At 34.0% G+C, this 72,089-nt stretch overlaps 2 long non-coding RNA genes across 3 annotated transcripts in view; both read left to right on the top strand.

The window, feature by feature from the left end:
- Window positions 1-19,777: 19,777 nt before the first annotated feature.
- Window positions 19,778-42,167, top strand: LOC128549469 (uncharacterized). 2 transcript variants are annotated; one of them, XR_008367715.1, is made up of 6 exons: window positions 19,778-20,263; window positions 33,463-33,659; window positions 34,112-34,228; window positions 34,667-34,835; window positions 36,789-36,926; window positions 42,072-42,167. It is a non-coding gene; the product is annotated as an uncharacterized LOC128549469 (long non-coding RNA). The 2 variants fall into 2 exon arrangements; XR_008367714.1 differs by lacking the exon at window positions 19,778-20,263 and having other exon boundaries at window positions 32,886-33,659.
- Window positions 42,168-68,370: 26,203 nt separating this feature from the next.
- LOC123541398 (uncharacterized) overlaps window positions 68,371-72,089 on the top strand; it is a 6,485-nt gene continuing 2,766 nt past the window's right edge. The window contains exon 1 of the long non-coding RNA XR_008367716.1: window positions 68,371-68,824. This is a non-coding gene — a long non-coding RNA (uncharacterized LOC123541398). The remainder of the gene's footprint in view (window positions 68,825-72,089) is intronic.

Here is a 72,089-nt window from a genome sequence, read left to right as displayed (position 1 = left end):
GCCAAATTTCATGTAATTTTGGTTCCCCGTTTTTTTTTTAAAAAAACAAAAAAAGAAACAGGGAAACACCCTTTTTAAACAATAGAATTTTTTCATTTAAAAAAGAAAAATTTTTTATCTGAAAATTTTTTCCCCCAAAAAACAATAAATTTTTTTTAGGGATGCTTTTTTTGTTTTTTTTTCCGGTTTTTTTTTTTTAACAGGTTTAAAATGACACATAAAAAAAACATTTTTTTAAAAGGGAAAAATTCCCCCCGACCCCCTTAAAAGGAAAATTCCCCCAAACTTTTTTTTCCAAATTTTTAAAACTATCCCCCAACCTTTTCCCCTTTCCCCGGGAAGGGGGGGGGGTTTTTTTCCTAAAACCCCGGAAAACCCCCCCTTTGTGGGGAAAAAAAATACACGGAGGGGGGAACCGGGGTTTTTTCCTTCCCCCCCAAATTTAAAACTGGAAAGTCCCCCCAAAAAGACCCCAATTTGTTTCAGTTTCCGGGCGTTTTTTAAACCCCCCAAATCCAAAATTTTCCCAAAATTAAAAAGCTTTTTTCACCCCCCCTTTAAAAAATTTTTAAACCAAATTTTAAATTTCTAAAAATGCTTTTTAAAAAAAAAATTTTTTTTTGAAAAACTAAACAAAATTTTATTTTTAAAAATTTTTTTCGAAAAAGGGTTTTTAAATTTTCCCCCTTTTTTTCAGGTTTTTTTTTTCTAAAATCTTTTTGCTTTAAAACCAAAAAACAAATTTTAAAAAAAATTTTTATGCCAAACCTTTTTTTTTTAGAAAAAAAACCAAGGCTGAAAATTATATTATACGGTAGTTTTTTTAAAAAGGGCCTTTTTTTTCAATTTTTAAAATTTCCCTTTTTTTTTCAGTTTTTTTAAAAGGTTTTTTTCCCCCCGAACCAATTTTTTTTTTTTACAGGGAAACCCTTTTAAAGAAAACCCTTTTTCCTTTTTCTTTCAACACCTCCCCCAAAATTTTGAATTTCCCCCAACGATTTTGAAAACCCCTTTGTTTTTTTTTTTTTTTTTTTTAAAAAATTTTCTTTTTTTAAAAAACCCCCACAAATTCCCCCATATTTTTTCAAAAAATTTTTTTTAAAAAAAATCCCCCACGGTAACCCCCAAAAAGGGGAAAACAAAAGTCAAATAAAATTAATTTTCCCCCCCACCCAACCAACCCCTTAGATTTCCCCCAAAACCCGGCCGCACAAGGTAATACATTCCCTTAAAATTTTTTTTTGAAAATAAAAATTTTGGTAAAAAATTTTTAAAATGCAAAAAATTTGGAAAAAAAAAGTTTAACAAAGAATGCCCTATCCAAAAAAAATTAACCCCTCCCCAAATTTTGAAAAACTAGTGAAATTTTGGGAAAAAGGGTTTGGGAAAAACTTGGGAATTTAAATTTTTGTAATTTTTTTTTTATTTTGGTTTTTTTTATTCAGCCCATTTTTTCAAAAAAGACTCCCATGGGCAACAAGAAAAAAATTTTTTTTTAAAATTTTTTTTTTCACGGTTCCCCCCTTTAAAGGGGTTAAAACACAAATTTTTTTTTTAATTTAAATCTTTGAATTTTTGAAATTTTTGGGGTAAAATTTTTTTTTCCCCCGGGGGAAAAATTTTTTTTTTTTCCCCTTTTTCCCAAAAAACTTTTCAAAGAAAAATTTTAAAATTTTCTTCCCAAACCCCAAAGGGGAATTTTCAGTCCTTTGAAGAAAAGCCCTAATTTTTTTCTCCCCGGTTTAAAAAGCGTTCCCAAATTTATTTTTTCCCAAAAATTTTTTTTTTTTTTTTTATTTTTTTTTTAATTTTTTTTAAAATTTGATCTTTTTAGATTTAAATTTTTTAACCGTGGGGTTTTGGCCGACAAAAAAATAGTTTTTTTTTTTTGTTTTGGTTTTTTTTTTTTATATCTGTTTTTGGGAAAAGGGAAAGGGAAAATTTTTAAATAAAACCCTGGGCCCCAAACCCTTTTTTCCCCCTTTCAAGTCCCCCCAAACCCCAAATCAAGGTTTTTAAAAAAAACGAAAAAAATTTTTTTTTTGAGAAAAAATTTTTTTTTTTCCAAAAATTTTTTTTTTGTTTTTTTGGAGAAAAATTCGCCCCGAAAAATTGGGGTCGAGCTTTCCCAACCCCCATTCCCCAAAACCAACGCTTTTCCCCCCCTAAAATGAGCCCCCCGGCGGGGCGTACCAAAACTTTTTCCCCCATTTTTTCCCTTAACCCTTTTTAAATATTCCCCAACTGCCTAAGAAAATTGGCCAAACAAAAAAAGGCAAATTTTTTTTTTCCTGATAGAACCCGGAAAAGGGGGTTTTAGGGGCTTTGGGGGTCGGTTCCCCCCCCCCCCCCCCTTTTTTTAACTAAAAAAATAGATAAAATAGATAAAATTAAAAGGGGGGGACAATTTTTTGTGGGGAAATTTTTTTGAAAGGAAAATTTTTTTTTTCAACTGGCCCCCAGAAGGGAACCCGGCCCCGAATCTAAAAAGGAATTTTCCCCCCCTTCAAAAGATAAAAAATACCCCATGAAACCGGGCCCCCCCAATTTTTTTAGTAAAAATTTGGGTTTTTTTTTTTTTGAAAAAAAACATTTTCCCATTTTTAAAAAACAGGAAAATTTTTTTTTCCCCGTTCCCCGGCATATAATTTTCTATCCAGGAAATTTGAAAAACCCCCCGGGCTTACTTTTTAAAAAAATTTTGCCCCTTTCCTCAAAAATTTTTTCAAATTTTAAATTTTTAAAAATTTAAAAATTTTCTAAAAAAAATTTTAAATTTTTTTAAATTTTGTTTAAAATTTAAAAAAATTATAATACAAGTTGGAAAAAATCGTTACCTCGATATGGGTTAGCTCGATACTCCGGTTAGCACGATGTGTTTGAGTCGGTCCCGATTTTTCCCTATTTATCTTAATGTAATTATTTATCATTACCTCGATATGATTAGCTCGATATTTCGTTTAGCTCGATGAGAATTTTCAGTCCCGTCAACTTACCTGTACTGTTTTTACACCTGGTTTCGTCGATATCACAGCTTGTCAAAAAATATCCATGCTATTTGTAAGGTGTGAAAATCAGCCTATTGTTGTCTGGCGATGTATTAATTATATTCAAGTTAGTTTGTGTGTTTGTTTTGTTTGTTATTTAATCTTTAATTTAAATGTCAGGAGTTTTGCATTTAATTCCCAATAATTAGTCTCAATAATATATATTTATAAAACAACGTGCAAGCAGGAAAGCTGTTTTCCAATATAACATCTAATTTGGATGAAATATTTTCTGTTTGACGGAGTAAAAATCTACCATTTAGGATTGAGTAACAATATGCGTATTTAACTGGCAAATTTTCGTTATCGAAGCACAGTCAAAATGACTACTCAACTAGGAACTTTACCGCTGCATTCAGACTTGTTTAGGGAAGGAATAAAAATGTTAATGTTTAAATGTATATTTTCAAAAAATTAAAAACTTGTATGTATGTATTTGATTAACATTTTTATTTGTCAATTAAATAAAATCATATTTACGTTTTATATTTCTTTCCCCTTTCAAGCATTAGATATAATGACAATATATACGTCCGACACAAGTACAAAGTAGTCCCTGATAGTCGATATCGTTACGTCGAACTTCGGATACGTCGATGCAATTTTTACAGTCCCTTATATATCGAGGTAACGGTATTCGACTGTATATTACTACTTATTGTCGCGTTGACAAAGAAATATATAACGTTTATACAAATACAGCTATAGCGTTAGAAGGTCATTATGTTTGTTGGTATATCGCATTTCAACACGGTTTTTCATTACATTATAATAAAGATTTCAAAAAAAAAACATTTACGAAAAAGCCTCAAGACGCAAATAAAACGATTTCTATAATATCGCTATTCAGATCAGAAAACTGACGACATATAAGGAGCGTATTGGTTATTACTGACATTGATATTTTTCCTTTACGCTTTAATCTTCATGATATAGATATTTTGAAGGTATTGACATTTTATTTATGATGGCTGATATAAGACATCAAGCCAAGTCGAAACAACGAACGAAATGAATTTGTCTTGGACACCAAGGCCAACTTTGCGCATACTCAAGGCCATTTTCATGTCAGATATAAGTTTTATTGATGCTTCATTGTCTACGAATGATTTTAAGCTAAAAGTTGAAACGAAGCTGTCTTGTTAAATGAAAGTGAAAGTAGCTATTTCCTGATGTCTTACCTACGCAATATTAGCCTTTTCATCACGTGTCTCAGTCACGTGACCATGGTTTCACTGCATTATGGTCAACCCAATATTTTTGGTATCTTTTGATTGCCTAAATACAGACCTCCAAGACTAGAGTAGTCTCGCAGGTGGGAAAGGCTAGAAATATTGATAAAGATATGTTATAAATTTTTATTTCTACATAGGAAATAGCAGCCGAGGCATTAAATACCTTTTTCTTTCCGATAACATGCTCAAAAAATTTAGGGTAGGTAAATCGGATTTTTTATAATTATTATTTATTTATTTATATTTACTTTTTTATTCAAATAAGACTTTTCGGAAATTATTTTTGTGTCAAAAAATGAATACAAATAAGGGGGTTATGCCTTTAATGCATTAGTAAGTTGATTTCTAACATCACTGCCAGGTTTAAGGCATAAAAAAGCAGTCTTGCAACTTTTTGTTAAAATGCTGAAGAAAAGAATTTCTCCAAGGCAATAAAAACATTTAAGGTTGGGCCAAAACACAACTTAGGGTAGGTCGAAATACCGGAAACAAACATTATTTTTACACCTTTTTGAAACCATTCTTCCTACGTAAGGGCGTAGCAGAAAATAAAGAGGATAGAATTTTATCATGAAAAATCCCATGTGCCTGAGGAGGGAATTCACACCCCGGCCGCTCGGGTGGAAGATCAATGCTCTAATCACTAAGCGAAAGAGTCGACCCCCTGACGCAGTTGACAGAGGCTGGTTTTAATCTTCAAAAAAGTCAACATATATGACGACGTGAATGCCATATTGGCAAAGAAAGTGCCATTTTAGGCACAAGATAAAGTTCGTACGAGTAACGAATTAACTACTTGACAAAAAAAAAATGAAAAGTATAGACTTTTACTATGAAAACGTCCCAAGTGCCTGAGGCGGGATTTGAACTCAGCTCGCACGGGAGGAAGTCTAATCCTCTAACCACTGAGCCAATGAGTCGACACTCTGACGTAGTTGCCAGACTACTGGCTAGGCGTAAGCGACGGTAAGACTGCCCCTCTTCAAAGGATATGTGATGTGAATGCCATATTGGCACACACAGTGCCATTTTAGGCACTAGATAAAGTCTGTTTCCCAGACGAACCTTATCTTAACAGAAATCGAATAAGATAGACTTATGTTATATAAAATTCCATGTGCCAGAGGTGGGATTTGAACCCGGATCGCACGGGTGAAAATTCAATACCCTAACCACTCAGCCAAAGAGTCCACTGAGTCAAATCCCAGAGACATTTGGAAACCTGATTTCCGTGATCTTGCATGTAGAACCAGTGACCAATATTCGAAATATTGCAATATAAACTTTTGACAATAAGATTGAATAAGAAATGAGCAAACTAAATATGAATGTGGTATTTTAAAATACAATGTATTTCAAATTCTATGTGAACTAGACATTTAATGTAAGTAGGTGAATATAAGGAACCTTCTCTACAAAACTAGTTTAGCATTTTTAATAATTTTGAATTATCCTCTGTATTGGATAGTACAGATAAAACTAACACCTTCGCATCATGACTTTAAAAGGCAACACACTGTTCATATTGTTCAAGCCATCATTTTACGTAGAAATAGAGACTATCATGTTAATGCAATTGCAAAGAAAAATGTACTCTCCAGTGATTTGATGAATATTCAGTTTCAATTTTCGTGTATTTTGTAACTTTCTCAGATATCCAGTGTACTTCAAACAATTCTTATGTCCTTCTTGTTTAATCTGACGAATTCAGTGTATAATGTCATCTTGATATTCATTATATTGTTCTATTTGATAGATTCAATGTTTGAGAAAATGACAAAATATCTCACTGTTACTGACATAAATGACGATAACACCCACAATAATAATGGGGTCTTATATCCATTCTTTCAACTTAAATATTTTTAGATGGATGTCTATAAGTACTATTTTAACTGCAGAATTTCAAGTAATTAGCTTCAAGGCACCATTGATCATGCTCACCTTTTAGAACCGATAATACCTTTTACATATAAATAAATATCTGCCATATGTAAAATTAACAAACTATTTGTAAGCTCTGGCCTTAACCAGCTACTAAAGAACAATTATTGAAGACAATATTCAAAGCTGTTTTTTTTTTCTTTTCTTATCTTCTTTTTAAAATTATTATTGCACTTGACAACTACGTCGATTGTAAAAAAATGAATACCTTCCCAGGAGACAAATCAGGTGTAATTACGCTAGGGTCACTTATTTCTTACAAGTTTTATTTGGAGGTTATCCATTTCTGATATAATGATCAAAATCAACGACATTTGAGACCACGCGGCGCAACGTGTGTGGAATTCTATTGTTTAACTATAATAAACAGTTTTGATAACTTGTGAGGAACGAACTTCTGTAGTAATTAAATATTTGTTGTATTGTTCAATGCTTTTGTTCACTATTACTAAAATGTCTACATTTCAACAAATAATGAATTATCGGTTTTAACGGTACAAAGAAAAATAATATACTAATATAATGTTTGCAATGATCAAAACATGAATCGATATTGACAGATTTAGTACATAAAAACAGACGTTTTGCTGTTTTGCCAATATCTTTAATCTTGCGGAAACTATGTCTTTATTTGAATGCATTTTTAAAGACTACATTTTATATCATATTGTTAACCTTTTTTCTATGAATGGAGACTAAAGTACTGATATTATCTTATGAATATGAAATTACAAAAATAGCATACAACAACTGTTATCTGTGCCATGGAACGATTTTAAAAATTGTTTAGAGTGTCAATAATTTTTCACTAAAACTGAGGGGTTTTTTTTCATATAGAAAATACCGGTGTTGTACGTAATCAAACTGGTATTAAATCTTGTATCACTGCGTAATTTCACTAACTGTATAAGTTTGGTCAGTACATGTATGACAAAAAAAAATCATCAACGCACATTTTAATAATAACACTACCCTTTTACACACTTGAGTTTTAATCGCGTTTCAGACAGGAAATCAGGTAAAAATATTATAATAATGTTTCACCTTTACGGGTATAAAAAATTTTGTCGCTGACATAAGGAAAGGAAATTTATTTTAATATACTTGACATAACTGAGAATGTTATTTCAAATATTTTTTTCTTCAAAATCTGGCTAATGTGTTACCTAAGTATTTATCAAAGCTTTAGAACTCGAACATGAAATGATCGCCTGTGACAAAAATAGTTTTGTATTGTAATAAATTTCGTTAAAAAAGCCATGATTCATTACGCAGATAAAACAATATTCCTGTCAGGCACTTATAGCATTTCTATAACATCAACTAAGCAGCCCCATTGATTAAAAATCAAACACATGAATTCCAATGCAATTAAAATATTTTAATTTCGTATCTGAAGGAAAAATATTTCAATAAATCATTTAGGTACGTGTATGATGGTCAGTTGATGACATGATCAGAAAAAGTGGCTTTTTGTAATAATGGAAGTTTCATTTATTATATTAACATGGAAAATACCAAGTTTCAGCTTGATGAAATAATTGTTCGATGTTTCATGGCATTTTAAGACAGGCATGCTACTGCGCCAATTTTCCTCAAAAAAAAACTTGTCGCGAAATAACTTTTAACCATCTTATGTTTACCTTATTCTTTCTGCAAACATATGACATATAAACACAGTTACATTTGCATACCGTCTACTTTGATAGCTATAAATGGGTAATATTAAGCTCTGAATATGCATTTATACGATTAGATACATCAAATAAACGAGACATATTTATTCGTACAGTAAATTTAGTTGTTTATTCAAGCCTGTTGCTACAGGATACGTCTATAGAAATTATATATTGCGCAATTCATTTTACATAGTTTAATACTAGCATTCAATTTACAATAATTGTGTAAATAAGGCGAACCTATTTACAGTTAAAATGATCTTTAATCAACAAAAAGGAAATAGACAGTACATTCACTTTTTGGGGTTTAATGCCGTTTTCCAACTATATTTCAGTTATGTAACTGTGGGCAGTTAACTTAATCAGTGTTACTAGATTCTGCACCACAAACCTGTTCTCCGCAAGTAACTGCCAACTTCCCCACATGAATTATCGCAGGTGGAGGACGAATATTTTGACAATTTGAGACACAATGTCTTTTATCAAATCGTCACGGAGAACATACGTCCTGCCCGGGGATCAAACTCGCGACCCTGCGATCCGTAGACCAACGCTCTCCCTACTGAGCTGAGCGGGCAAGCACATAGTACAGTCACACAATCACACTGAAACCTAATTAATGAGGTAAGTCAAAGTATACACTCGAAATGAAACACTAACCTAATTAAGTTCAACAATAATTACCTAGTAAGCTATATTTGTCTATTCCTTTGAATTTGCCTCCAAATGTCCAAATCCATTGTCGATTTGTTCAGTTACTGCTTTCAAATTTTCACGTATTCACAACAAAATTGTCCTCGTTTTAACGCACATTGTAGAAGTTCATTTACTTTAAACACCAGAATTTAAATCATATGAGAAAAATAATGACAATTACAAACACAATTTTAGTGTTCATAATTTTAATTTATAAATTTTATATCTGTATATATTTATTTCTAGCGTCGAAAAGAACGCTTTTTGGCTCTCGATTTAAGCACGCCAATGTTTAAAAACACGGTAAATCATTCTATTTATATATACTTAAGGCGTATTGATTTTATAAAAAAGTTCAGTGGCTTGAGCAAATTTTCTCAATCTTAGTTTAAAAAAAAAAAAAAAAGAAAAGAAAATAGTGCCACGGAAATGTTAAAAATGACAAAATTTCAAGTGTCAAACTTGGTCAGGATGTTTGTCTTAATGATCTCTAAGTCCAGCTTTAATCTGGATCATTTGGGGTCAAAAACTAGGTCACATGGTCAAATCAAATGAAAAGTTTGTGAACACTCTTAAGGCAACAGTTGTGACTCAATCTAGATGAAACTTTGTTAGAATGTTTGCTAGATTGACTGTTGTTATTTCTGACGAAGAGATAAAAATCGAAACTAGTAAGAATGTGTTGTCTTGGTACTTGTAAATCATTTTGCGTTCATTATTAACACAGCTACAAGTATAAAACTACAAATGTTTTAACGCTTTTAATACTTTCGCTGCCAACGGAAAATTCAAAAGATGCCAAAAATGACTTCAAAGACGTCGAAAGTAATAATGACGTCAGCGGACATTACGCTCATGTAAATTTCTTAATTGAATTGTTTTTCAAATAATGTTGGTTTTTTTTTCAATATTGAGACTTCCGATCTTATTTGTTAATATTGAAATATCTTTCACGAGTAAACACCATGTGCAATGATTTCACGAGTACCATACTGACGAGTGAAAATGTAAGATACTGTCTTTAAGAGTGAAAGATATTTTAATCTTACATGTACATAATAAACGAAATATATTATTTCGGTGTTCATGTGAAATGAACGACAAGATGGGATCGGCAAATCCATCAATCGAGCAATTCATGTTTAAATTGCCGATCCTATTCGGTCGTTCATTTCTCATAACATCAAAACAAAATACATTTCATTTCATGTACATGTATATATTTGTGTTAGATATCTATATCCAAAACTACAAAACAGGATGGGACGTAATATTTAAGAACGCACTATTTCCTTGATATTTCTTTATAAATTAAAAAATAAGGCATACTTTTTTGTAAATAGACCGCTCAAAGCTAAATTTGGGGTTCTAGTGCCAGTGATTTAAAGCAGGTTTCTAGTTTCAGGTTTCAAGGTTTATTTCTACATCAGCATGCGATGAAAACATTGATACACATATTGAACCAGTAATTACAAAGACAATGCTAAGCGTATAAAACAACAAAGCAGCATATTGTATTATCTAAAAAAATAAAAGCTATAAATCATTTTACTGTTTCTAAGAGTTTCTAAGATGCTCCAGCCGAGTTACCGCCTAAACAGTTACCGGAGAGCCGGATATTCCCATCTGCACCTATAACCAGTGACAGAATCTTTCTCTTGCATGCCGATATCAAGAATTTATACTTGAGATAAAATCAATCGAACGGCTTTTTTCCAGAACTATTCTTATAGCAGCGTATTTAAACAAAGCGCGGGAAAGCAACGTCCGTAAACAGGAAAGACGTCATGTCGTTTCAAAAATAAATAACAATGTTTAGTTCTGGCTTTGTTTAATCAGTTCAGTGTTACATTATATATTATTGACAAATAACGTGTTTTGAATCGAGAAATGCACTATCAGAAACAAAGAGGAACTGTCTAGGTATTGCATTTTTATTCCGTTCTTTAAATAAAATATAAATATACTACATAAACCTTCTTCATATATGTAGTTCGTAATACGTTATATAAAGCACGAGAGTCATCTTACACCCCGGGGTGTAAAATGGATTTTTCCCTTTTCCAGCACCGGTAAAAATACCGGAAATCCCCGTCTGGTATGCAAGAACCATTAATCTATCTCCCCAATAACATTGTCTTTTAGGTGCTGTGTATCACAGATAGAAATAGTAAACAGCAATTTTATCATATCTAAACTCTGTTAAAATGACCTTTATGGTGCTCGGAAAAACTCCATCTCTATTACCATGAACAGCATCCATCTGAAATTTATTTTTGCTATATTTTGCTTGGTTTCATTTTATGTTTCCAAGGAACTCCGTTACAGGGATGATGAGTTTAAAATTTTAAGCTGAAACAATATAACAGGATCTGAGCTCAGCTACCATAATGATTGAGGTATCTTGCAAGAAAGCAAATGCTATTATTTTATTTCAGGCATATTTTTGTTTTATGTTATATTATAAAAAACAATGCATATTTATATTAAAGTGTACATTTAAATGTAATAAAAACATTTGAAATTGTCTAGCTCATAATTAGAATTATTTAAGAATCATTGGTATATTTAATAATTTAGCCAACTTGAAGGTAGCCAGAGGAAAAGACGAAATAAAAAACGGTTATTTCTTTAAAAAAAAAATTTATATACATATAAGTACTTTACAAAGATAAAAACAAAATTACTAAAATTAATGAATAAATACTAGTAATTTAACACATTAAGCACATATTTCTGTTGTTTTACATAACATATTTTGCAAGAGTGAATTAAAAAAATAAATATTTTTGTCAATAAAACACTATTTTGTTCGTAGTTTTATATAAACAATCTTGTAAAAACATGTATTTAAACATTACGTTGAACGTTTCTCAAGCACAAAGAAAGTATGGTTACACCAAAAGAAATCTATAAAATGTCTCAAACCCAGCTGAACTTTGTAGAAATAATTTTCAACAATCTGTTGTATTTCGGCCTGTTTAATGCTGAACCGTTTGTATCTTATTGCTTTTAGAGTTACGTAGACACAAGTTGGTTTCTATAACGACTTTTTCCCGCTATTAATCCAGATGCTCCTCATGATAGTTTTTCATGAGTGCGTCTGATACAGATACCAGACCAGAAAGAAAATGCCTCCGTACATGTATAATAAATAAAACCCAATGTAGATAGCATAGTCACGTGTCAGCGGTACGAGTGTATCAGAGAACAGATGAGTACCACGAGAGTATTAAATAAACCAAAACATACATCATATATTGCAAACGGCTTGCCATAATCCTTCCAACACACTTGACGTACAGTAACGGAATTAGAATGAACACGGGGCAGTATATACAAACTTTCAATGAATCAAGTGAAATCAGTCCCAATTTTAACTGAAGGTAGTAACCAGTAATAATAATCTGCAATTTCCGTATAAATACGTCATTCTCCGTGTGTTTACGTCATTCTCATTTTTTACGTCCTTCTCCGTGTGTTTACGTAATTCTCTGTGTGTGATTTCGGAATTCTTCTGTTATGATAGGACATTCTTTTTCATAAGAACCGGAGGACGCTGCAAAGGATCCTTATTATTAATATTATTTACCAGATTTGTAAAGCGCTCTTTTCATCCACAAAATAAACGTTCAAAAGAACTAAGGTTCGGAAAGTATTTAAATATGTTTTTGTCAATGCTCTAAACGTTTATTTCATTCTCTTGCAGAAGTTCAACATATTTTCTTAGGACAGTAAAAGTTGCATTTAATGCCCAAATCTTTTACTTCATAAGTTGACTTTTACTATATCAACGAGTTTTTATCAGGAAAGTGACAAATGTGGGTATGTGCCTTTGTACGGAAAATTACTCTATAATGAGAGAGGGTGGTATTATGGATTTCATACAAATACTTCCCTTGTCTCCTAAGTCATTATGTTTGTACAGATAAGAATGGCTGCAGAAACGAATGGATACTGCTTGAAACATTATAACGTTGCCAACCTTTTGCGGCGTATATATTGCAATTTACACAAAGATATTGAATGAATGTTTAATATAAGTTAATGACTAATGTTTTCTGTTGTTTTATTTAAAAATAATTAATTGTCTCTGTGTTGTAGACTTTGTGTTATTAAAAGATGTTTATTCTGAGAACATATGAATCGTCTCATAAAACTACTTTTCTAGGTACCTTAATAGGATTTGTTCGTCTGGTCTAGCATAAGTATGTCTGGCTGTTTTTTTAGGTTGGCAGGCATTTACTTTATTCTGTTTGATATTGTAATATTGTAGGTTGTTGGTAGTCTACTGAACGTTGATTATGTATTCTGAATTATGTATTCATTATTCTCGTATATAAAATGCGAAAATACGTTTAATAATACCTTAATATCATGTCAAGAAATTGCGCACCTCTTATTTTTCATTTTGGTCTGTCAGAGTTGTGGCCCCTGAAATAATCAAAACTGCACGTTTTTACCTTGTGACGCGCCTAGCTAAAAAAAGTATTTCATATAAATTGATCAAACTTTGTATGAGTCTTTATCATGATATAAATATGCACCTCCTATTTTTCTAAAAAGTATTTCTTATAAATTGATTAATAAAATCTGAAAAGTAGATCCCTCGGAAGCATCGAGAACAAGGCGAACAGTGAAAATTGCAGACTCAGTTTGATTGAGTCTGTTCATGAGCAGTAATGGAAAATGCAACACTGACCACGCCCCCTAGCACCGGCTTAAGCAGTATTCAATCTTCAAATCTAAATGAGTTGAAATCAATGATCCCGAAGGACCAGAAAATATAACAACACTGATATGAAGTCATATAAACCATATATGAGTCTTTACCATGATATGAACTTGGGGCTCTCCTATTGTTTTTTTTTGTCTGGCTCCCCTCATACTATTTTTGGAGTTATGGCCCCTGAAATAGTCAAAAGTGCACATTTTCACCTTGTGACGCACCTAGCTAAAAAGTATTTAAAACTTGCAAAAGTCTTCATCATGATATTAACTGGCGCACCTATTATCGTCTGACTCCGTCCCCTATTTTTAGCGTTATGGCCCCTGAAATAGTTAATATGCACATTTTCACCTAATAATGTGCCTAGCTCAAAAAATATTTACTGTAAATTCATGAAACCTTGCTTGAGTCTTTATCATAATGTGACTTTGAACCATTGGCATTCTTCTTGAGAATCTTTGCAATCTTTTGTTTGTGATATTAATAGCTCAAAATTATATGGCCCGGAATAATGAATCCTTTTCATAAAATGTTAGTTTAGGCTAAACACCATTAAATTAAATATTTGAATTAGTGGACTATTGATCACACAATCCCTACATATAACCATAGATCGTCATTACTATGACCAAGATTTACGCTCCGTGAAACTTCACGCTAGCTTTAGTCGATATATTAGTAGTATTTTTGTTCTGTGCCTTCTCAAATGTGGTGACATACAGTCAAACCCTGGACCTGCAGTGGTAAACGTTACTTTTTATAGACAATGGCAAGCAAAGTATCCATGCACTGTCTAAAAAAGAGGACTCACAGCTACCAGCAAAGTGGTGTCTTGTAGTTCATGCCAGTCGAAGACCCATATGAAGTGCACTGGATACATCACATTAAGAGACTTTGACAGACTACCGAGGAAAAATACCGATTTATGTTATTACTGCGACATGCGTTTATTTAAGTTCCTTCCAGAGAATATATATTAAATGACATAAATTCAGAAGATCAGAACTTCACTACTTTACCTTCAAATACTAGTAATGACAATTTTCAGTATTTTGGTAGGAAAGACTTGCATTTTATCCACTTAAACGTTAGATCGTTGCTACCAAAATATCCGAAATTAAACTTATTGCACAAAGAAACAAAGCTGCAATTATTTCACTTACAGAGACGTGGTAAGATAATTTGATTTCTGCATCGACGGTTACTGCATTGTTCGGAATGACAGGAACTGCAGCGGAGGCGGGGTATGCATGTATATCCGAAATGATTATGCATTTAATGTTCGAAACGATGTAGGCCTATGTGAACAACAAAACCAACTGTTGTTGGAACATGTCATAGGTGTCCTAAGCAAAGTAATTCGAAATTTTTTAGATCATTTTATGGAAATACAGATGAACCTACTTGTTTTAGAATAAACCATGTCTCAGAAAAATTTGTCCATAAAAGGTCAACTAAGCTTAATGCCTTGAAGAGCACGGGTTAAAATGGTATTCCGTCTATAAATTTATTGAAAATGTGGCAGATGTCCTTAAGATTCCTATTAATTTCATTGTAAATATGTCTATTGATCCCGGAATTGTTCCTGACGGCATGAAAACAGCTAGGGTTTTATAAAAAGTCTTCCCCCCTTGAAGTAGGTAATTATTGACCTGTGTTTCTAAAATTCTGGAGCATTCTGTATATAATCAGTTTTCAGAATATTTACATAAGAATTCCCTTTTATACCAGTTTCAGTCAGGTTTCAGATCTAAATACTATACCGATACCTGCCTTATACATCTGTTAGACTATATTAAACAGACTAATTCTAAAGGTTTATATACTAGCATGATTTTATTTGATATTCAAAAGCCGTTTGATACTGTCGATCATACTATCCTTTGTAAAAAGCTTACAGCTATGGGTGTTCAGTCAATATATTGGTTTAAAGCTTATCTTACTGAACGAACTCAGATAGTTAATATTAACAAAGTTTCATCTGAATCTGCCGATGTCACATGTGGAGTCCCCCAAGGAAGTATCCTTGGTCCTTTACTCTTTCTTGTTACCTAAATGACATGCCAATGTGTATAGATTCAGAGTGCAATCTTATATACCGATGAAAGTGCGATATTGTTTGCCCATAAAGACCCCCACATTATTTCAGAAAAATTAAGCAGTGTTATGGAAAATTGACGGTAAACAGATCTAGCGGGTAGATCTACCAGATTTGGTAGTGTACCAGATTTGGCAAAATCTTTGGTTATAACAAAGTTAACAATCAACTGATCTGCACTGGAATGAGAGAACAGGCAAATGTAACAAGTATTATTACGATCCATATTCTATTATCGGATAAGAGAGATTTAGCTTTTCTGTTTTCAACACAACTTTGTTGATGCTTATCGGTTGTGTGTGACTGTGTGACTACAGCGATACGGAACGCCCACTATTTATACTAACCCAAATATGACGTCATAATTTCAAAATGTCTGACATTCGCTGGCTGCTGCTCTAAGTCAAATTTTAAGCACATTAACATGTAAATAAGGGCATGACAGCAACTAATAATGAATTGTAAAACTATTTACGGATAAGTGCTATCGATTTAACGTAATGATAGAACTTTAATGAAGTTATTTATGAAGCAATCAGCCTTCGATGTTCGTACATGGAACTTTCGTACCCAGTGTCAGGCAAGATAAAAAATTGGCAGTGGCTACGATTACGGTACCGTAATCCTAGCCTCCGGTTCTAGGATTACGGAAGTTCCGTATTCCTAGACAACCCTATGAGGATAGGCTAGGATTACGGAAGCATTTTAAGAGGCATAAAGTTTATGTTAGCACACGCATAAATGATGTTGTAAACTTACTTATTTCACTTAGTTTTTCATGCCTGCCTTATTATTTCGTGTTTTTATCCGCCGTTTTGGGTAGTATAATCTAATGGCGGCAGCGCGGAATATATTATTGAAATATGAGTGTCAAAGTTATAGGTTAAAAAAAAATTCTATACTTTGAATTTTATGATTTATAACCATATTGTATGTTATTAAAGACCATTTGTGTTGACTTGATGAAAAAAATGCAGGTATATACGAAACATAGATAATTCTATATTTCCGCGCACCGCCATTAAGATTATACTAACCCAAAACGGCCGATCGATAGCACGAAATATAAGAGAAATTAAGTGAAATGAGTAAGTTTACAATGTCATTTATGCTATCCTAACATAAACTTGATGCCTCTTAACCTAAATACTTCCGTAATCCTAGCCTATTCTCATAGGGTTGTCTAGGAATACGGAACTTCCGTAATCCTAGAACCGGAGGCTAGGATTACGGTACCGTAATCGTAGCCACTGCCTAAAAAATTACTACAAGGAACAATTTCAACAAATGTCTGGATACCACAATATGATTGTAACACGTGAATTGAAGTCAGACACCTTACCACCATGCAACAGTATCATCTTTCTTCCGTAACCGCCGAACCCCTTTCGGTGATGTAGACATATATATCCCTGTTTCTCATATTCTCAGGGTTTCTCATATTCTCGTTTTTTGCCTTCAAGTTGTCAAATAATTTAATGTTTGTTATTTTCTAGACAGGAATGGTACAAAACTGACACACTGAAAATTTCAAGTGATTTGAATGAATATTGACGAAACTATCAGCATTTTACTCAATTTTCAAAAAGGCTGTGGCTAGGTAGCCGGTTCCGGCTACTTAGACCTTTTGTCTAGGTAGCCGGCTCTATATATACATATCGTATAATATGAAATTAGGCGCTGCCTATCTGACGGGAAAACCTAGTGATAGTGATACGGATTCTTTCTTTTTTTTTCTGCATTAAATTGTTCTTTCTGATATTTTTTGTTTGGCTTTCAGTTTTGACAGTAAGCCTGATGGTTTTGCTATTGTTATAAAAATAAGAAGGGGAAATGTTTTAAAAAGTTTTGTTTAAATGAACATGGATCTAATCATTTCTTCAAATGTATCAAGACTAGACAGACAATGGAAAATAGTGTTCATGAGTTAAAGATAATAGTGATATTTGGGTGCACAGAATCTACTCCCAAAAACGCACCATTAGTTGTACTGATGATAAAATAGAGAAAAGTGGAAACTTCACATGTCGCTCAACACGACAAAAACGAAACTGTTGCATAAACCCGGACAGATAACGGGGGGTTTTTGACCTGTCACTTTTTTATTTCTGCAAATTGTTATCATTTATTGGTATCAAAATAATGCTTTTGCTGAAAACTTTACATAATTCAAATTTATATCTAGTAAGCAAATTTTAACTCACACGAAGTGAGCCACGGAAAGGGGTATGTAAAATGGGGGCTGTACTAACATTATAACAGATAAATGCAAGTCATTTATTTATACATAATATTACCAATTTTGTTTCTGTTTACAACGAACATTCCTTTGCTATCAATTTGTTTCTCTAATACAAATTTCTGAATCCGGAAATGCACATATTCTTTTCACTTTCAGTTCATTTGTTACAAACAAATAGTTTCTAAAAACGACAAAACAATCCAAAAAATAAAACAAAACAATTTACACATTATGCCTGCGTAACATCACATTCAATATCATCTTGTTCTGATATTCTTTTGTAGTATAGATACCGGAACTTACATAATCCTGCTATCCTAAACACGGACTATTTTAATTCTTTTAAATGTCATTATTGTCAAATGACACTCTTTTAGGACAAATTGTGTTCCACTAATACAGCTATGGTAAAACTCGTGTATGTGAGAATGACAAACAACCATTTTACTTGTGAAATTTTTATTTCAAATTCATTGTAAAAAGTTCTTGACTAGAATTTTATATTAACACAAACACTCTTGTCTAAATTCAATTTAATTTACCTAACTGCTAACAGTCTGGGACCTTTTTTTGAATATGATTAGGTAATTTTTTTAGCTTGATAGTGATCGTAGTGAGCCTCTCAAGTTTATAGCCAACATTTTTTTCCAAGTGTAATTTTACTAAAACTCTAGTCAATGAATGACTTTTAGAAAGTAGCTGCAATGTATGTGAAAGATTGTGGAAGGGAGGGGAGATAAGCAATATCGATATATGCTTTTCCATGCCTTCGAATATTTTGTTCAAAATACAGACAGAACATTGGTTAACTATACTTATTATTGATTTGTGTTCCAGTAATTGAAAAAGTGTGATAAATATAAAGAAAAAAAATTAAATTGGGCCTAAGCTAAAAAAAAAAATTCAAGCAGCTTACAAGATTCTGAACTCGGACCTCGCGCATGGAAAATATGTGCGCTAACCACTGGACCACAGTGACTTGTGACATAAATATGTGATAAAATTATGTATATAAATAAATTTTGTTAGGACAGCGTGTCTATATTCGTTTTACATTGACATTTTTGAAATTATTGCTTTTTCTACATTATAGAATTAAATAACAATGGTTTTGTTATTCAAACAGTGCAGTAATGTAGCTTACATCATAATTCATTATTGGAAACAAAAAGCGGGCCGCTTGAATCATCCAGAAGAAACCCGAATAACACCGATTTGTATTGATACCGCGAATTTTCAACTGGATAGAATAATTTGTTTAAATAATGCGGCGCCCGATCGTTCATAAGAAATTTTATTTTATCAAATGTCGTCCTGAAAATTATTTACTGCGCAAGCACGGCAGCAGGTCCGGTAGAATTATGGGAGAACAACAACAACAAAACCGGTGAAGGTATAGAACATATTCCCAAGTTGAACGGTATATAGGTTTACTTTGACATATATACACGTACACATTATCTATAGACGGAAAAACCTTCGGTTTTCCCGTATGAAACATGTAAGTAAAGGTAGCCGGCTTTAATAAACTACATATCTTTAAAGGATTATAAGGATCATTATATTAGTTAAATAAAACATATTTCTTGTGATTTATTATTTATTATTTGTGTTAAATACCTGTTTATTTTGCCGTATTTACGCACTCATATCATATCGGCAGACATTTTATGTTAGAATGTACTCGATAAATATTCGAGATACAGTGATTCAGTCTTAAAAGAAAACAAAACAAACAGTTGAGAAAAGATAAAACAAGGAGTATCATCGTACATAAAATGACGTGGCTCTACTGAACATAACGGTGTTTGATCATTTCTTATGCCTTTTTAAGTGAAAATTTTAAGTAATCATCTCTTTCGCACTTCTATATGCGTCTTTGATTAATTAACTAATTAGTTACTAAATACGGCGAAATAAACAGGTAAATCACAATTTTTTAGTAAAAAATAAGTCACAAAAATGTAATTTATTTAACTTATATTATAATCCTTTATAACAAAGTTTATTAAAACCGGCTACCTTGACTTCCGTGTTCATATATGATATGTATATATATAGAACCGGCTACCTAGACTAAAGGTCTTTGGTCTAGGTAGCCGGAACCGGCTACCTAGCCACTGCCTTTCAAAAAAATCCTTATTTTTTTCTAGTGGTGTTAGCAAATTTGCCATAAATTATTGATTATGCAATTAATTGTATTATTTCTTGATGTATTTACTACAGAATATATCTTTTTATAACACAATGGTAATTTTAATGTTTTAAATTCTACAACTTATTTGTGATGAAAAGTCAAATCTAAATCCACGGGAATACGAGAAACTCTTGATCCATTTCTGTGGGTGAGGGTGGTATCAAATACAGTAACAAAATAATTAAATGGGATAATTTCAGTAACATTTTATTACTCCATCTGAAAGACAAGTGAATTTTCTACATAATAACACCCAAATGCTGTTTATGAAATGGTTAATCTGTTACTGGGAATAAAAACAACCCCTTAGGCCCCCGAGAATATGAGAAAACAGGATAGATAATTTTAGTGATCGAGCAGCCCTTTTTTTATGGTTTGGCAGATTCCCTAGAGAGCGTACGTATTCGTCCGGAACCGCTTCTATAACCAAAATAAACAGAATTTTATTTCTATGCATAGCTGCCAAAATCCACTTTTTTTTTTTTTGGTAAATGTCATGCATATTGTTCTCTTAATTAATTTTACCGTGCCCTTGCATTTATCTGCGTTTACTGTCCGCCATATTGTTGTTGTTATAATCTTGACTGCCAGAAATGTCGAAACCCAACTGGTTCAGCAGTAGTATGTTCAGGTATAATCCACAACCTGGCACCACAGAATTGGAATGATAAAAACTAGTATACGAATAAACTAGGGCTGTGGATCGTCAGACAAGTGGCGATCCAATCCGATCCGCGAGTCGGGGCTGACGATTCACAGATCGAACCACGGATTACCAGCAGCAATGAACATAATGATACAAAAATGCAAGCCTGTTATTTTTGTACTTCTTTCTTTATGGAATCTAAACTTTGCAGTTCTCATAGTGCTCAGTTAAATAGTTTTGACCTATGTTTAATGTTTTGCTCATTAATTAATGTCAGGTTTCGCAGGTGGACTTGTTGGGCCATTCTTGCAGATGAAGGATATGACGTCGGTCATTAATATCACAATATTTAGTAACAGTTCCGCACTTTTTGATAAGAAAATTTTATTTGTTGGACAGAAATTTCGTATCTAACTTTTTATTGAATTTAATTACTTAAATGATAAATGTGACAGATTTCATATTAATTTTAATTCGAATATAAGACCAATGCTAACTCTACCTTAGACATCTGTTTACATCCGGTTTAGAATCTGACAACGCATAATCGTCGTAAATGTGCAAGAAAATTCATTGAAGACGTTTAATGTGGCTTTAATTTAGTTTTATTGATAGAATTTTACATATTGCATGTATTAATGAAAAAGATCGCGATCCAACGATCTTGACAATGACGAATATCCGTACTCAAACTTTTGGTCAAACTCGTGGATATCCGAGTACTCGGATACCCGTTACAGCCCTAGAAAAAACACGTGAAAACTCACTTTCCCGTTTTTAGCTCACCTGTCACATAGTGACAAGGTGAGCTTTTGTGATCACCCGTCGTCAGTCCGTCCATCCGTCAACAATTTCTTGTCTGCACGATAGTGGTTTCATTTATGATTTTATTTTAACCAAACTTGCACACAACTTGTATCACCATAAGATCATGGTTCCTTTCTTGAACTGGCCAGATCCCATTATGGGTTCCAGAGTTATGGCCCCTGAAAGGGCCAAAATTAGTTATTAGCTCACCTGTCACTTAGTGACAAGGTGAGGTTTTGTGATCACCCTTCGTCCGTGCGTCTCGTGCGTCCGTGCGTCAACAATTTCGTGTCTGCACGATAGTGGTTTCGTTTATGATTTTATTTTAACCAAACTTGCATATAACTTGTATCACCATAAGATCACGGTTCCTGACTTGAACCGGCCAGATCCCATTATGGGTTACAGAGTTATGGTCCCTGAAAGGGCCAAAATTAGCTATTTTGACCTTGCCTGCACAAAAGCAGCTTTATTTATGATTTGATTTTTACCAAACTGGCACACAACTTGTATCACCATAAGATCTTGGTTCCTTTCTTGAACTGGCCAGATTCCTTTATGGGTTCCAGAGTTATGGCCCCTGAAAGGGCCAAAATTAGCTATTTTGACCTTGTCTGCACAATAGCAGCTTCATTTATGATTTTATTTTAACCAAACTTGCACACAACTTGTATCACCATAAGATCTTGGTTCCTTTCTTAAACTGGCCAAATCCCATTATTGGTTCCAGAGTGATGGCCCCTGAAAGGGCCAGAATTAGCTATTCTGACCTTGCCTGCACAATAGCAGCTTCATTTATGATTTGAATTTAAACAAACTTGCACAAAACTTGTGTCACCATAAGATCTCGGTTCCTTTCTTGAACCGGCCAGAACCCATAATGGGTTCCAGAGTGATGGCCCCTGAAAGGGCCAAAATTAGCTATTTTGACCTTGTCTGCACAATAGCAGCTTTATTTTTGATTTGATTTTAACCAAATTTGCACACAACTTGTATCACCGCAAGATCTTGGTTCCTTTTTTGAACTGGCCAGATTCCTTTATGGGTTCCAGAGTTATGGCCCCTTAAAGGTCGGAAATTGGCTATTTTGGCTTTTGCAGCCATATAGAGACTTCATTTATGGTTTTATTTGATAAAAACTTCCAAAATATCTTCAACAACAATAAATCTTAGATTCCATGACAAATCAGATCCAATCGTCGGTTCCAGAGTTATTTTATATCTGATTACCTCCCCTGATTGTAATCAAAATGGATTTATATCACTAAGTCCTTATAGGACTTATTTGAAATTTCATTATTGTCATTAGTTGGACTGAGAAAATCAGGGTAGATAACTATGGACTGATTTTATGTCAAATTACCTCCCTTTATTTCAAATTAAAATTGGTATATCTCTGTAACTAATGAAGATACTGATCTGAAATTTCATTTATGTAAACAGATTTATTTGGCAGAGCCTTCTTTTGTTCACTTACAATATTTTTTTTAATTACTTCCCTTTTACGTTACTATAAATAGCTTATTTTAAGTAACTTTTTTATTATTGGCCGTAGGGAAATACGGAGACCACTTTTCTGTGGTACAACATGGATGGTACCTCCAATTTTTAGGTGCATTTTGACATATCTGTACCTTGTAAGAATTGTTTTTTCTTCTTTGTTAAATTTCTTCCCTTTGTTGTTCCTGTCCTTTGGACTTAAATATTTTTACTGAGGACCTACTTGTCCTCAAGTGCAATGATAACAGGTGAGCGATATAGGGCCATCATGGCCCTCTTGTTTTGACCTTGTCTGCACAAAAGCAGCTATATTTATGATTTGATTTTTACCAAACTGGCACACAACTTGTATCACCATAAGATCTTGGTTCCTTTCTTGAACTGGCCAGATTCCATTATGGGTTCCAGAGTTATGGCCCCTGAAAGGGCCAGAATTAGCTATTTTGACCTTGTCTGCACAATAGCAGCTTCATTTATGATTTGATTTTAACCAAACTTGCACACAACTTGTATCACCACAAGATCTTGCTTCCTTTCTTTAACTGGCAAGATTCCAGTATGGGTTCCAGAGTGATGGCCCCTGAAAGGGCCAGAATTAGCTATTTTGACCTTGTCTGCACAAAAGCAGCTTCATTTATGATTTGAATTTAATCAAACTTACATAAAACTTGTGTCACCATAAGTTCTCGGTTCTTTTCTTGAACCGGCCAGATCCCATAATGGGTTCCAGAGTTATGGCCCCTGAAAGGGCCAGAATTAGCTATTTTGACCTTGTCTGCACAATAGCAGCTTCATTTATGATTTGATTTTAACCAAACTTGCACACAACTTGTATCACCACAAGATCTTGCTTCCTTTCTTCAACTGGCCAGATTCCATTATGGGTTCGAGAGTTATGGCCCCTTAAAAGTCGGAAATTGGCTATTTTGGCTTTTGCAGCCATATAGAGACTTCATTTATGGTTTTATTTGATACAAACTTCCAAAATATCTTGAACAACAATAAATCTTGGATTCCATGACAAATCAGATCCAATCATAGGTTCCAGAGTTATTTTATATCTGATTACCTCCCCTGATTGTAATCAAAATGGATTTATATCAGTAAGTACTAATAAACTTTGATAATGTGGCAGTTGAGTCCAATAAGTCCAGGGATGTTCAATGATAATCAGTTATAGATCTATTGTAAAGCAAATATTGGATTTACCTGTATTGGAAAATAAACAGTGTCGATTGTATTGAGGTCAACTGCCACATTATCAAAGTTTATTAGTACTTACAGGACTTACTTGAAATTTTATTATTGTTATTAGTTGGACTGAGACAATCAGGGTATATATATATATATATGGACTGATTTTATGTCAGATTACCTTCCTTTATTTCAAATTAAAATTGTTATAACTCCATAACTAATGAAGATACTGATCTGAAATTTCATTTATGTCAACAGATTTATTTGTCAGAGCCTTCTTTTGTCCACTTACAGTATTTTTAGCTCACCTGTCAAAAAAGTTGACAAGTGTGAGCTTTTGTGATCGCGCGGTGTCCCTCGTCCGTCGTGCGTCCGTGGGTCCGTCCGTGCGTCCGTAAACTTTTTTCTTGTGACCACTTCTAGAGGTCACATTTTCATGGGTCTTTTGAAAGTTGGTCAGAATGTTTATTTGATGATATCTAGGTCAAGTTCGAAACTGGGTAAAGTGCCTTCAAAAACTGGTCAGTGGTCTAAAAATAGAAAAAACTTGTGACCTTTAGAGGCCCTATATTACACAAGATCTTCATGAAAATTGGTAGATTGTTTCACCTTGATGTTATCTTGGTTTAAGTTCGAAATGGGTCACGTGCCTTCAAAAACTAGGTGTAGTGTCTAAAAATAGAAAAAACCCTTTTGACTCTCTAGAGGCCAATATTTCATAAATCTTATGAAAATTGGTCAGAACGTTCACTTGATGATATCTAGGTCAAGTTCGAAACTGGGTCACGTGCCCTTTAAAAAACTAGGTCAGTAGGTCAAATAATAGAAAAACCTTGTGACCTCCTAAAGGCCCTATTTTTTATGGGATCTGTATGAAAGTTGGTTGAGTGTTGTCTTGTTTATATCTAGGTCAAGTTCGAAACTGGGTCACGTGCGGTCAAAAAACTAGGTCAGTAGGTTTAAAAAAAGAAAAACCTTGTGACTCTTAGAGGCCATATATTTCATGGATCTTTATGAAAATTGGTCAGAATGTTCACCTTGATGTATCTAGGTCAAGTTTGAAAGTGGGTCACATGCCCTCAAAAACTAGGTCAGTAGGTCAAATAATAAAAAACCTTTTTTGACCTCTCTAGAGGCCTATTTTTTATGGGATTGTATGAAAAATTTGGGTTGAATGTTCATCTTGATGAAAATTAGGTCAAGTTCGAACTGGGTCATGTGCCTTCAAAAACTAGGTCAGTAGGTCAAATAATAGAAAAACCCTTTTAATCTTTAAGGCCATATTTTTCATGGGATCTGTATGAAAATTGGTCTGAATGTTCATCTTGATGATATCTAGGTCAAGTTCGAAACAGGGTCATGTGCGGTCAAAAAAATAGGTCAGTAGGTCTAAAAATAGAAAAACCTTGTGACCTCTCTAGAGGCCATACTTGTGAATGGATCTCCATAAAAATTGGTCAGAATGTTCACCTTGATGATATCTAGGTCAAATTTGAAACTGGGTCACGTGCCTTAAAAAAACTAGGTCAGTAGGTCAAATAATAAAAAAACCTTGTGACCTCTCTAGAGGCCATACTTTTCATGGGATCTGTATGAAAGTTGGTCTAAATGTTCATCTTGATGATATCTAGGGCATGTTTGAAACTGGGTCAACTGCGGTCAAAAACTAGGTCAGTAGGTCTAAAATTATTAAAATCTTTTGACTTCTCTAGAGGCCATATTTTTCAATGGATCTTCATGAAAATTGATCTGAATTTTCACCTTGATGATATCTAGGTCAGTTTCGAAACTGGGTCACGTGCGGTCAAAATCTAGGCCAGTAGGTATAAAAATTGAAAAACCTTGTGACCTCTCTAGAGGCCATATTTTTCATGAGATCTTCATGAAAATTAGTGAGAATGTTCACCTTGATGATATCTAGGTAAAGTTCAAAACAGGGTCACATACCTTCGAAAACTAGGTCAATAGGTCAAATAATAGAAAAACCTTGTGACCTCTCTAGAGACCATATTTTTCAATGGATCTTCATGAAAATTGGTCAGAATTTTTATCTTGATAATATCTAGGTCAAGTTCAAAACTGGGTCATATGAGCTCAAAAACTAGGTCACTATGTCAAATAATAGAAAAAACGACGTCATACTCAAAACTGGGTCATGTGGGAAGAGGTGAGCGATTCAGGACCATCATGGTCCTCTTGTTTTTATTACTTCCCTTTTATGTTACTATAAATAGCTTATTTTTAGTAACTTTTTTATTATTGGCCGTAGGGAAAACACGAGACCAGTTTTCTGTGGTACAACATGGATGGTACCTCCAATTTTTAGGTGTATTTTAACATATCTATACCTTGACAGATATTTTTTTTTTCTTTTTGGTTAAATTTCTTCCCTTTGTTGTTCCTGTTCTTTGGACCTAGATATTTTTTCTGAGGACCTTCTTGGCCTCAAGTGCAATGATAACAGGTGGGCGATATAGGGCCATCATGGCCCTCTTGTTAAATGTTATTTGCTTTCAACATGTTCAACATGTACTATGTTAAAATTATTTAAATATAAAATAATACTGATTTTTATTTGTATCATTACATGTTTATAGATGTACAAACTAATTTAATTGCCATTATTAATGATTAAAACTTCATGCGGATTCTTTGATCAGTTTGTAACACTTTTGCATTTAATTCAAGTTCAAAGGTGTGATCAATACTAATTAACAGAAATTACTTAATTTGTTTTAACTGTTTCTTTTATTGTTTTATACCTTTTAATTTTACATTTCAAGTTTATTTCGGATTGCTCCAATGCTGCCTATTTCCACATTCTTTCGTACTAGTTTATTTTATCATTCCAATATGGTGGACAGTATGCGGCAAGTATACTTTTGGAGACACGGTATTGCACAGATAAATGAAAGCTAGGGCATTACTGAAAATTGAAATGTTAAATTTATTAAGATAATATTAAACATGCATAATACTTACCAAAAGAAACAAGTGAATTTCACAGCTTTATGCATAGAAGTAAAATTCCAGTTCTCTAGCCAATGCACGGTACTTAGGCTAGAGGACCGGTTCCGGACAAATAAGTTCGCTGTCTAGGGAACCGATTCCGGTTCTCCAGCCACTGCCTTTTAGTTTTGGGGAAGGGTGGCGGGTCCTTTCAGAAGGGGAAATTTGCTTCGTAAACAGTCAGGGGTGTAACTGTTTTAAGTTATGTAACCTATTTCAGTTACTTTTTCCAGCATTTTATAACCTATATATGAGTTATAAAATATAGATAACTCAGGTAAGTTATTCAAAAAAAAACCTTTTTGCTGTTCTCACAAATTGACCTTCAAAGTGTAATTAGTAGCAAACTGTGGTTAATCAAATTCTCTTTTAGTCTGATCATGGCCTGATGAGCATAATGGGATGTTAAGAGTTTTATAGCTTTAAAACCATTTGCTAAGACTTTATCAGCCTTGCGTAAAAAAATTTACTGCATAGCTGGAAAGATAAAAGGGCAAGGATTCAGGAAATGATTGCATTAGTCACATTCAAAATGAGGAATTGGCACAGCAGGGCTTTGTAATATTTTATGATAACTGAAACAAGTTATGAAAGTAAACGCAATAACTCAAATGGGTTATAAAATGCGATAACTTGAAACAGTTACACCCCTGACTGGTAAAATATCAGATTGGGGAATTTTTTTATAAAAAAAAACAACAACAACAAACAGATTGGGTAAGATCAGGGTCTCCCCTGGCTCTTTCACACTTTTAGCCGTGACTTTAGCCAATTGCAAGATCTTGGAATCATTTCATAGCCCAAGGTGCGAGAATTAGTAGCCATTATTTTTTCTTTTAAATCTCTATTTAACATGTTTAATTTTATATATTTTAACCAAGCAATTTGCCCTTGAACCATTTCATCCTAATATCACATTGAATCAAAAATAGTTTATAATCTTCTCATTAAAATGTTTTCATTATTTTCCAGCAAAAATAATTGCTCTGTGTATAAAATTATTCCTTTAAACATGTAAAAGTTTGCAATTTTTTAATTATCTCCATTTAATGGACATTTTTTCACTACTTAGATGTTTATAAAGCATTAATATTTAGCTCTTTATTTTTGACCTTTTTATTTCAAACTTAATATATGGTCATTTATTAAAAAACAGAGTTATCTTTTTGTATTTTATGACTTTTAAAAAGCTTTTTAAATGCTTAAAATTTCATTATATATGAATTTCAGTTTATAATCTATTCTATAATCTGTATAGCGAAAATACCATCTAAAGGTATGATTAGCACTTTGATTTGAGGCTCTTGGGAGGTGCTTTAAAAAATTCTTTGGGCACCTGAAAGAACCAAACAAACTGCTTTAGTTCATTTGTATCTAAAACTTTCTTCACTTAATTTTTCCGAACTCGACTAAAATGTAACGTACCCGTAGATTGAAATGAACACGATTGAAATCTTTGCGTCGACTGAAATGAACGCGAGTGAAGTCTTGGGGATAAAAGTATAATTTATTATTTTGCCTTGGGAATGGGGCCAAATTTTGGTCCCAAAATCGGCGTAAAAAAGGGCGGTAATCACAAGAAAGATAACTCTTGCAAATCCTTGTTGCAGGATTTCCGAAAAATGTGCCCGCAAAGAAAATGAAATGCTAGCATTCGCTTTTCAAACCTATCTTATCATGTTACATAGAGGGTATTTAAAATACTGTATGATTTTTAAGACTTAAAAAATGTGCAGTTAAGAAGTTATACACTGATTCCAAAGTGAAAATACCATGAAAGGAAGTATAGAATATACAGAATGACAACAGGAGATAATCTCATGTGAGATCATATCAGCCATTATGTTAAATTATTGAAGCATTTGCCGATTTGATCAATCGGGATCAAATCAACAGACGTTAATTAAACTATTCCACTGGCGATAGTCCAGCTAATTTGACGCAATCTGTGGAAACATTGACATAATTTTTTCATTATCTCCACTAGCGTCAAGTATTCAAAACACCAAAATAGTTAAAGCGATTTCCGATGAAATTTTCATAGCTGTCAATGCTTTACATACGTCAAAATGCTGATTATTTTACGAATTGCCTGTCTTACATAATCAAAAGGGGTTTCAATTCCTCTTTGATTTATGTAGAAATTATCAAATAATATCCAAAATTACAAATTTTCTGGTGCACAAGCGATAAAACCAATACAGTTACCTGACTGTGTACTGTGTTCCTTCAAAGTATTGATGTTTAGATTGCCTGTCACAAATATAAAACAATCTGAACGTCAAATTATTTTGACTAGGTCAGCACATTATAATAAACAGAAGAAAGTGTCTAGCCGTCCGGCAACCAGACACCTAGCCTGCGTACTAGACGTCCAAGGCAAATAATTTTTTTTTCACAGCACAAATTTTTATCCTTCTGCTGTCTGCACATATATTTTTATGCCCCCGAAGGGAGGCATATTAGTTTTCAACTGTCCGTCCGTTTGGTTTGTTAGTCACAACGTTAACTTTTTGCATGAAGGCACTTTACTCGCGAACCACTGCACCCAGGACCTTCAAACTTCACATGCTGATAGTACTTATTGAGTACACGACCCCCAAGGACTTTTAGGTCACCAGGTCAAAGGTCAAGGTCACCAAGTCAAAGGTCAAGGTGCTGCGGGGGCATTTGTCACCATTAGTGACAGCTCTTGTTAGCTCGACTATTCGAAGAATAGTCTAGCTATTCTACTCACCCTGGCGTCGGCGTCGGCGTCACACCTTGGTTAAGTTTTTGCATGCAAGTACATACAGCTATCATTTAAAGGCATATAGCTTTGAAACTTATTTATTCTTTTTCTAGGTCAATTACCAACCTCACTGGGTCAAGTTCCATAACTCTAACATGTATTTTGAGCAAATTATGCCCCCTTTTGGACTTAGAAAATTCTGGTTAAAGTTTTACATGCAAGTTACTATCTCCAAAACTAATGCAGATATTGAATTGAAACTTCACATGTGTCTTCGGGGTTATAAAACTAGTTGATAGCACCAAGTCCATAACTCTGACCTTCATTTTGGCCAAATTATGCCCCCTTTTGGACTTAGAAAATTCTGGTTAAAGTTTTGCGTGCAAGTACATACAGCTATTACTAAAAGGCATATAGATTTGAAACTTATTTTTTCTTTTTCTAGATCAATTACCTACCTCACTGGGTCAAGTCCCATAACTCTGGCATGTATTTTGGCCAAATTATGCCCCCTTTTGGACTTAGAAAATTCTGGTTAAAGTTTTGCGTGCAAGTACATACAGCTATTACTAAAAGGCATATAGATTTGAAACTTATTTTTTCTTTTTCTAGATCAATTACCTACCTCACTGGGTCAAGTCCCATAACTCTGGCATGTATTTTGGCCAAATTATGCCCCCTTTTGGACTTAGAAAATTCTGGTTAAAGTTTTGCGTGCAAGTACATACAGCTATTACTAAAAGGCATATAGATTTGGAACTTATTTATTCTTTTTCTAGATCAATTACCTACCTCACTGGGTCAAGTTCCATAACTCTTAACATGTATTTTGAGCAAATTATGCCCCCTTTTGGACTTAGAAAATTCTGGTTAAAGTTTTACATGCAAGTTACTATCCCCAAAACTAATGCAGATATTGAATTGAAACTTAACATGTTTCTTCGGGGTTATAAAACTAGTTGATAGCATCAAGTCCCATAACTCTGATATGTCCCCTTTTGAACTTAAAACTCTTTTGATATTTAACATTTTGGGTAATAATTTCCAGCTTCTGTGACAATATTTCGAATAGTCGAGCTTGGCTGTCTTATGGACAGCTCTTGTTTTTATTAGCTCACCAGTCACAAAGTGACAAGGTGAGCTTGTGTGATCGCGCAGCGTCCGGCGTCCGTGCGTCCGTAAACTTTTCCTTGTGACATCTCTAGAGGTCACAGTTTTCATGGGATCTTTATGAAAGTTCGTCAGAATGTTCGTCTTGGTAAATTCTAGGTCAAGTTCGAAACTGGGTCACGTGCCTTCAAAAACTAGGTCAGTAGGTCTAAAAATAGAAAAACCTTGTGACCTCTCTAGAGGCCATATTTTTCACAAGATCTTCATGAAATTTGGTCAGAATGTTCACCTTGATGATATCTAGGTCAATTTCGGAACTGGGTCACGTGCCGTCAAAAACTAGGTCAGTAGGTCTAAAAATAGAAAAACCTTGTGACCTCTCTAGAGGCCATATATTTCAAAAGATCTTCATGAAAAAATTTGGGCAGAACGTTCACCTTGAAGATATCTAAGTCAAGTTTTGAAACTGGTCACGTGCCATCAAAAACTAGGTCAGTAGGTCAAATAATAGAAAAACCTGTGACCTCTCTAAAGGCCATATTTTTCATGGGATCTGTATGAAAGTTTGTCTGAATGTTCATCTTGATGATATCTAGGTCAGGTTCGAAACTGGGTCACGTGCCATCAAAAACTAGGTCAATAGGTCAAATAATAGAAAAACCTTGTGACCTCTCTAAAGGCCATATTTTTCATGGGATCTGTATGAAAATTGGTTTGAATGTTCATCTTGATGATGTCTAGGTCAAGTTCGAAACTGGGTCACGTGCGGTCAAAAACTAGGTCAGTAGGTCTAAAAATAGAAAAACCTTGTGACTTCTGTAGAGGCCATACTTGTGAATGGATCTTCATAAAAATTAATCAGAATGTTCATCTTGATGATATCTAGGTCAAGTTCGAAAGTGGGTCACGTGTCATCAAAAAGTAGGTCAGTAGGTCAAATAATGAAAAAACCTTGTGACCTCTCTAGAGGTCATATTTTTCATGGGATCTGTATGAAAGTTGATCTGAATGTTTATCTTGATGATATATAGGTCAATTTGAAACTGGGTCAACTGCGATCAAAAAATAGATCATAGTCTTGAAATAGAAAAACCCTTTTGACCTCTCTAGAGGCCATACCCTTGAATGAAATCTTCATGAAAATTGGTCAGAATGTTCACCTTGAAAGATATCTAATTCAAGTTTGAAACTGGGTCACGTGCCATCAAAAACTAGGTCAGTAGGTCAAATAATAAAAAAACCTTGTGACCTTTCTAGAGGCCATACTTTTCATGGGATCTGTATGAAAGTTGGTCTGAATATTCATCTTGATGATATCTAGTTCAAGTTTGAAACTGGGTCAACTGCGGTCAAAAACTAGGTCAGTAGGTCTAAAATTAGAAAAATCTTTTGACCTCTCTAAAGGCCATATTTTTCAATGGATCTTCATGAAAATTGGTCAGAATTTTTATCTTGATGATATCTAGGTCAAGTTCAAAACTGGGTCACATGAGCTCAAAAACTAGGTCACTATGTCAAATAATAGAAAAAAACAACGTCATACTCAAAACTGGGTCATGTGGGAAAAGGTGAGCGATTCAGGACCATCATGGTCCTCTTGTTGAATCATTCAGTGGCTTTGTAATCTCTCTAAAGAAACTAGAGAAATCTTCCTTTATAATGGATGAATAAGTGACTAGTCATATTGAAAGAAATCAAATACATGTAGCAGAAAAAAAGCAATTAACTGAGGTCACTTTTGTACAAAAAGCCTGAAAAAGTTTTTACCTGTCAAATCAGGACATGACAGTCTTTAACACGGGATCAGACATTTGCCCCCCCTAGGACATACAACCCTTTAGCACCTCATAAAACTTTATCAGTAATATTTATTGTCAAAACACAATTGATTTGTCATTTATACACACATATATTAGAGTCCAAAAACAATTTCATTCCTGTAATTAAAACTAACCAAAAAGTGGTGGTTGTTGCTATATACATTTTAAGTGTTCCCTTGTTGCGATAGTTTCACATGTAATTGTCTAAGTAATCATAATTAATAATGCCTGAATTCACCTTAATCAGGCCCAAAAAGCCCTAAACTGTTGTTATTTAACCTTTAGCCTGCTGTTGGCAGTGTCGGCAAGTGATTCTGCCTTTGCGACCAGTGCATAAAGTCTGTTGGTAAATGAATACTAATCAGTTAACTTGAAGTCAATGTTGACTGTAAGATATTTTGAAGACTTTGTGAATTACCCTTTACCCTCCTAAATTTCTAAAATGGACTGGTCTATCATTCAATCTGGACAATACAATTTATCATTCAGGGGGGTGTTCACTGAAAATTTATTGATAGCATAGTGAACAGTGCAGACCAAGATCAGCCTGACCATCCATGAGTTAGGACCACGTGTGAGGCACATGCTGTTCTCTATGACATTATTTGTACTCAATCTCTGTTTCATATGGGGAATTGGCAGTTACAGAGAACAAGTTTGTACTGCTACAGAATCCAGGAACACTGGTAAGGTTAAATGCCTGCCAGAAAAAAACTGAAATATTGTTGAAAAATAGCATTGAACTCAAAATAAAAAACAAACAAATCTTTTGCAGTGCATTGGGAAGTAACAGTAAAGCAGAATACCTACAGTCCATGAAGTTGAGAAATGAAGAAATGCAGCTCTGAATTGTTTAATACGGTGTGTGGGGAAAACATTGTGGATATGAAGCATAGAAATCATGTGTCAAGCTGAACACAGACAAAACATGCTTTTTTGTAAAAATAAAACATATTTTACAATGGAAGGGAGGTAACTCAATTTAAAAAAAAGAACACTAAAAGGCTATATTAAAAGAAATTGTTCTTTGTTTCATATAAAATTTAACTACTTGAACAGATCTATTTCGATACAGTTTCTGTATTTTCTCTCTATTAGAGACCTATTTTCTACAAGATGTTCATACATCTGCTTCAAGAAAACGAAAAAAATGCAAGTCATCTGAAGTCAGGTACCCTCATATAGCAGTATTTCAGACAGCGGTCTGCAGAATTAACACCCTTCTTTCGTTTTCAATTAAATAACCTGAAAAAATGCAGAAAGAAACATGAAAAGTGCCTTATTTTATGAAAAATAAATAGTAAATATCACTGAGGAACTTTTTTCAACCAAATTGCAGCTATATAACCAAAATGTCCGTGCTTGATTTTATTGTGGTATATGTGCATCTAATACGTCTTTGAACTTTATATTTCTTTTTGCAGTGTGAAGTAACAGTAACACGGAATGGCTGGAGACCATTAACTTAAGAACTGAAGAGATACAGGTCATTGTTCTATATGGTGATTGATGGAACCATGGTGCAGTTTTGAATTGATAAGGTAGATCATTGATACATGTTTCCATGTAACCATTAGAGGTTACTGGCAAGCAACCTATGTGAAAAAAGCTTCGGACCAAGGGAACTAACTTTTGCCGCACCTCGTATTATTACAGATAGTTTGTTTTCAGACTCCTTTCCACATACTACAAACCTTCCTGTTCTCTGATGCATGAAGACTGTTTTAAATCTACTTGAATGATTTTACCATTATCATACAACTTTACATTTATTGAAGGTAACTTTGAAATTCAAGTATATAATGTTAGGTATAGTGCTTATTATCTTTTACACATGTTTACTGATGGAATGTCTGGCAGTCCATCTAACTGAAGTGTAGATAATTTTCATTAAATTTGTGAAATAACTTTTTGAATATGCGTCTTTAGATTTTGATGGATTTACAAAATGTTTTCAAGAAATTCCACTTTATTTGTAGGTGTGCAGTTACAGAAAAGCAGAATAGCTACAGACCATGAAAGTTAGAAAATGAAGAGATGCATGTCTCAGTTCAGCATGGTGTATATGGGAAACATTGTGTATAGCAGACCTCTGTTCAACATGGTGTATATGGGAAACATTGTGGGTCACAGACATGAAATGGTTTGGTAAGTTATCACACCATAAATTTGTATTTAGAATTGTTTTCCTGTAAATCCAACTGCACTTTTTAAGCCAGATTTTTTTTACTTTACAGTTGAAGGGAGGTAACTCAAATTTGAAAAAAAAACACACACAAATGCCCTTGCTTAATTCTATTTTGGTAAATTACAGGGTTTGTTTTCACAGATTGTTTTACTAAAACAGTTAAGAAACAAGTCAAGGTTTTAGGTTTCTGTTCAGGTATAATGACATGCTACACCAGCAGCCTGTTAAAGATATTTGATGGCCGAGATTTGATTCATACCAGATATTTTCTGTTCTGTTCTTCCTCTTTCTATCATTGGTCCCTTAACCTTTACAATGCTGTAGACAGTTGATCCTGCCTTTGCGACCAGTGTAGATCATGATCAGCCTACGCCATCCTTGCAGTCTGATCAAGATCTGCTCTGTTTGCCATTCTGTCAGTATCTTTTTGGTAAACATCCGTTTTAACAGTTAATGGTACATGTACTGTCCAAATTGAAAGATAGACAAGTGCATGATAGAAATTTAAGAGGGAAAAAATTTAAGACTATCCGTAAACATATTCCTTTTTCCTTTCTGTTCAACAAATTTACATTACAAGCATTGATTTTGCAATTATTCAGATATGCAAAATAACGGGAAATTAATTTCAAGGAAAATCAAATTGACATGAATTTTGAACGCAAGTTATTACATGTATTGGTATTTTTTTTTTTTCTTGTTTAGTCTAAACCTTTTACTTACAGACATAGATTCACTTCAGAATATTTTTTTTTTTTTTTTTTTTTTTTGAGGCCCCAAATGGGTAACCCTGTTTATTTTCCCCATCATAGGTATAACTAGGGTCGGAGAACCATCCCTAATTAACCTTACACACAACATATTACAACATATACATATATAATACTGTACTTATTTTAAACATCAATATTTTCATATAACAATACTATCAATACTATTACAAGTATGGTATAAAAGGTCATAAACGGGTACCCAAGGAACATTCTTTTTAGCAAAACCATATCAAAAAGGTGAAAAAAAGAAAAAGCGGTTTATACATGTATATATATAATGATGCTGATGAGCATGCACAAACTAAGGATTAGTAATTATGAAGTATAATTGTAATATTATATTATCTAATACAAAGTTAACATTTATCTGATGAATAATCTTACAGTTGACCAGTTTTTTGTTTTCTAATCTGTAATGTTCAAATTCTTATAAATTTCCCATGCTAATGAAAGGCTCTTCTTAAACTCCAGTAACAGTTGGTATAATTCCTTTTCTTTTGCACAAATAAATATATCGTTTTATCTCCAGAAACTAAATATCATATTCAACATTTCTTGGTTTAAAACTGAAGGATCCAAGTAAAAAACATCCTTTTTTCATACATTCCATATTTATATTAACATTTGCACATATGTCTTTTATTCCGCTAAGTAATTCTTGAACAATATGACGATTCCAAAATAAATGTAATAAAGTTTCTTCTTCCATTCCGCAAAATGTACATAAATTATCGTTTCTCATATTCATTTTATACAACAAAGAGTTTGTACCTAAAGTTCTATGTACTATTCTAGTTTGAAACCACTGAATATATGAATCTCTTGTATATTTGAAAGGTAAACTATATATATATTCCCAATCTAAAAGACTAATATTAAACAAAGAGTTCCATTTTAGTTGACTTGTTGGTTTTTCATTATTTTTTATAAATATACTATAAATAGTTTTATTGTTTTTCAGAATTACAGGCATTAAATAGCTACTGATACTTCAGAATATCATAGCATGAAATTTCATAATAGGGAACTTAGTTTCAAGCTACAAGTTAGGAGTTTTAGATGATTATCGTTAAATTGTAAAATTGCTTCTCATAATATATTTCTTTCTAAACATTTTGAAAACTGTCTCTTCTTTTGTAGTGTGAAGTAACAGTAAAGAAGAATGGCTACAGACAATTAGTTCAGAATTGAAGAGATGCAGGCTTTTGTTTTATATGGTGTATGAGGGAACCATGGTGGAAATTTGGATTTCATGGCAGTCATAGAAATATCTAATAAGTAACCAGATAATTTTTGTTAAGAATAATTTACCACTTAAAAACTGCATTTAGAGTTACATAAGAGCTGAACAGATATCAATACTTTAAAAAGCAGCAACAAGTGTCTAATCTTTTACAATTGAAGGGAGCTAACTCAATTTAAAAAATACATATTAAAATGCTCTTGCTTTCATATGAATTTTCACTTTCAGAATCTCATCAGTTTTCTAGTTTTCGCAGTGTTGAAACGATTGAACAACCGAAACAGAAATAGCGATGTGATTTCAACATTTGTTGAAATATGATAAACATGGTCAAACTTGTTCTAGGTTGAAATTTGGATAATTACCAAACAAAGGTATGCTTATTCCTTGAGATGTTTTTTGAAAGGCATGTTTCAAGTGTTCCCCAGTCAATGTAAGTCCAGAAGTCCAGAATGACTTACTTGAGCGGTAGGTAGGGTGAAATCAGTTGATTAAATGGTGAATGTTTTGATGATGCATACCAAAAAATGAATGAGTTTTATCAAAAATAAGGGAAATTTTCTTAATGCATGTCACATTATAAGAATTTCTTATATTTTTATACCCCCACAAAACGAAGTTTAGGGAGGTATATAGGAGTGAGCTTGGCGGTCGTCGGTCAGTCGGTCGGTTGGTTGGTCCATTGGTTTTGCATGGTTTCCGGATGATAACTCAAGAAAGGATTGACCAATTGAAATAATTTTTGGTACACAGGTGTAACATCAGAAAATACAGGTCAAGTTCGAATTTTGGGTCAGTAGGTCAAAGGTCAAGGTCACAGTGACCCTGAACAGTTAAACAGTTTTCGGGTGATAACTTGAGAACGCTTAGGCCTAGGATCATAAATCTTGGTACACAGTTGTAACATCATGAAATGCAGGTCAAGTTCGACTTTGAGATCTGTAGGTCAAAGGTCAAGGTCACAGGGACTCGGAACAGTTAAATGGTTTCCGGATGATAACTTGAGAACGCTTGGGCCTAGGATCACAGATATAGGTACACAGGTGTAACATCATGAAATGCAGGTCAAGTTCGACTTTGAGGTCTATAGGTCAAAGGTCAAGGTCACAGTGACTCAGAACAGTTAAATGGTTTTCGGATGGTAACTTGAGAACGCTTGGGCCAAGGATCATAAATTTTGGTATACAGATGTAACATCATGAAATACAGGTCAAGTTCTACTTTGAGGTCAGTAGGTCAAAGGTCAAGGTCACAGTGACTCAGAACAGTTAAACGGTTTCCGGATGATAACTTAAGAATGCTTGGGCCTAGGATCATAAATTTTGGTACACAGGTGTAACATCATGAAATGCAGGTCAAGTTCGACTTTGAGGTCTGTAGGTCAAAGGTCAAGGTCACAGTGACTCAGAACAGTTAAATGGTTTCCGGATGATAACTTGAGAACGCTTGGGCCAAGGATCATAAATTTCGGTACACAGGTGTAACATTATGAAATACAGGTCAAATTCGACTTTGAGGTCAGTAGGTCAAAGGTCAAGGTCACAGTGACTTGGAACATTTAAACGGTTTCCGGATGATAACTTAAGAATGCTTGGGCCTAGAATCATAAATTTTGGTACACAGATGTAACATCATGAAATACGGGTCAAGTTCTACTTTGAGGTCAGTAGGTGAAAGGTCAAGGTCACAGTGCCCTTGAACATTTAAACGGTTTCCGGATGATAACTTAAGAATGCTTGGGCCTAGGATCATGAAAATTGATAGGGAGGTTGGTTATGACTAGCAGATGACCCCTAATGATTTTAAGGTCAGTAGGTCACAGGTCAAGGTGACAGTGATCCAGAACATTTAAACAGTTTTCGGACAACTTGAGAATGCTTGGGACTAGGATCAGGAAACTTAATATGGAGGTTGGTCATGTCAAGCAGATGACCCATATTGATTTTGAGTTCCAAAGGTCAAAGGTCATTTAAACCTTTTACGGACAATAACTTGAGAACACTTGGGCGGAGGATCATGAAACTTCATAGGGAGGTTGATCATGACTAGCAGATGACCTCTGTTGATTTTGTGGTCAGTAGGTCAAAGGCCAAGCAAGTTCGGCTTTGACATTGGCTTAGTTCTGTGACAAGGCCATATTGTGGGGTAATAATTCGTCAATCTTGTGACAACTCTAGTTTTTGATTGATCACGATTTCAGCCTTTATTCATCCCTAATTTCGTTTAAAACACAAATTTGCGGGGCTTTGTATTATATTGTATTGTACGCCCTATTGAAATGATAGTGAATGACTTATTTTGATTTCTATACACAAGATTGTACTATTTATTGTAAATATTTTGGTACGATTTTGTCCATATTGTTATTACTAATTGCGATTTCAATTGCAAAGAAATGGCACCAGACTTTGAAATAATAATTAAACACAACTTGATTCAAAGCTGACGAAAATTGAAACACACGACAGCATTACAAATAAGAAAGTTTTATTCACAAAAGATATCCTAGTGTCCTAGTAATCCCAAAAGAAGTTAAAAATAGCAATAGAATGATAATAGCAATTAGAAAAATCAACAATTAAAACAGCAAAATCTGCTGCTAGTAAATTAGAATCGCCCTTGAAAATAGTACCAAATAATACTGTTGCTTAGCAAACAAATACCATAGCTTAGGCAAGTTAAACAGTCTAAATTAATGACACTGGAAAATAATTACGGAGAAGAATTCTATAAGACTTGTATTCCATTCTTATCATTTCCTTCTTATCTTGTTCAAACTATGATGTATGTATTTAATATGTACATGTATTACTGGGAATAAAATATGTTTTAACTAAACTAAACCAAAAATTAAGGCTTAGACAAGTTAAGCAGTCCAAATTAATGACACTCGAAAAAAATAAGCTGCTTAATCATAACCCGAGAAAAAGAAAAATGCTGCAAAAGTGTTTTAAAATGACTTGAATTTTCAAAATGCTAAGCATGATTATATATTGTAATACCACTCTTACTGTAGTCTTTATTACATGAAAATTAGGTGGAACTGTTGTTTAAAGGGTGTGTTTTCATCATTTGATAAAAAAAAATAACACAGGAAGAGAAAGAAAGCCACTAAGCCCTCACCCCGAAACAAATAGATGACAGCACACAAAAATACTGTCTCATAAACAAAGATTATGGACAGGACTACCCATGCAAAAACAGGGCCTTTGCAGAATATACTTTTTATCTTTGCCAAATATTTGCCATAACCTTTGCAGAACTGTTGCAGCACATGAATGCTGAATATAATCCACATGACGAGTAGAAATGAACAAAACGTGCAACTATGTCTGCAAAGCTTTTGCAAATATACACTACCACACAGAATGCAAATACTTCGCAAACAATTTACAATTCGCAGCTGAAACTTCGGCAAATAAATCGCAAAGTGATAGCAAAGGGTTTTTGGGCAACTTGCCTGCAAATAATATAAAGGGTTTTTTGGGAAAATACAACAAATAGAAAAAAAATAATTTCTGAGGTTCAAAAAAAAGGGACTTTGTTTAAAATATCGAAAAAAAATGAAATTTTCAAAAAAACCAAATTTGCAGTTAAATAACTTTAAAAGTCAATCTTTGGGCATTGATCAACAGTAACAATAACAAAAATCAAGTAAAATGCAATTTTAAAAACAATCCCTTTAAATCAAAAAAAAATTTTTTTAATATATAATTTTACTTTTGATTAACATTCCCTTTTTCTACATCCCTGCAATTTTCCTTTTGGGTTTTTGGAATCTTTTTTGCAATAAAATTTGGGAAATGGCATTAACCTTTTTAAAACAAAGTTTAATCCAAAAAAAATAATTAAATATAATAATTTTAATTAACACAATTTTTGCATAAAAAAAAATTATTTCTCCCAACCTGTTTTTAAAACCATTTTCCCACAATATTTTCAAAAACCCCCTCCCCATTTAAATAAAGACCAATCAAAAACAAAGGGTTAATTAATTCCAGTACCTAAGCTACCCAGGAAAAAAATTTCACTATGTTAATTTTTTTTGAAAATTTTTTCTTTTTTCTTTGGGTCCCAAAAGTGTTTTTTGGGCAAAAAACCTTTTGGCTAACAAAAATGACAAAGGTTTGTTTCCCATTTTGTTTTTGCTGACTGTTTAATTTAAAATAAAGAAATTTTGTTTGAAAAAACCTTTGGCAGTCGTAATTTTTTAATTTTTAAATTTGAAAACCCTTTCCCTTCAGTGTGAAACTTTTTTTGCAGACTTTTTTAAAAAGTCTGTTTGAAAATTTATTTTTTGCAATCACTTGGAAAAATATTTTTTGAAAAAACAAATTTTTTTTAAAAAAAAATTCGGGAAAAAATTCATGACAAAGGGTTAAATATGTAGGGGAAAAAAGCACAGAAATGTGTTTTGAAAATTTTAAACCCCTTTTCCAAAAACTCAAAAGGGCCCCGTCTCCCCCCCGTTGTTAAATTTTTAAATTACCGGTTAGTTTGTAAGGAAAAACGGAAAAGGGAACTGGGCCGGGGCCCGGGAAGAACCAATTGTGTTTTTGGGTTTTTATGTATGTAGAAAAACAAAAGTTTACATCCAAACTAAAATCCTAAAATCATGAAAAATTTGGTACATTTTAACATATGATTTCCCAAAAAACATTCAAAAACTGCTGGCTTACTTAAAAATAAATTTTTTAAAAACACGTCCTTTTATAAAACTTAAAAGGGAAAAACCCCTTTTTAAAATTCGTTTGACGCTTCCTGAATTTCAACAAAAATTTGGGGTGATTGTTTTTGATTACAGAAACATAACGACATATTTAAACCCAAATTTAAACTGATAAAATCAAAGGGGGCATTATTTCTTCAAAAAATAAACAAAGGGATTTCTTTTAAGTTACAGAAAAAGGGAAAAATAAACTCCCTTAAAAGGTTTAAAAATAAGAAAAAAATTACGGGGCAGCAGGTAAACCCAGAAACTGAAATTTTATAACCCACATCGCAAATTTTCTGTTTTGGTTGTTCACTGTTTTTTTAAAACTGTGGTTTTGGGATTGATTTAGGGACGCACGGGTATTTTTTTTTAAATTTATGGGTGCTTTTCCCTAATTACAGTAAAAGCAGCAAGTTATATTTTTTATACCAATTTACCACTACCATACCATATAATATTTTAACAGGTCTATAAGACAGTGATGTGTGTATCAGTCTGTCCGGCTCATATGTGTCTGTCCAGTCGACAAATTGGCAATGGATGTGTAGATTTTCAAATAATTGGCAGAGTTTTTTCACAGTTCCAAAACAATTTTTAAAGAATTTTTTTAAGTTTTAGGGCGCTATACAAAGTGTCCCAAGCTGTCCTTACCCGGACCCGGCATTGGTTTTCTTCTATGTTAAAGTTTTGATGCCTTTCCCCCTTTAATCTCTGAATAACTTGCGGATTTGTTTCAATCTTAAATGGTTTTGCTCATCACAAGGCCAAAACTCTCACTACCAATATTTTTTTAAATAATTTCCCCCTTTTTTACTTTGAATGTTTTGATGTGCTTTCCCCTTTTAAAACTCAGATATTACTGAATAGATTTGATTCAATTTGAAAAAGTTTAATTTCCCTATAAACCCCTATCCCCCCAAAGCCCCAAGGGTTTTTAACTCCGGGGAAACCCAAAATTTCCTTAATTAAACTCCCTTTTTTGCTCACCTGTCACAAAGTGACAAGGTGAGCTTTTGTGATCGCGCGGTGTCCGTCGTCCGTGCGTGCGTCCGTAAACTTTTCCTTGTGACATCTCTAGAGGTCACATTTTTCATGGGATCTTTATGAAAATGGGTCAGAATGTTCATCTTGGTAAATTCTAGGTCAAGTTCGAAACTGGGTCACGTGCCGTCAAAAACTAGGTCAGTAGGTCTAAAAATAGAAAAACCTTGTGACATCTCTAGAGGCCATAATTTTCAATGGATCTTCATGAAAATTGGTCAAAATGTTCACCTTGATGATATCTAGGTCAAGTTCGAAACTGGGTCACGTGCGGTCAAAAACTAGTCAGTAGGTCTAAAAATAGAAAAACCTTGTGACCTCTAGAGACCATATATTTCACAAAATCTTCATGAAAATTGGTCAGAATGTTCACCTTGATGATATCTAGGTCATGTTCGAAACTGGGTCATGTGCCCTCAAAAACTAGGTCAGGAGGTCTAAAAACAGAAAAACCTTGTGACCTCTCTAGAGGCCATATATTTCACAAGATCTCCATGAAAATTGGTCAGAATGTTCACCTTGATGATATCTAGGTCAAGTTCGAAAGTGGGTCACGTGCGGTCAAAAACTAGGTCAGTAGGTCTAAAAATAGAAAAACATTGTGACCTTTCTAGAGGCCATATATTTCACAAGATCTTCATGAAAATTGGTCAGAACGTTCACCTTGATGATATCTAGGTCAGTTTCGAAACTGGGTCACGTGCTTTCAAAATCTAGGTCAGTAGGTCAAATAATAGAAAAACCTTGTGACCTCTTTAGAGGCCATATTTTTCATGGGATCTGTATGAAAGTTGGTCTGAATGTTCATCTTGATGATATCTAGGTCAAGTTTGAAACTGGGTCACGTGCGGTCAAAAACTAGGTCAGTAGGTCTAAAAATAGAAAAACCTTGTGACCTCTCTAGAGGCCATATATTTCATGAAATCTTCATGAAAATTGGTCAGAATGTTCACCTTGATGATATCTAGGTCAAGTTCGAAAGTGGGGCACGTGCCCTCAAAAACTAGGTCAGTAGGTCAAATAATAGAAAAACCTTGTGACCTCTCTAGAGGCCACATTTTCCATGGGATCTGTATGAAAGTTGGTCTGAATGTTCATCTTAATGATATCTAGGTCAAATTCCAAAGTGGGTCACGTGCCATCAAAAGCTAGATCAGTAGTTCAAATAATAGAAAAACCTTGTGACCTCTGTAAAGACCATATTTTTCAATTGATCTTCATGAAAGTTGATCTGAATGTTCATCTTGATGATATCTAGGTCAAGTTCGAAATAGGTTCATGTGCGGTCAAAAACTAGGTCAGTAGGTCTAAAAATAGAAAAACCTTGTGACCTCTCTAGAGGCCATACTTGTGAATGGATCTCCATAAAAATTGGTCAGAATGTTCATCTTGATGATATCTAGGTCAAGTTCGAAAGTGGGTCACGTGCCATCAAAAGTAGGTCAGTAGGTCAAATAATGAAAAATCGTTGTGACCTCTCTAGAGGCCATATTTCTCATGGGATCTGTATGAAAGTTGGTCTGAATGTTTATCTTGATGATATCTAGATCAAGGTTGAAACTGGGTCAACTGCGATCAAAAACTAGGTCAGTAGGTCTTGAAATAGAAAAACCTTGTGACCTCTCTGGAGGCCATACCCTTGAATGGATCTTCATGAAAATTGGTCAGAATGTTTACCTTGATGATATGTAGTTTAAGATTGAAACTGGGTCACGTGCCTTAAAAAACTAGGTCAATAGGTCAAATAATAGAAAAACCTTGTGACCTCTCTAGAGACCATATTTTTCAATGGATCTTCATGAAAATTGGTCAGAATTTTTATCTTGATAATATCTAGGTCAAGTTTAAAACTGGGTCACATGAGCTCAAAAACTAGGTCACTATGTCAAATAATAGAAAAAACGACGTCATACTCAAAACTGGATCATGTGGGAAGAGAGGAGCGATTCAGGACCATCATGGTCCTCTTGTACTTAGAATGATGCACTTTCATTCTGTCTCAGGTATTACTAAATGGATCTGATTCAAACTTAAAATCGTTATTCAACATCATCACTTACATCATATGACACAAGGGCCATAGGCCATAACTCTTGCCACAATATTTCACTTTTTATTTAGAATTTCAGATTCAAAGTTTTGATGCTCTTTCACTCTGTCTCGGATATTACTGAATTGATTTTATTCAACATGTATGTAGTTGTTCCACATTATCACCCACATCATTTGACATAAAGTCCAGAACTCTGGTACCAATATTTCATGAATTATCCCCCCTACCTCCCTTTTACCTTGAATTTTATGTTAAAGTTTCGATGCAATTTCTCTATCTCTGTTACTTATATATGGATTTGATTCAAACTTAAAGTAGTTAATGTTCCACCTTATCACCCACATCATATGACACAAGGTCCATGTCTCTGATACATATGTACCAATATTTCATGAAATATGCCCCCTTTTACTTAGAATTTCAAGTTAGTTTTGATGCATTTTCACTATATCTCAGTTACAACTAAAAGGAATTGATTCAAACTTGAAGTTGTTATTCCAATCATCTCCCACATAATATGACACAAGGTGCGCAGAAATCACTCTTGCACCAGTATTTCATGAATTATCCCCCTTTTTGCTTAGAATTATATGTATGTAATGTTTTGATACACTTTATCTTTACCTCTCTTATTACTTAATACTTTTGACACAGACTCAAGCTACTGTCCAATATCTTTATTCTTTTTGGAATCATTAAACAGCTCCAGCTTCCTCAGATGCGGCCAGTTTCCCTATCAAGTTTCCCTATCCAGTTTCCCTATCCCACTGCGAAAAAAGAGTTAATATACGGGAGTGTACGGAATCCCGTATATTACCCGTATACGGGAAGAAATACGGGAAAACTAAAATACGGGCGTGTACGGGGCTTGTATATTTATAAGTCCGTATACTAATAAAATACGGATTTCCGTATACTATGAAATACGGAATTCTTAGTATACGATACCCCGTATATTATTGAAATACGGGAAATTCTAAAAAGGGTTATTCTGGTCGTATACAACACCGTATATTCCCGTATATGTCTATATATGTCTGGTGTACGGGAATACATAAATCCGTATATTACGAAAATACGGGACGTATATTTCCCGTATATGTTTCATATACAACCCCGTATATTTCCCGTATATTCTGGATATACGGGATATGTATAGTTTGTATATTTCGAAAATATAGGGATTAAATTTCCCGTATATTCTTTGTATACAACTCCGTATATTTCCCGTATATGGCGGAATTACGGGATTTAAATATTTTGTATATTTCGAAAATACGGGACGTATATGTCCCGTATATGTTTCATATACAACGCCGTATATTTCCCGTATATTCTGGATATACGGGATATGTATAGTTTGTATATTTCGAAAATACAGGGATTAAATTTCCCGTATATTCTTTGTATACAACTCCGTATATTTTCCCGTATATGCCGGAAATACGGGATTTAAATAATTTGTATATTTCGAAATACGGCACGTATATGTCCGTATTTTGGGTGTAAAACCCGTATATTTCCCCGTTATGCCGAAATCGGGATTTAAATTTTGTATATTTTAAAAATACGGACTTATTTTTTCCGTATATTCTTTGTATACAACTCCGTATTTTTCCGTTATTGGGATATACGGGATATTTATGTTTGTATTTTTGAAAATAAAGGGATAATTTTTTCCCGTTATTTTCGTATACAACCCCGTTTTTTCCCCGTAATCCCGGGAAAAATACGGGATTTAAATAATTTGTATATTCAAAAAAAGGGGGACGTTATGTCTGTATTGTTTGGTATACAACCCGATATTTCCCGTATATGCGGAAATAGGGGGGTTTAAATTTTTATTTAAAAAAGGGATGCAATAAAATTTGTGTAGTAAAAATTATTTTCCCCGGGGCCTTTAAAAGGGGCAATTTTTGGCATGTTTTAAACTTGTTTGTATGTGAATGAATGAAATATTGAAGAAAGAAATGTTTAATACAATATGACATAAACTGAAAAAAGATTAAAGGCCCAAAAACGGTATAAATTTAAAACCCCAACATGAATAAAATCCTCATTTCATCTAGCCTTTCCCCGATTTTTTTAACTTTAATCTAAATAGCCGATTGAGAAAAAAAAAGGATTAATAAAATCCTCCCTATTTTTTGTAGTGATAAATACCCCTTTGGATCATCGCCATTGTAAAATCTAATGCAAGCATAAAAACTCTTTTTCTGACATTTCCAACGTTGGGCATAAATGCAAATATTTATAGAAAAAGAGGAACCAATCCATTTTTTTTTTTCTGAAAAATTTTAATAAGACTGTTTTGATACTTTATTTAGAAATCAATTCTAATATTTTTACAGAGAAAACAATCGATTAATGTGTCTGCGTCCAAAGATTCGAAAAAAACGCCTTTCTTTCGTTTTAAATCGATCGTTGTCCCGCCGGTGGGTCGTTTTTTGTGTTTTTTTGGGATTAACGTTGCGCTGAACACTTTTGGGTTCTTTAGCGATTTTCCTTTTTCTTGGTGGGGAATACCCCAGGTGCCCTAAGTGCATATTTTATCGTGACGTGCGAGCCGTCTTCCTCACAGGGAAAATTTTTTAACCCTCCAAATGAGGCTTAAACCCGCATGTTGGGGGAAAAGGGTTTTGGAAGTCATCGATCTAAACCACTCGACCACGGAAACCCCCCCAGGTGGGTCAATCTTTAAAACCAATATGTAGTAAAAAAGCTTTTTTTGTAATAAAAAAAAAGCCATAATCTACCAAAGTCATTCAGAAAATATAAAAAAGAGCTATAAAATATGTATTTTATCCCTTTTTGTTAAATGTTACTTTCAACGTTATTAATTTTAATCTTACGAAAAATTTTTAAACCCTTTGCTTTGTTTCGAAGTAATTCTGCAGATGTTCTATGCATAGTCGGTGGTAGCGGGGACAAGGGAAATATTTTATTTTTCTGTGCGCAGTTTTAGCTCCCAAAGTCGTTTGGGGTAATTCACAGTGGGGGGGAAAAACTATCACGTGCGCAAGTGCGCCGTTATACTCCAGTGCCCTGTGATAACTACATGCGCACGTTTTAGCTGATCAATGAAAAAGCGTGAAAGATCTCAATTTTTTTAAAATGGATGTCTTTCTAAGGAAGTTTATTCATAGTTGCTGTTTTTTACGAAGAAGGTTTTTTTTTTTAAAAAAAGGTGATATCCGATTATTTTCTTTGGTAATATTTCACGTTCGCCGTGTCAGTAACAACTGCAAACGTGATGCTTCCATGCGAACGTGTTAGCAAAGATGTTATTCGTGCGCACGGTTTTAAATCAAGACATTCGAGTGTATTAACAGTGCAAATTGGTGCTAACACGTGTGCAGTGATAAAAAAAAATTTTTTTCCTATGTCCCTCTATTCCATGTAGTATCACTCGGAGACTTTTTATTTTCGGGATGTGGGTCCTTTGTATTGACCTAGCCTTGAATTTTTCGTATTTTTTCCAAAAATTTTCATTTTAAATGCCCAAACAAAAATAGCGATCAAATATTACATATAAATTCTTAGTTGTATTTACTATCGATGTGAATACTGGGCGGAAAAAGGTTTGCTCCCAAATTTATCGGGAGGGGTTCGATTTTGGGGCCATCCCTTTTTCCCCCCAAAATTTTATTTGCAAACTTTCCATTTTTTGTCAACGCACCGTGATATTTATGGTCCATTTTTTAAAAATTTCTATTCACCCGTTGTAAAAAATAAATTTTATTTAAAATTTTTGAAAAAAAGAAAGATACATTACTTCAAAAGCGTCAAAAAAATAAATACTTTAAGAAAAAAATAAATTTTTATAAGATAAAACGGGTAATGTAACATCCCCATTACTTTACTTTTAAAGCAATGTCCGTGGAAGTGGATGGCGTGCCCCTGATTGATTGTAAAAATAAAAATATTGCTTAAAATTAACAAAAAACGCTCGAAAAATTTGGAAAGATTAATGAGTGTTTTATTAAATCAAAGATATAAGCTTTTACACTGATTTCCCCCATCCCCACAAAAATAAACTGTACATATAATTTCGCCGAAATTTTTTAGGGGCAAACTTTAAATTGATAAATTTACGCATATTAACTAAATCAAAAGGCCCATGTCCCCCAAAGCCGGTAATCCAGTCGAAAATTTTTAAAAATTTTTTCTCCCCCGCAATTGAAAATACAAAATCGTGAATCCCCAATTAACACAAATTAATGCATAGATATTAGGACCCAATCTTGGGGAAACGCTTGTCACGCTTCGCGCGTTCTATTCAAAGCGAAAACATCTGGCTCAAGTGACGCACGGATAATCTTATTTTGCATATTTCGAGGGAAGGAATCACGAGTAAGTCTTTTTGATTTTTTTTTTTAAATTTTTTTAATTTTTTTTGTGACAAACCAGACCATAAATTTATTTCAATTAATGGGAAAATGGGTTGCTTTTTTTGTTTTAAAAAAATTCAAAGCGTCAAAAAGGTCATTTTAAATTTTTGAAATTTTAGTATAAAAAAGAAATTAGAATCGTTAAATGTTCATTCATTCTTATTATTCTTCTTTCGTTTTGATATTTTTTCACAACTATCTTTTAACATTTTTCATTCATTCTTTCATCCGTAGTCTAAAAGGGGTGTCAGTCCCCAAAAATTTTGATGTTGCAAGTGTTTGAATAAAAAAAAAATTTTTCAAAATCATTTGATGTTTACCTTTGGGGGTTTTAAAACGAGATTAAAGTTGAAAGGACAAAAAAAACCCAGATGAAGTTTTTTTCGTGAAGTAGGTACCGAAATGAAAAAGGGGGGCCGCACGTTATTCATTCGATTAAACGGGGAATTTCCGGGGCTTAATAAAGTTAAAAATTTACAATCTTTTTTTTTTAGAAATGGGTCCGGAATCTGACAAAAAACCCGCTTTTTTTCTGATGACCCCTTTTTGCAAAAAAAATACAACACTCTTGTCTCTGTCTAGAGAGAAAATGTTTTCTTGCAAAAATATCGTGTCATATAAAGAAATTAATACTTTTACAGATTTTTTATCTCTACAGACTTTGTAAGTCTATGTAAGTGGTTGTGATGCGTTTTTTTTTTTCAAATATTATATAAAAAAGGCTGGTTAAAAAAAATTTTATATTTGGAATTTGATTATTACTAAAGTTATAAGAATTTTATATGCCTAAAATACATATATAGATCTTTTGCTTACCAATTTTTTAACATCTTTAAAAGCGTAAGGGGGAGAACAAAAAACCCAAATTTGTCATTTCCGTAAAAGTGTTTTGTTGTAACACGGGGGGGGGGGGGTAGGGTAAAATGATAAAAATAGCTTTGGTCTTATAATTTTTTTCTGAAAAAAATTCTTTGAAGCCGTTTTAGATAAAAACTGAAAAACATTTTTTTAGGGTTTTATGAACAATGAGTGTAGTCTGTTAAAATAAAAAATATTCAAAGGGGTTTAAAATAGTATTTATTAGTAAAATCTTTAAATCAAGTTCTAGATGTTCATATTTTGTATGTAATATTTAAATGTGTGTTTGTAATTGTAAAGCGCAATAAAAATTTTTATTTTTTTTTGCGTATATAAATCCCAGTATTTGTATTTGTATTTTTTTTTTTTTATGCTTTTACGGGCAACGGGTACTAACGTGTACTTAAATGAATTTAATTAATATTAAAGTGAAATGCGGAACGTCAAATTGTTATAATATTTTATTTATTGTCAAAAAAAAGTAATATTTAGAATTAAAATATGGATCTAAATATTTAAAATCTTTCATTATAGTCAAAAACAAACATTCTTTCGGGCCCAAAACAGTACAAACAATAAAAATTGCTCGCTTAGTCTTTATTTTAAATCGATTTTAACGGACTTTTGCATTTTAAAAAATTAAAGTTGCGTATTTCCGTTAAAAGGTTTTTTTTCGTTCTCTGTTTTATTTTCCCATTTTCGCTAAAAAATCTTAAAATAGCCCAAAAACTTTTTTTTTTTTCCGGGCGCAAAATGATGTACTTAACGGTTAACCATAAAAAAATAAAATTTAAATACCTATCACTTGTAGTAAGTGGGTAACATTTTTTAGCCCCAGTTGAAAAAAACACGACCGGAATTTTACCCAGGGTATTGTAATAAACAATGAAATTTAAAAGGGTGATTAACTTTTGAAAATTTAAATTATTTTTTTGGTGTAACTGATCAATCTTGGGTTTAAAAAAAAATTTAAAAAAACGAAATGTTTAACGTACAAAAAAAAGGCACTGGCCCCCAGATCGTCCAACAAAATAGAAAAAAAAAAATTGGCCGTGCCATAAAAAAAACCAACTAGTTTTAGTTTTCACCATGGATTGGACCAGCCGCGCATCCCCGGGAGTTGCTCGCTTCCCTGGTTCGCTAAAGTTTTTTTAATTCCCAAAAGCTTTGAAAACGAAAAAGCATGGATCCCGACCAATGCACGGATGCGCAGGGTGGTCTCGATCCATGCTAATCGCAAACCCCCTATGTTGGTTTTTCTGGCCACGGCTTATATTTTTTTATTATATACGGATATTAATGGGGTAAATTATATACGAAGACAGATTATATTGTTGCGGAAAACTGAGAATTAAGTTTTAACTATTTTTTACGATAAAATTGTATATTTAACGCGCATTAAAAAACAAAAACCCCCCTTGCGTTTAATTGGTAACGACGTGGAAAAATTCTTTTTTGCCGCTCGGTCGGGTTCGTTTCCCGGCGCGACCCTGATCTTTTTTTCTATATATGACTTTTTTTAAGTTTTAAAAGAAAATTTCCCCTTTAAGTTTATAATATGACAAAATTCAGTTAAAAAGGGACCTTTATGAAATGATAATTGTGCTTTTTAATTGAACCTCCTTTCAATTTTTTCTCCGTAGGTTTTTGTAGAATTTATCGTCAGATATCCTTGTTTAAGGAATATTGTTAAAGGAATATTAAAGCCTGTTTGCCTGGGGGGTCTATATATTTTGAAAAAAAAAAAAAATTTTGGGAAAAATAAAATCTCGCGGAAGGTCTATCTTTGCGTCTACCCTTTTTCTGTTTCTTCCAGGGCCTGTTCCGTGCACGAAAAGACATGCGCTGTGCAAAACCAAATTCTGAAAACAAAGTGGTCATTTATTAGGAAAAAACGGTATGTCTGTAAATTTGATCTTCAAAAATTCAATCAAAAATAGTACCCTTTTTTATTTTACCAGATTAGACATGTATACCTGTTCATAATTATTATGAATATTCGGCAACTTAATATGAAATAATGTAAAATTTTTGATACCCGATTTATTCTTATATTTTAGTTAGGTAGATCTTGAGATTTGGATAATTTTAAATCCCGATTTACGATGCATTTAAATTTTTTTGAAAATGATAAAAAGATGGACGTTTATGTGAAAATTTTACTTGTCTAGAAAATTATATTGACCGCGAGATTTAAAAATTTGGGGAAATTTAATTGTTTAACCAAAAATTTTTAAAAGTTTAGAGGCAAATTATCGCAACTTGTTCAGTCACAAAATTTTGAAATTTTGAAATATTAAATTAAAAAAAAAACTTAAAAAAACGGCTGTTATGTTTCTCGTAATGTTCTCAAATCCCGGGGAAACCCCGGGAAACCTTGGGATGGAGAATGTTTTTATGTCACTTGATATATTTATCAAACTGTCAAAAGATTTATTGTCTTTTTTAATAAGTTCTAAACGGGGGATTGCGTATGGCGGCGGGTAAGGGAAAATAAATTTTGCATAATTTACGTTAAAACTAGCGTTGGTTTAAATTATACCGGGCTGTAGTTTTTACATTTTTTGGGAGGAAAAAATGGGGAATTTTTTTTAATCCCATTACCCCCTTTTGTGCTTTTGAAGTTTTGTGACGCTAAAAAACTCCTTGAAAAAAGTCTCCCCGTATCTATGTTTACTTATTCAGTTTGAAAAACAATCCATCAAAATGAGGTGGGTTTTAAAGGACCAAAAGTGACGGCACATGAACACCCTCATTTTATATTAAATATAAATTTTGGGAGATGATTTTAACGTAAAATAACCATAAAAAGCAAATAAAACATACATAAAACTTGTTTAATTAAAAGGACGTTTAATGATATCTAAAATTTTTTTGCGACGAAAAAGAGTATGGGGGTTCTACACTTAAAGATGTCGTCATCCCCCCATGTCATTTATTCGTCAAAATTTTACATCATTAAAAGTATGTTATCAGTATCTATGAATTGCAAGGTCCATTTTTTATAACTTTTAATGGTGTTTTTTTTTTTCCGGTTGACACAAGATTTTTTTGAAACAGAAAAAAGGGACGACTTTTATTTTTCACGATTAGAATTCTTTGTGTGAAGTTTTTACTAGATTGATAACGATGCAACGACGCCCGGATAAACATTCTTCTCAGTGAATTGTAACAAAGATAAAAGTTATACTTCTGAGATCGGAACTGATATTTCCATGTGGGTTTATCATTTGTACTCTTAATATCGTGTTCCAATACAGAACCACATGCTCTTTTAAAGTACTCTTGGCATTAGGGGGGGGTTTTTCTGCTCTTTTTAGAAAAACGGCAAAACGAAAAGCCCTTTGCGGGGAAACAGATTCATGGGAAAAACGAAAACATGTACAGACAATAGTAAAAGGTGATACTCATAGATTTGTTGATCAAACCCCGCGAAATTAATGTGCGAATTTTCTAGTTTTTGAAATCAATTTTGAAATGAACATAATAATATGAAATTCTTGAGTTTTTGATTACTCCATTTTAATTCTGCTTATTTATTTGGACAAGAAAAGAAAAGATTCATAAGGTTTGAAAAATGATTTAAAAGTTTTATTTAATAAAATGTTGTTTAAACTGACATGTTCCAAATTAAAAACAAAATATTTTTTTCTCAACCTGTCTTGTCTTGTTTTTTTTAAAAATACCGTATTTTGCTGTAATATCACCCACTTTATTTTGTCATCTTTTTGTGTGCCCCTATACAAAAAACAGTTTCACATAAAAGGGGAAAAAAAGGGATTTGATCTTCCATGTATACGGGAAAGTCGGGAATGATCTTTTAGAATACGGTCCTGAATTCCCCGATCGAAAACCCATGAAATTCAGTTAAAATGCACAAATTGGAATCTGTATACTTGCATATCTTGCATAACCCGGGAAAAAAACCCGGCCCCTATATCAAAAAAAAGGTTCGTAATCCCCCCCATATCAATGCAAATAAATTTGTAATGCACAAATACGGGATCCGTATATTGCGTATTTCCCCCTATACGGGACTAGTCCGAAACCGTATTCAAAAAGACATTTCGTATATGCCCCGTATATGACAAAGTACGGGATCCGTATCTTATAATCATGGTTACGGAAAAAAAAACCCAAGGCCCCATATTAGAAAATACAAGTCCGTTAGCCCGTTATTACATGCAAACACAGTCCGTAAAACAAAAATACGGGATCCTATACTACGTATATCATGCGTTACGGAAAAAAAACCGAAGCCCCTATTTAGAAAAAACGTCCGTATTTGCCCCCCATATTAATCAAAACCGTCCCTATTGACAAAAAAAAGGGATCCGTTACTAGTTATTCGGAAAATCAGGCTCGTAACGTGTTTCCCTTATTCTAAAAAACGGAAAGTATACGGGAAAAAAAGTTCAAGACCGTCGAAACATGAAAATGAAACTATGTTAAGCAGGACAGAATAACACCTTTTTTGGGGTTTTTTTTAAAGTTCGTATATTGCTATATACGGAAATTACTTATGTTATTCGGGTTACGGGAAACCCCTTATGCATGATAATATACGGACTTCCGTAACTAGATGTTCCCCAAAACGGGATCGTATTTTAGGTCCGTATATTTGAATATACATCCCTTACTCCCGTATTTTCGAAAAATACGGGACCCTACCCCCGTTTTGACCCCTTTTTTTGCAGTGTCCGTTTTTTAGTATCCGTTTTGTTTTTCCGTTTTTTCCCCATAAAAACCTATCCGCATCGAAAAAGTCGAGGGGGATATCTCCTGTGCTGCTTAAATTTGTATCCCCCCGGGGAAAATTTTTTTGCCCCGTCCCCGTCCCTCACACTTCATTTTTCCCAGCAATAAGGAGAACCTTTGACCTAGAACCTTCAAACTTTATAGGGGGTTTTAGGGTGCTAGAGTAACGACCCTATTGTTTTTGGGGTCACTTTCGAGGAAAGGTCACAGGGGCCTGAAAATTGAAAAACCCCTTTCCGATCAAAAATAGGAACCACTTTACCCCGAATTTGAAATTCATACTGATTTGGGCCTGCAGAGTACATGACCCTATGGGTTTTGGGGGCACTCCGTCAAGGTCAAAAGGTCACGGGGCCTGAACATTTAAACCATTTCGATCAATAATGGAAACCTTGACTCGAATGTTTAAAAATTATGTGATTTGGCATGAAGGAGAGATGACCCCCATTTAATTTTTGGGGGCACTGTCAAAATCAAGGTCCCGGGCCTGCATTGAAACAATTTCCCATCAATAACTAGAGAACACTTGACCCAAAGTTGAAACTTAATAGGATGATTGGTCATAAAAAGTAGATGACCCCTATTGATTTTGGTGGGACTTCCCTCAAAAGGGCAAGGTCCAGGGGCCTGGGCCTTGAAAAACCCTTTCCCATCAATAACTAGAGAACCCCTTGACCAGAATGTTGAAACTTCATAGGATGTTGGGCATGAAAGGGAGATGACCCCTATTTATTTTGGGGGTCATCCTCAAAGGTCAAAGGGCACAGGGGCTGAACTGGAAAAACCATTTCCCACAAATTTAAATAGAGAAAAACTTGACCCCGAAAAGTTGAAATTTAAAAGGTTTGTACATGAAAAAAGATGCCCCCCCCACGATTTTGGGGTCACTCCATTAAAAGGGCAAGGTCACAGGGGGGCCCGAAAATTAAAACCATTTCCCCGGTAGTAACTTGAGAACCCCTTGACCCAGAAGATGAATTTATAGGATGAGGGGGGAGAGAGTAGATGACCCAAGATTTTGGGGGGCACTCTGTTAAAGGGCAAGGCACGGGCCTGAAAATGGAAAACCTTCCAAACAAAAACTTTGGAACCCTCACCCGAATGTTGAAACTCTAGGATGATTGTTATGCAGGTAAAAGACCCCTATTGTTTTTGGGGTCACTCCCCTTAAAAGGTCAAGGTCCGGGGCCTGAAAATTGATAAACCCGTTCCGATCAATAACTTGAGAACCCTTGACCCCCAATGTTTTAAAAATTCATAGGTGATTGAACATGCAGAGTAGATGACCCCTTTTTTTTTTTTGGGGCAGTCAATTAAAGGTCAAGGTCACAGTGGCCGGTTCTTTGTAAAATTTTTTTTTGGAAATAACGGGGGAAAACCATTGCCCCTTAAAATTTTGAAATTTTAATAGGATGATTGGACAGAGGTAGTTCCCCCCCTATTTTTTTTTTGGGGGGGGGGGGTCATTTAAATAAAAGGTAAAGGGTTTCAAGGAGAAGGGAACAGTGATTTGGGAAAACACTAGGCAAAAGGGGTTTTTAAAATTTTTTGGGGGGTTACATAGACTGCCAGATAAAATGACCCTATTGCACCCAAACATCATTTGTCTCTTTATTTTCGCCCCTGACCCCTTTTGACTTTTGCCTATAGGATTTGATTGGGGGGAACTGCGCTTTTTTACAAAAGCATTTTCTAAGTTCTTCATTATTTTTTTAAAGTCTTTTTTCAGTTAAAACGAGCAAATGTCATTGTTTTTTTTTTGGGTCTTTTGGGGGGTTTGTCATCCATATACATCCAAAAAAAATTTCTCTATCTCCTTTTTCCAATATGGGCCCGTTTAAACCCAAGGGTTCACAGGATTTTTGTTTTGGAGGTCTTTTTTTCGGTTTCAAGGGCTATCGGGCAGAATTTTTTGGGTTTGGGAAGGAAACCCAAAAAGGGGAAAAGGGGTTTTAATTAAAATCTTCAAGAAGGGAAATTTTTAAAACTATCCCCGAAATGTTTTTTCCGGCCCGTCCCCCATACCCAAAAAAAAAAAAAACAAAAAAAAAAAAACAAAAGATCCAGGCTAATTTTTTCCTAGGAAAGGGATATGGGAAAACTTTTTGGGAAAATTTTTTTTGAAATTTCTGTCCAGTTTTAAAATAATTGCACAGCAGTTTTCCTTACATTTTATTTTCCCCCCAAACCCTTTAGGAAAATTCTTTTGCATTTTAAAAAAACCCTGTGGGGGTGGGGGGAAAGGGGGGAAGCTTTGGTTTTTTCCGTATTGGGTGTTAGAAAAATTTTAAAAAATTTTTTCAGCTTTTAAACATCTGGCCCTTTATTGGGAAAAAAATTTCAAAAGGGAATGTTTCCCCTTTTATGCCATTACCAATTTCCTTCAAAAAAATTTTGTTTTTATTAAATCTAAAGAATGCCAAGGGTGGGTAGTTTCTTTATAAAGGCTTTTTACCTAAAAGGGGAATTTTTTTAAAATTTTTTTTTTCTTAGTTCTTGGTTTTACAATCTTCAAAAATTTCCATTTTTCAAAAAAAAAACATGGGTGCCTGGGGGGTTTTTTGGCTAAATTTTCCTCCTATGTCTTTAAAAAAAAAATAATTATCTTTCCTCCAAAACCCTTCTAGTTTGATTTCAAATAATTTGGCTGGGGAAAAATTCCTGTTTTTTAAAGAATAAGACTGCCCGGGAGGGGGAAGTTTTCCCCTAAAATGGAAATGGGTTTTTAAACCGGGGGAAAAGTACTTGTTTGATTTAGAAAAATGATTTCACCCCCAATTTTTTTGGGTGATTTTTTGTATCAAATTTCCCTTTAAAACCAAATTAAATTTTTTAGTTTTCTTTTTATTTTGCTGGGTTTAAGAAATTTAATTTTAAATCTTTTTTCTTTTGAAATTTTATTTTGTTTACATTAAACTGGTTTTTGGATATTGAATTTAAAACCGGGACCCCACAGTCTGAAAATTAAATTGGGAAATATGTTTTAAAATTAAACAGTTCAAGGGGCCCTTGGGAACCCGATCAGGCCTGAAAATTTGGGCCATTTTTAATAGATTTTCACCCCACTAGGGCTTTAATATTGGTTTTCCCGAAAAGCTTAATTGAGCAAAAATCTTTTTTTTGAGGTCCCGAATGGGATGTTTACTTATTCTTTTTGGGTTTTTTTATATTTTCAGTCCCAACAATCTGAAATGAGAGTGCTTTGACAATAAAAAGTTTTTCACATTTGACGGGGGATTGGGCCCGGCCCCCTGTATATTTTAAGTCACAATTCTCAGATTTGAACCCAAAGACAATTTTTTGGTGTTTGGGGTGGGTAAATAATTCCATTGTAAATTCTTTAATAAAAGTCAGGTACTTTTCCCATGATACTGTAAAATTTTAATTAAAAGGGAATTTTTTGTTTAAATTTCAACAGCAAAAGAAAGACAGGGGGGAAAAAAATTAGAATTATAGTGGAAAAATTATTTAGCCAGGTTTTTCCAAAGACTTTCATTTTGGAAAACATGGTGGTAGGGAGATTACATTGTTAAAACGTTACTTTAAATTGGGGCAGGATTTTGTTTCCCAATAATTGGTACAGTAAGCTGTATTCCAAGTGAGAATTATTAGGTAAGATTGCAAACCAATTTTTGCTCAATCTGACCTAATAATTTTCCCCTTGGGGAAATTAGGGTTAGTACTAATTTTTCCTGAAAAAAAGTTAACGGTTGGCCTCAAAAAAATTTTCCTTTTTGGGAAGGGTTTTAAAGGGTTTAAAAAGCAACGGTTTGAACAGGGAATTTTGGTTTTTTTTTGAAAGAAAAAAAAAAAGCTGTGTTTTTTTTTTTAAATTTTAAAAGTTTTTTTTTGGGTTTTTTTTTTTTAAAAAAGACAAAAATTTTTAACATGGTTTTTTTAAAAAAAAAAACTTTTTTTGAAGTTCCCCAGGTTTTTTTTTTTTTTTTTATACATTTTTTGGGCAAGTTTTTAGGGTTTTTTTTTTGGGGGGGGGGGAAAGGAAAATTTTGAAAAAAAAAAAAAAAAAAAATTTTAATAAAGGGGGAAAGGTGGGTTTCTTTTTTTTTTTTGAAAAAAGGGACCTTTTCTACATTTCACCTTTCTTTGGCCCGTCAGATTGTTTTTAAATTTATTTTGCACATACTTTTCGTCATTTTAAAATGATAAGTTTTCAATTTTGAGATTTAAAGAAGCTTGAGTTTATTTTTTCAATGTGGTTTGGCCCCAGGGGTTTTCCCAAACACACAAAAGATATGGTTTTATCAGGGGAAGGGGCAATTCAATTTTATATTTGTCACCCGAAAAATTTTTGGAGAAAACAGTAAACTGTTGTAGATTTTCCCAAATTGAAATTTAAAAAGGTTTTGCAGAAAAATTTGCCAAATTTGGAAAAATTCAGCAGGGGATGATGTACATTAAAAACCTTTCTTTTTTGAAAATCAGGGCCCGGTTTTTTATATATAGATCAGGGGGGGTTGTTGGTTTTTTTTCCCAAAGCTCCTGGGATACCAATTTAAGTTTTGTTTCATTTTGGGAAAGGACATTTTTGTCTGTCTAGTTTTGGGGTAATTTCACCTTTAAAAGCAGGGTTTTTTTATTTCAGTCACAAAATTTTTATCACTTGTTTCATTGGGCATAATGGCTGTTGGTTTGGTTAAATTTTTCCCCTTAAAACCCCCCAGGGATTTCTTTATTTTCCCTAAGTCTTTTATCACTTTTTTTCTTTGGTTTTTAATGGCTGTCTGGTTTTTTGAATTTTTACCTTAAAAAGCAAAGGGTTTCTTTTTTATACTAAGTCTTTTATACTTTTTTTTACTTGTATTAAAGGCTGAATGGTTTTTTTTGTAAAATTTACCTTAAAGGGAGGATTTCTTTATTATAACTAAGTCTTTCATCACTTTTTTCAATTGGTCAAATGGCGTCTGGTTTTGTGTAATTTCACCCTTTAAAAGCAGGGATTTTTTTTTATCACTAAGTCTTTCATCACTTTTTTCACTTGGTCTTTAAGGCTGTCTGGTTTTTGTAAATTTAAACCTTTTAAAAGAAGGGTTTTTTATTAACACTAAGTCTTTCATCACTTTTTTTAAATTTGGGCATAATGGCTGTTGGTTTTTGTAATTTCACCTTTAAAAGCAGGGGTTTTTTTATTATCATAAGTCTTTCATCACTTGTTTCACTTTAGTCAAATGGCTGACTGGTTTTGTGTAAATTTCACCTTAACGCAGGGATTTCTTTTTTATCACTAAGTCTTTCATCATTGTTTTACTTGGTCATAATGGCTGTCGGTTTTTTGTTTAAATTTTACCTTAAAAAGCAAAGGGGTTTTTTATTACACAAGTCTTTATCACTTGTTTTACTTTGGGCATTTAAGGCCCGTCTGGTTTTTGGTAATTTTTACCATAAAAAACCCGGGGTTTCTTTATTATCACTAAGGGGCCTTTTTATCCACTTGTTTTATGGGGCCAGTGTGCTATCGGGCCAGGGCAGCAAAATTTTAAAAAAGGAAAAAACAAAATTTTTTTAACCCTTCAATGTTTTTTAAAACAAAAGCACATCACAAACATGGAAACAGTTGCCCAAAAAGCACAATTCTGATATAACATGAGATAGTCTTAATTTTTGCTTTGCATTAAAAAAAAGGAAATTTTTCTTTTTTGACATCATGTGAAAGGAAAAAATTCTTTTTTTGAGGAAATTATGAGGTTTTGGGGGTCTGCAGTTTTCCCTAAAACCCACAAAAAGTTTTAAATTTGGGTTTCACAGATTGAAAGGGGAAAAATTTTTTAGGAAAAGTGTACAGAAGGGAAGGTATGGTTTGGGTTTCCCGCTAAAAAAAAAAGTAAACGAAACAAATTTTTTAAAGGGTTTTTCTGTCCCAAAGGGTTTTGGGGAGTTATTTTGTTTCTTGGGACCGGCTTTCATGTCTTTTAGTTTAAATGCTAAAAGTTCCCGGGAACCCCTACTTGTCTTTGTTTACTTGATGGCTTAATTTATGAAAATAGTTATTCCCCAAAAAACAAAGGGTCAATGAAAATTAAAACCCAATTTGTTTCCAAATCTTTCCTCAATCAGCCCCTCAATTAAATTTAAAAATTTGGGGGTTTAAGTTTTGAAAATTTTTTTTCAATTAAAAATGCTTTGAAAATGCGTGGGATTTTTCCCGTTTTTGAAAATTTTATGTATAACCCAAAAAAATTTTTTGTTCATTTTAAACTTTAAAAAATTAAAAAGAGGGAAAATTTTTTCTGATTTAGGGCCGATCCGAAAATGCCAAATTTTTCAAGGGATTTTTAAAATTTCCTTTTGGGAAAAATTTTTTTGCCGTTTAAAGGGGGGCCCAAGGGGTAAGTTTCAAGACTCAGACCCTCAAGCACAAGGGCCAAAGGGCACACTTAGAGGTTCATGTTCTCTTGCATGTTTCAAATCCCGTAATCCCCCGGGATTTTGAAAAATTTCCTGGGACAAAGTTTCCCTTTTAAAAAGTTGGGTGTGTTTACTCTGTAGACCAACCCTCCCTAGCTCAAAGGGCAAAAGTTCAAGTAGAGGTCAAAGGTTAACGGTCCCCTTTTTTGTTTCCCGTCCATAGCTTCCCGCCATTTATAAAGGAAAAATTTAAAAATTATTGGCACAAATTTTCCCATCATGGCCCTTGATTATTCATATGCAAGATCCAGAATTCTAGCCCCCACGGTTTAAGTTCACACGGAGAGGTCAAAGGTTAAAAAATGGGTTTGCTTCTTTTCCTGGCCATTGCTCTGCCATTTTTAAGGGGAAAAATTTAAAATTTACTTAGCCAAATTTTCCTCATTTTGAGGGAATGTGTCATGGCAAGACCAGGCCCCTGTTTCAACGGTCAAGGGCACAGTTAGATGTTAATGGGTTAAACATCACAAAAAAAAAAATTATTTTGTTGTTTAAGGGTCAGACGTCTAATGCCCAAAGGGCAATGTACCTATTGGGGTTTTTGGGGAATTTTTGTTTTTGCTCGGGAAAATTTTTTATGCAGTGGTTTTTTGGTTAAAAAAATATTAAACCAATTTCAAGGGCATGGGTGTCTTTTACAAATTCGAGGGTCACAGGCACCCCCGTAAATTTCCTTTTTTGTTTGTCATGGGAAAATTTTTCCCTTTTTTTTGACAAAGTAAATACAAGTTTCAGTTTTTCCCCCGTACATTTTTAATTTAAAAATGAAAGTAAAATAATCTTTTATTGATAGACTGTTTAGTACCATAAAACGCATGTATTTTACTTGTTTATTTAATTTCCCCCTTTAATTGACCCAAAAAATTTTTATTTTTTTTGAATAAAATTCCCTTTTTTTTTTAAGTTTAAAAAAAAGTAAAAAACCCTTACAATGCATAATAAGCATTTGAAAGCATTCACAAAAATTTTTAGATTTCCCCGACATTTTCCAAAATACATAACGTTGGGGAATTTTTTTGATAAATTTAAATTTTTATTTTTGTAACTTTTATAGTTAGAAGGGAAGAATTTGTTGTTTCAATGCAATAATGTTTTGGAAAAATGTCCCTAGCCAGGCCTTTTCTACAAATTTTTTTTGTTGTCAAGTAACTGATTTAAATTTTCACAGTTTTTAGGGAGTAAATTTAAAATTTATGGTTTTCCCTTTTCAGATAGCCAAAAAGTCTTCCCCCGGATTCCATTGGGAGGACCTTCTATAGAAAGAGGGACCCGTTTTGGGAAAGGGGATAAATGGGTTGGTGAAAAATTTATTATTCATGTTAAAAAAAAATTTATTTAAAAAATTTCCCCATTAAAAAATTATATGCAGTATAATTTTTTTTTTTTTCACTTTTTTCGCAGGTGAATGAGTTTTTTTTGATCGGGTCAATGTCCAAGGGGTTTATTGTCCCGTCTGTCTGTCAAAAATTTAGTTGTGTAGGAAGAGGCTGTATTTTTCAACTGAAACTTTATGAAAAATTTTTTTTAGAATGAAACCCTTTTTTAAAATTTGGCCAGATTCGAAAAATGGGTAAAACTAGGTAAAAAAAACTAGGTCACAAGCTCAAACAAAAAAAAACATTTTGTTGGGGATAAAATTAAGAATGTATTTTTTAGGTTTTTCTTCATTTAATTTTTGGGCAGAAGATAACCCCTTTTGAAATTAGGCTAAGTTTAAAAAATGGGTATTTTGGGTCAAAAAACTGGTCACCCAAGTCAGATCAAAAAAAAAAACCTTTTGTAAGTGATTTAAAAGGGTGTATTTTTTAAAATTACATCATGAAATTTTGTCAGTTAAATTTTTTTCCTTTAAAAAAATATAGGCCAAATTTGAAAAAAGGGTGAAAAAAATAGGTCCTAGGTCAAATAAAAAAACCTTTTTGTAAAAAAATGAAGTTTAAATTTTTTGGGGAATGATTGGTTTAAATCTAAGTCAAGTTGGAAACGGGTATTTGGGTGGGAAAAAATAGGGCAATAAGTCATACAAAAAAAAAAAAGGTTGTGTTTTTCAATTGGGACTGCTTTTTTCACCAAATCTTCATGAAATTTTTAACTGAATTTTGTCTGGATGAAATTTTAGGGCAAGTTGGAATGTGGGTCACGTGGTTTAAAAAAATGTTTACCCCGTTAAAATTAAAAAAAACCTTTGGTATGCAATAGGGGCGGGATTTTAAACCCCGGGGGTATTCCTTAAAACTTTAGTTTGCAACATTTAAATTTTAAATTTTTTTTGCAAATACATAAAGCTACATTTAGGCGTTTTTTAGATTTTAATCCTTTCTTTTGCTCACCCCGAGCCAAAGGGTCATGGGGAGCTTTTTTTTACCCCCCTCTGGTTCGGGAAATCGTGGGGTTGTTGTCTATAAAAATTTTTTAAAAAACACTAGGCGAATAAAACCAAAAAACCCTTGGGGGGAATGGTTTGGGGAAGGTCCCCCTTTCAAAAAAAGTTGGGAAATTCCCTTTCAGAAAAAATTTTGGGTTTCCATGGGGAGCCAAAAAAGGGGGGAAAAATGAAAAACTTTCTTGTCCCCTAAAACCCAAAACGGGAAAGCTTTTTATATTTTGGGGTGCGATATCTTCTTATGGTCCCCTTTTTCAAGATTTATTTAAATTTTAGGTGGAAAAGGGGGCTCCGCCCCGGGGATCACAAGTTTTAATAGCTATATTGGGAAAAAAAATTTAAAAATTTTTTTGTTTAAAACCATAAGACCTAGGCCTTGATATTTTGTATTAGGAAATTTCCTTGTGGTTCTTACCAAAATTTTATTTCCCTGGAAGGGGAATAAAAAGGCCATGCCCCGGGGGGGGCTCGGGTTTTAGCTCACCCGCCTTTGTGACGGGTGAGCTTTTTTGATTTCGGGGCCCTCGTCCGGGCCCCAATTTTTTGGCTGGGACGTTTGTGGGTTTTATTTATGTTTTTTGTTAAAACCAAAAAATTGCACAACCCTTTTTTATTTTCCCCTAAGACTCAGTTTAACCCCTTTTTTAAAATGGGGCCCGATTACATCAGGGTTCCCGGTTTTTGGCCCCCGAAAAAGGGCCCCCAAAATAGCTATTTTGGGCCCTTTTCTGCCCCAAAGCCCTTTATTTTGATTTGGGTTTTTAAACCAAAATTGGGACACAAAAATGTTTTCACTAAAGGTCTTTGGGTTTCCCCCCCTTGGGAAATGGAAAAATTCCATTATGGGGGTTTCCAGAGTTGGCCCCTGAAAAAAGGGCCCAAAAAAAGCTATTTTTTCCCGTCTGAAAAATAGCCGCTTCATTTATGATTTGAATTTAATCAAACCTGCACACAACTTGTATCACCATAAGATCTTGGTTCCTTTCTTGAACTGGCCAGATCCCATTATGGGTTTCAGAGTTATGGCCCCTGAAAGGGCCAGAATTAGCTATTTTGACCTTGACTGCACAGTAGCAGCTTCATTTATGATTTGATTTTAACCAAACTTGCACACAGCTTGTATCATTATAAGATCTTGGTTTCTTTCTTGAACTGGCTAGATTCCATTATGGGTTCCAGAGTTATGGCCCCTGAAACAAAACTTGTGCTGCCATAAGATCTCAGTTCCTTTGTTGAACCGGCCAGATCCCATAATGGGTTCCAGAGTTATGGCCCCTGAAAGGGCCAAAATTAGCTATTTTGACCTTGTCTGTACAATAGCAACTTCATTTATGATTTGATTTTAACCAAACTTGCACACAACTTGTATCACCACAAGATCTTGATTCCTTTCTTGAACTGGCCAGATTCCATCATGGGTTCCAGAGTTATGGCCCCTTAAATGTCCAAAATTGGCTATTTTGGCTTTTGCAGCCATATAGAGACTTCATTTATGGTTTTATTTGATGCAAACTTCCAAAATATCTTCAACAACAATAAATCTTGGATTCCATGACAAATCAGATCAGGGTTCGCACAGGCTTGAAAAGTACTTGAAAATGAAGGGCAGTCTTGAAAAGTCCTTGAAAACACAATTTGTCTTGAAAAGTGATTGAAAATTGCCCAAAAACCTTGAAAAGTACTTGAATTTCTTATTTTCTCGTATGCTAGACAATTAAAATCTCCCCAAAAACCAAAAGTAAATCTTTTAGAATAAAATGGCAAGTTTCGAACAATGGGCAGAGCTACGAAAACGCCGTAATAAGAAAAGGTCGAATGTGTTCGGGACGAAAGCAAAGTTTGGGTACGAATGTTTCGTACTTTTTGTTTAGCGTTGTCTCCCCTGACTAAAATGGCGTCAATTCGTCACGGAGCATGAATCGCTATTCTTATCGTAATGCGAAAGTGTATGACAGTCTTACTGTACCCTCACCCCAAACAGTTACCATTCTGTTTGCATCATCGAGTGCTAGTATTTCAAACTAAGTATAAAAAAATAATGTACTTAAAGCAGAAATTATATGGACAATGCAAACCAGAAACATGCCTTAAACAAGTCCAATGAAAACATTAATAAAATATTTCAAACCATGTTTCCAGACAGTAAAATAGCGAAAAAGTTTGCTCTTGGTGAAAGAAAAACTGCCTATATCTGTGTATTTGGCCACTTTAAAAGCTTACTGATTGAAAAGATCAGGGGACCATTTGTCCCTCTGATTGATGAAACTTGAAATAAAAAGATGCAAGAAAAACAGATGGATCTTCATATTAGGTTTTGGGATGCAGAATCACAGCAGGTAGTAACACGGTATTATGGTTGAATAAGTCCTTGAAAACTATAAGACTAGTGCTTGAAAAGTCCTTGAAAAGTCCTTGAATTTGACTTGGCCTTGTCTGTATGAACCCTGCAGATCCAATCGCAGGTTCACGAATTATTTTATATCTAATTACCTCCCCTGATTGTAATCAAAATTGATTTATATTAGTAAGTACTTAGTACTTAGTTGAAATTTCATTATTGTCATTAGTTGGACTGAGCCAATCAGGGTAGATAACTATGGACTGATTTTATGTCAAATTACCTCCCTTTATTTCAAATTAAAATGGGTATATCTCCGTAACTCATGAAGATACTGATCTGAAATTTCATTTATGTCAACAGATTTATTTGGCAGATCATTCTTTTGATCACTTACAATAATTTTCTTTTTAATTACTTCCCTTTTACATGAATATAAATAGCTTATTTTTAGTATCTTTTTTATTATTGGTGATAGGGAAAAACCGAGACCACTTTTCTGTGGTACAACATGGATGGTACCTCTCAAGTGCAATGATAACAGGTGAGCGATTTAGGGCCATCATGGCCCTCTTGTTACATAGACTGATGACTGATATAGGAAAAACCTTTTAAAATCTTCTTGCCTGAAAATGCAAGGGCTAGGCTTTTGGCATTAAGTATGTTGCCTTTCCTAGTATTTCTCTACCAAATTTGTTCAAATTATGTCGGACTCCCTAGGATGAAAAGAGGCCCTGCCCTGGGGGTACCTAGACTTATATATGAAGAAAAATAAAGATCTTCTTTTCTGAAAGTTCAAGGCCTAGGATTTTGATATTAAAGTGAGTCTAGTCTATTATGATTAATAATTTGCTACTAAGTATTTCAGTTGTAACGAAAGAATAATTTGTAGAATATTCCAATTTTTCAGTTGGTTTTATTTTTGCAGTAAATCTATTCAGTAATTTTCACTTGACATTTTACGAAGTATATGGAGAGCTATCCTACTTGCCCCGACGTTGGCAGCTCTATGTCTCAGTTTTGGTTAAAGGCCGAGATTGGTAGCCCTGGAGAACTTTCCTTTGATTGACATCTACCATTAAGTCCTGTTAGTTTTGGGTCATAAAATCCTTCATCTTGCAGCATTTCAGTCATTATAATTTACTCTCTAGAGCTAGCCACTGAATAACTACACCTGTATAAATTCTTGTGGTCATTCAGTGATTTTTCTGTGGAAACTGATCTAACTATCTGGGAACCTAACTGTGTAATTGTGCATTTACTGAATAGAATTGAATATACATTATTAAAATATTAACAATCCTTGTGCATTGAGTGACTGCTACATTGTATACATTATTATATTTTATATGTTGGTAATGCATATTGTCTACTTGTATTCACCTTCAAAGGATTATTTGTGGGACTTTTCTCAAACATATAACCTAGACTAGCTACTAGACTATAATATATTTCCCATCTCTTTCTTGACTGGTTTACATTTTGAGTACAATATAACATCAGTACCATTTTTTGCAATAGAAAATTTTGTCTATAGAAATAGATAAGTGAAAATAAGTCCTCTTTTACACAGAATTGATTACCATCTAGTAGCAAGTCTACATCTTACCTGGGGTAATGAGCTGACTGTAAAAATCAGACAGTAAACAGGTTCAATTCAAATATTGATTCAAGTCTGAGTAAACTTGGCATATACCAATAATTAAAAGAGGACCAAATGGTCCTGGGTCCCTTACCCAGGGAAAGGGGGCAATATATGTCATTTCAGGAGCCATAAATCTGGAGGCAATGATCAAATATGACTGCTTTAAGAAGCAAACAAAGGTCTTATGGAGACAAGTTTTGTCAAAATCAAAATAACAAATAGACGTACTATTGCGCACACAGAAATACTGTGTACAGACGGAAAACAGACAACAGCTATACAACATACATGTACAAAAAGCTGCACATGTTGGTGAGCGAAAACACATCTTGCAGCTAACTCCAACCATATAGTGGTTCTAAACTATGGTATCGGCTATTAATATTTTTTAAACAATATCAGACAGTTTAACATTTATCGTGAGATCTGATAGTAAGTACAATGCATTTAATCACTGTGAAAGGTAAGTTAGAAAACGGTGATTTCTCACATTGGACCGTATTAGAAAGAGCCAAAACAAAGTACATTGTACATGAAATAATGTAATAGCTGCAATAAATACACAGAATGATATAATTATGAAGATACTATAATGTACAGGACATCTTTTTGTAAAATCAATTGCCCAGTATAATACTATTTCAGCGTGTATGAACAAATCCATGAAATCATATTACTCATGAAGCCTAATTTTCTTCATCATTATGATCTACATACCAACGTTTTCATTGGATTGACCAGCATTATATACATCACTATAATATCTATTATCATATCAACACTACAAAAAAAATGTAAAATGCATATACTCATGTACATGTATAAAACATTCTATTTGTTTATAGTTATTTTTGGTCCCAAACTATTCTCTTTACCTGTAAACACAGATTCAAGAAAAATCTTTGTGGTAATAAAACCATTGATTTTCTGAGAGAATGTGTTACAGCATGAAGTCTTGCTGTGGTCAGTTAAGGTCAGCAGGTTATTTCTTTACAATTAATGTCATTCACAGAATAGTTCTCCAGTTCTCCAATCTTGGCCTTTAAGGTTTTTTTACACTTTCCCTATTTCCTCTTTATCTCTGAAATTACTCGATTGATTTGCTTTTAATTTTAAAAGCTATTCCCCACCACCATCCACATCATTTAGCCTGAGGGCCATAACTCTCATGCCAGTATTTCATTAATTTTCCCTCCTCTTCACTTCGAAGTCATTAACATTTCTTCAATCTTGATTTTCAGCAATAAAATGAGCAGGTTTCAAAAGTTGGCCTTTGGCAGTCTAAACTTAAAATGACTTGGAACAGTCAATCTAACCAAAACATTGCAGGTAAGCATGCAGTAATATAGTTCAGTTTATAGATACTTTCTTTCGCCCGTCTGAAAAAGCAGGATGTATAATGGGAATGCCCCAGGAGGGAGGGTGCGCGGGCAACATCCACAGACTTTGTCCGAAGCATATCTTCTTCACGGATTGAGGGATTTTGATGAAACTTGGCACAACAGTTCACCATCATGAGACGGAGTGTCATACGCAAGAACCGGGTCCCTAGGTCTAAGGTCAAGGTCACAGAGGCCAAAAGACAGATAGAAGAATGATTGGTCTGGAGCAGTTCTTCTCATGCATGGAGGGATTTTGATGAAACTTGACACAATTGTACACCATCATGAGATAGAGTGCCATGCGTTGGTCCCTTGTTTAAAATTACTTCCCTTTGTTGGTACTATAAATAGCTTATATTGTAACTTGTTCGTTACAAGTGGTAAGAAAAATGGAGACCACTATTCTGTAATACAATATACATGTTACTTCCAATTTTGAGGTGTGTTTTAACCTAGTTCTGTCTGGAAAGGATCTTTTTGTGGACTTATAATTTTTTTTTTGCCAGAAAGCTCAGCTGTGATACACAATTTAGTCCAGTTTCGGGGACTATAGGAATGCGCTTTTCCGTCGTTCCGTCCGTCCGTCCGCAATTTCGTGTCCGGTCCATAACTCTGTCATCCTTGAAGGGATTTTTAGCTCGACTATTCGAAGAATAAGTAGAGCTATCCTACTCACCACGGCGTCGGCGTCACACCTTGGTTAAGTTTTTCGTACCAGTCCACATTTTGACAAAGTCTTTTGAGATAAAGCTTTGAAACTTTCAACACTTGTTTACCATCATCATGGCCAGTTATAGGCAAGAGCACATAACTCCATCAAGGATTTTGGCTGAATTATGGCCACTTTTGACTTAGAAATCATGGTTAAGTTTTTCGTACCAGTTCATATTTTGACAAAGTCTTTTAAGATAAAGCTTTGAAACTTTCAACACTTGTTTACCATCATCATGGCCAGTTATAGGCAAGAGCACATAACTCCATCAAGGATTTTGGCTGAATTATGGCCCCTTTTGACTTAGAAATCTTGGTTAAGTTTTTCGTACCAGTTCATATTTTGACAAAGTCTTTTAAGATAAAGCTTTGAAACTTTCAACACTTGTTTCCCATCATCATGGCCAGTTATAGGCAAGAGCACATAACTCCATCAAGGATTTTGGCTGAATTATGGCCCCTTTTGACTTAGAAATCATGGTTAAGTTTTTTGTACCAGTTCATATTTTGACAAAGTCTTTTAAGATAAAGCTTTGAAACTTTCAACACCTGTTTACCATCACCATGTCCAGTTATAGGCAAGAGTACATAACTCCATCAAGGATTTTGGCTGAATTATGGCCCCTTTTGACTTAGAAATCTTGGTTAAGTTTTTCGTACCAGTTTATATTTTTTGTAAAGTGTTTGACATATGGCTTTGAAACTTTTATCACTTGTTTAGTATAATAGTCTCTATCTGTAGGAAAGAGAAAATAACTCTGTCATCTATTTTGGCTGAATTATGGCCCTTTTTGGACTTTGAAATTGGTTCTGTTTTCATACAAGTCCATGTTTTGTCAAAACTATTTGACATATGGCTTTTGTTTATCATTATGATTTCCATCTGTAGGCAAGAGTACATAACTATTTTGACTGAATTATGGCCCTTTTTGGACTTTGAAATTGCCTCATATATTGCCATTTAGTGCAAGACTTATCGAAATCATAGTAATACAGGAACATTGTTTGTTTAATCTATTTATTTCTTTTGTCTGAATATCCGTAGAAATATTTTGACCCCATTCTTCAATCAATTCTTCGAATAGTCGAGCGCGCTGTCATTAGACAGCTCTTGTAATATTACTTGGCACAAATGTTCCCCATGATGAGACGACTTGTCATGCGCAAAACCCGGACCCCTAGCTCAAAGGTCAAGGTCACAATTGGAGGTCAAAGGTCAACAGGGCTTTTTTCCTGTCCGGTTCATAACTCTCCCATCCATGAAGGGATTTTAATATTACTTGGTACAAGTGTTCCCCATGATGAGACGACATGTCGTGAGCAAAACCCGGACCCCTAGCTCAAAGGTCAAGGTCACAATTGGAGGTCAAAGGTCAACAGGGCTTTTTTCTTGTCCGGTCCGTAACTCTCCGTCCGTCCGTCCGTCCGTCCGCTATTTGTGTCCGGTCCATAACTCTGTCATCCATGAAGGGATTTTAATATTACTTGGCACAAATGTTCCCCATGATAAGACGACATGTCCTGCGCAAAACCTAGACCCCTAGCTTAAAGGTCAAGGTCACAATTGGAGGTCAAAGGTCAACAGGGCTTTTTTCCTGTCCGGTCCATAACTCTGCCGTCCATGAAGGGATTTTAATAATTCTTGGCACAAATGTACCTCATAATAAGATGATGTGTCATGCACAACTTTCAGACCCCTAACTCAAAGGTCAAGGTCACAACATGTTATGCGCAAAGGATTTAGATATCAGTTGGCACAAATATTTTCCTGGATGAGACAACATGTTATGCGCAAAACCCAAGCCCAGGGTCTAATGTCAAGGTCACACTTGAGACCAAAGGTCAGACACAAGAATGACTTTGTCTGGAGCATTTCTTCTTCATGCATGGAGGGATTTTGATGTATCTTGGCACAAATGTTCACCAACGTAAGACGGATTGTCATGCGCAAGAACCAGGTCCCTAGGTCTAAGGTCAAGGTCATATTTAGAGGTCAAAGGTCAAAGGTCAAATTCAAGAATGACTTTGTCCAGAGCATTTCTTCTTCATGCATTGGGGGATTTTGATGTAACTTGGACCAAATGTTCACCACCATGAGGCACCCTTGTTTTTAGAATTATGTCCCTTTGTTTTTACTATAAATAGTTTTTATTGTAACTTTTTGTACCCCCCGACAACAAAGTTGTAAGGGGGGGTATACTGGTTTCAGGTTGTCTGTCTGTCTGTCTGTCCGTCTGTCTGTCTGTCCGTAGATGCAATCTTGTGCGCACCATCTCTCCTTATCCCCTTGACACAATTTAATGAAACTTCACACAAGTGATCAGTACCAACAGTAGTTGTGCATGGGGCATGTTAGGTTCTTTTAGAAAAAAAATTTGCAGAGTTATGGGACTTTGTTTTTTGTTACTATACTATATACATAGACACAATCTTGTGCGCACCATCTCTCCTCATCCCCTTGACACAATTTAATGAAACTTCACACAAGTGATCAGTACCAA

The sequence above is a fragment of the Mercenaria mercenaria genome, chromosome 16, assembly GCF_021730395.1.
Source record: "Mercenaria mercenaria strain notata chromosome 16, MADL_Memer_1, whole genome shotgun sequence".
Lineage (NCBI taxonomy): Eukaryota > Metazoa > Mollusca > Bivalvia > Venerida > Veneridae > Mercenaria > Mercenaria mercenaria.
Note: the sequence above shows the minus strand (reverse complement) of the source record. Positions and strands in the feature narration are given on the sequence as shown.